The sequence below is a fragment of the Meriones unguiculatus genome, chromosome X (genome assembly GCF_030254825.1).
Source record: "Meriones unguiculatus strain TT.TT164.6M chromosome X, Bangor_MerUng_6.1, whole genome shotgun sequence".
NCBI lineage: Eukaryota > Metazoa > Chordata > Mammalia > Rodentia > Muridae > Meriones > Meriones unguiculatus.
This window is the reverse complement of record NC_083369.1, coordinates 58,164,657-58,236,745: the sequence shown is the minus strand read 5'-3', so window position 1 is coordinate 58,236,745 and position 72,089 is coordinate 58,164,657. Positions and strand designations below refer to the sequence as shown.

The 72,089-nt window shown below is 39.9% G+C and overlaps 1 protein-coding gene across 2 annotated transcripts; it reads left to right on the top strand.

Annotated features, from left to right (window-relative positions):
* The first annotated feature begins 28,493 nt into the window (after window positions 1-28,493).
* On the top strand, window positions 28,494-34,051 carry Gprasp2 (G protein-coupled receptor associated sorting protein 2). 2 transcript variants are annotated; one of them, XM_060375518.1, is made up of 8 exons: window positions 28,494-28,593; window positions 29,111-29,231; window positions 29,350-29,469; window positions 29,588-29,707; window positions 29,826-29,945; window positions 30,064-30,135; window positions 30,449-30,526; window positions 30,801-34,051. In XM_060375518.1, exon 8 carries the CDS (start codon window positions 31,116-31,118, stop codon window positions 33,705-33,707), a length of 2,592 nt encoding a protein of 863 aa, XP_060231501.1. In that variant the 5' UTR covers window positions 28,494-28,593; window positions 29,111-29,231; window positions 29,350-29,469; window positions 29,588-29,707; window positions 29,826-29,945; window positions 30,064-30,135; window positions 30,449-30,526; window positions 30,801-31,115; the 3' UTR covers window positions 33,708-34,051. The 2 variants fall into 2 exon arrangements, with proteins under 2 accessions (XP_060231501.1, XP_060231502.1); XM_060375519.1 differs by having other exon boundaries at window positions 28,500-28,593; window positions 30,064-30,212.
* Window positions 34,052-72,089: the final 38,038 nt, after the last annotated feature.

The following is a 72,089-nucleotide window of genomic DNA, read 5'->3' as shown; positions in this document are numbered from 1 at the left end:
TGTAGCACACCCACTGTCTCCTCCCAGTCCCACCCACTCTCTCTCTTCTCCCCCTATGCCCCTCCCATAGTCCACTAGAGGAGGTCCTCCTCCCCTTCCATCTGATCCTAACCTATCAGGTCTCATCAGGACTGGCTGTATTGTCTTCCTCTGTGGCCTGTTAAGGCTGCTCCCCCATCAGGGAGATGTGATCAAACAGCCAACCACTGAGTTCCTGTGTGTGTGTGTGCTTTCATTTGGTTACAGTTTAATGGGTTTTGGGGGGAGGAGATTTTATTTTGTTTTTGTTTGTTTGTTTGTTTATTTGAGGGGGGTGTCATTATATTGGGTTTTTGTTTTTTGAGAAAATTTAAAGTTGAGTGAGTAAGGAGGGGAGAGAATCTAGAAGGATTTGGTGGAGGGGAAGAATATTATCAAAATATATTTAAATTTAAAAATTATTTTAAATAATAAAATACAATAAAAAGAAAAAAAATTTTAAAAAGTACTCAAAGATAAGTTTTTTAAAGACCTAAATGATCTCCCATTATTTTTCAAATCTAAATATCATTCCACTATCTTTAAAGATAGACAACATTCTATCAAAGCAGACGCTGAGACTCATGTCCAACTGTTGGGCAGAGTGCATGGGATCTTATGTAAGAAGTAGGAAATAGTAAGAGCTGGAGAGGACGGGAACCACACAAGGAGAGCACAGAACAAGGAGAGCACACAGAACCAGAAAATTTGAACACAGGAAACTTCCCAGAGACTCATACTCCAACCAAGGACTATTCATGGAGATAACCTAGAACCCTTGCACAGATGTAGCCCATGGCAGTTCAGTGTCCAAGTGGGTTACATAGTAATGGAAAGAGGAACTACCTCTGACATAATCTGATTAGCCTGCTCTTTGATCACCTCCCCCTGAGGGGGAAGCAGCCTTACCAGGCCACAGAAGATGACAATGCAGCCACTTTTGATGAGAACTGATAGACTAAGATGGTCAGTGCAACTTTATTCTTAAGCAGAGAGGAAGAGGTGGGGGCAGAGAATGGGGAGAAGAAGAAGAAAGAGAGGAGAGGGAAAGAGCACAAGAAGGAATGCAATTTTACTCCAACAGGTGGAAACTGGATAAACTATTATGTGGTATGCTACAACAAAGATGACAGACATTTGAAAGCGTCAGACTCATTCTGCTGAGCCAAAAAAGCAAGACAGCTGTCTACAATTTCACTTGCATGAGTAACAGATCCAGCAAAACTATTCTGTGAGATAGAATATCAGAATATCTTGGCTGAGTCTGGAGAAGGAACATGCATGATAAAAAAAGGCAGAAGGGAAACTGTTTAGTGCATCAGTAGTGCCAATTGAATATGACCTATGACCACTTACAAAAGCTCACCAAGCTGTATAGTTAATCTGTAATAAAATGTGCAAATTTCACTTTATATCATTTAATGCATAAGCAGTTCACAAGAGATGAGATGGTCCATATTATCTTATATTAACTTATATTACAAGGTAAGTAGCAATTAAGAAACAAAATCATTGGGAGGCAGGTGGATCTCTGTGAGTTCAAGGTCAGTCTAGTCTACGAAGCAAGTTTAGGACAGCCAAAGCTACACAGAGAAACCCTATCTTGAAAACAATGAGAGAGAGAGAGAGAGAGAGAGAGAGAGAGAGAGAGAGAGAGAGAGAGAGAGAAAACAAAATCAACTTTGACTGTAGGTCAGTAGAGTTCATCCCTATTGCCTGTGGGTTTGATCCCCATTACTGCTCTTCCAAGAGGACCCACACCTATTCTCGGCATTCATGTCCTGCATTTTACAGCTGTAGGGATCCAAAACCTCTGGTCTCTGAAAGCACCTGTACCCGGTACACATTTCTGCCGCACCCCCCAGACACACACACACACACACACACACACACACACACACACACACACACACACAGAGTTAAATTTTTTTTTCTTAAAAAGCCAAATAAAAAATATATATTCTACTTATGCTTGCTGAAAAAACTGAAAGTTCATTAATAAGGCTTTACTTTGATGTTAGGTCACACAGCTTCCTAGAGAGATGTCTTGGATCACCCAACTTTAAATGGAATGTCTCCATCAAATCTCTCCCAGAGCTAGAGAACCCCTCAGCAAAGTAAAGGGAAGTGGGAGGAGTGTGGAGGCAGAGTGGTTGGAGAACACCAGGAGAACAAAATCCTCTAAATCAACTGAGCAAAGCTCATATGAATTCACAGAGACTGAAGCAGGAAGTACAGAGCTTGCTGGCAAGCATGGGTCTACACCTGGTCCTCTGCGTATATGCGTATATGTTATGATTTCCAATTTAGTGTTTTTATAGGATTCCTGAGAGTACAAGTGAGTGCTTTCTCTTGGATTCTGGTTTGCCTTGTACAACTTTGATATGATAGGTTTTTGTTTTATCTTTTATATTTCATTTTGTTATATTTTGTTGTTATCTCTTAGAAGCCTGTTCTTTTTTAATGTGAGACCAAAAGGGAGTGAATCTGGAAGGGGAGGGGTGTTAGAAGGAACTGTGAGGAGTAGAGAGAGAGGAAGCTATCAGGATATATTGGATGAGAAAAGAATCTATTTTCAATAAAGGTTTAAAAAGGTCACAGTTTACCTATATCATATTCTTAATTCAGTATGAGTGAAAAATAATAAATATATAAGAATCTCACATACAAAAGAGATGCAAGGTAAACGTTCTTGTTTTAAAAATTCAGTAAATCGAAACTTTTCATTGTGGTACAAACCCATTGCTGTTCTTATTTACTAATTTTCACTGACTGTTATATCACTAGACACAAAGTTCATGAGAATAAATATTTAAGAATTTTTAAGTTTCAGTTGAAAGATTTATGCATTAATCATCAAACAATAGAAAGAAACAAGATTTACTGATAAATACAAACCCATCAAGAAAGAAACAAAATTTGCTAACCCATCTAAGATATAAAGCAAACCATTATGTTCTATAATTCATTTTCATGTTTTGGTTTTCTTTTGTTTGTTTGTTTGTTTGTTTTGGTTATGTGCCAGACACAGTAAAGTGATTCAGGAAACATTTTCTACTTATTGTGACCTACATCACACACTATTGCCAAAGGAAATAAAAATGAGTTTATTTGAAAGTCTTGTCAAAAGAGGTTTTTTAAAAATACTTTGCTTATAACTTTAAATAACTACAAAGTTAACATACCAGAGGAGAAGTAAGCATAGTTTTTACAATATAATGATGTGGCTCTTGCAAAAATGTATCATGCATACATTGGAAGACAATTCAACACAACTGTTGAAGTCATTTGCTGTACTCAGTTCAGTATATCGATGTGCAAAAAGGTAACACATCCTTTTGCTCTGTAAATGTGAACAAAGGTGAACTCTGGATATGCACTAGAAGCAAAACAAACTAATGCAAATCTGATTTTGTGTTTTAAAAATTACTTGGTGGAGATAAAGGTTTCTATCTTGTGCTTTTTATCTTCACAGAAATGTATGTCTAGGATATGAATTAATGTGCATCGGGCGAGAATTTTCTCAGAGTCCTGGCATAGCTTGATTCATCTTATGAATGCCCACTTGTAATCACAAAACTCTCTGTATGAAAAATGCTGTACAACTATAATCAAGGACATAAGTATACAAGTGCCAATAGTAACCTAATGCTATAGGCAGATTAGAATAAGAACAACTGTCTTCCAGGAAAATCAATTAAAATATTTGGAATTAGTATTTCCATGTCTCACTTGGTTATTTTTCTTGCTTTCCATATCAATGATTTCCATCAATTATAGGATAAAAAAACTTACATTCAACATTTATGATTCTGGAAACAGGTAAGTATTGATTTAAGAATATCAGAAAAGGAACTTTTAGAAAGAATTTAGTGAGGTCAGGATTCTACTTTTCTGTTCAAGATGTAAAGAACAGGCCAAAGAGCTGTTTATGTAAGAAAGGATATTCACCTGCAGGTTTTCGTATTATAATATGGTTTTCTGGTGTTTTCTATTTTTGTTCTTAATTAAATATGTTGGAAAACTTGTATTTTACTCATATTAATATTAGTTCTCCCAAAATTAACATATATTTCTGAGGATATTTTACTTTTAAGGTATAATGATAGTTTGTAGTAAAATGTTTCCCAGAAAACTCTGTTTGTGATACTGTTATGCTAATGTTCTTTGTGATAGACTTGATATCATCTTGTTGCATCAGGGATGCCCAAAGATTATATTCTGAATTTGAAACATTTTGCTAATGTTACAAAGAAAAATAAGGCAATTCTAAGTAGTATTAAATATTATTATGCTAATAAAAGGACAGAAAATTTTTGTATTCATAGTTTCATAATAGATGAAACAATCTATATTTAGATTTATTTATTCACCTATTACAAACTCTAATATCATTATCTTGGCGTAAGGAAGGATAAAATTAAATAATAATTATAATAGGCAAATCCTTATAAATACAGTGGATTAGAGGTAGGTAAAATCACTGGAACCATAGCCATAATTATGTTGTACTATGTTGATTTCACTCTTATGGTTAATCAAAAGAGGTAACCATGGAAGCAATATCCTAATTTCTTTTCTTATCTAAAATTATTAATATTCTCAGTTCATTTTTTTCACATCCATATTTTTCTGCACTCACAAATTACAGCATCATTGATTTTCTATCCAGAGACGCCTGCCTTATTTGTGTGATGACTACCGCTATTTAAATGTGAAGTCTATTAATCACAACTTATTATTATTGGTAGATCCATATGAACTCTCAGAAGCATGTACACTTCTTTTCAAAAGTAGACCTGATAGTCTAGGCTCAGATGGAAAGGGAGGAGGACCTCCCCTATCAGTGGACTGGGGGAGGGGCAGGGAAGGAGAAGAGGGAGGATGGTATTCAGAGGGGAGAAGGGAGAGGGTTACAGCTGGGATACAAAATGAATAAACTGTAATTAATAAAAAAATAAATAAATTTTAAAAAAATCAACAAAAAAAATGTGTCTCCTAGACCAGCAAATTGATGGATCCTGTTTTTTAAGCATATATGACAGTTGGATTTTAATTTGAGATTTTAGTCCATTAATATCCAAAGTTTTGTTGAATCATATATATAAATTCCTGTCATTCTTTTGATTTTGTTGTGCTTGATGTCTTTCTATTCCTTGTTTCCTTAACTACCTATCTAGCATGATTCATTCTTAATTAGATTTATCTTTATCTTCAGTCTGAATGAATCCTTCAAGCAACATCTGTAATACTGGTTTTGTGGTCATGGATTACTTCAGTTTTCCTTTGTTTTGGAATATTTTTCTTCACTTTTAAATTACAACAGATCATGGATTTGTTACTTTCTCCTTTTTGCACGGAGAAACAGTTTATTTGTTCGTTTGTTAACAGTTCCAAATGGAAACAGTTCACAATGGTAAGGAAGACATAACAGCAGGCAGGTGAGACCTGGTGATAAGAATAGGCCTGGTGACAACCAATAGCTAGTTGGTTGCACTGCATCCATACTCTGGAAGCAGAGAGAGGGGAGTGGGCCTGGGCTATAGAGTCCCGAAGTCTGCTGCCAGGGATCTTCTTGCAGTGAGGCTCTGCCTTCTAAAGTTCCCACAACTTTCCCAAATAGCACTACACGTTGGTGAATAACTGTTCCAACATAGGCAACTGTGAGAGGCATTTCACATCAAACTGCAACAAATATTTTTTCTAGATAAAATAATCTGAGTGGCAATTATTGTTCAGTGTTTGGAATACATGATTTCATGATCCAGTGCATTTTAGCATCTCTGTTACAAAGTCTACTATAGTACTGCTGGGTTTGATTTCACAGGCTTCTTTCTTTTAGCTTTCTGTTTAATGTTCTCTCTGGTTAATGTTTTAAGTATAGCATGAGATTGGAGAAGTCCTTTTCTGGTCTTGACCATCTCAGGCCTAAATGTATTCTGATTCTCTGTGGCCAATTATTTATCTATATAAAATTTTATGCTACACTTTTATTGTATACTCTCTCTGTCTCTTTCTCTCTTTCTATTATTTATTCCTTTAGCCTGAAGTCCTTACATTCCTTTAATACCCATGATTGATAAATTTGGTTTTTTAGTGGTGTCCTGTAGAACTTATGCTGTCTTCATATACTTATGATTTTGTTTGTTGATATCTAAATGCTCTAATTTATTAATTCTGTCTACCTGATATTTTGTCTTCTACTTGCTCCATTTGATTAATGAAGCTTTAGCTTTGTTTTGAATTACTAAGTTTAACTTCTCTGCTATTTCAAATCTACTTTTAAATTATTTTTCTCTTTCTATCTCTTGTAACAGGATTTCATGTCATTCTTCATACGGCGATAGTCTGGGATGAAGCTGTTGGCTTCTAGATGAAGAACAGTGGAACCCAGGGGTCAAAGGTTCCATTTCTCTCAGGAACAGCCAGAGCGATCAGGGGAAGACTAGGCACTATGCAAGGCTCACAGTCTCACCTGAAGAGGTGGAAATGAGTTTTCTACTCACTGGTTGCACTTACCTCTTTTAAACAAGATTGCTGGTATCAGACAGCAGTGGAAATTCAGGAGTTCTAAAAGTCTGTTATGACACCAAAGTGTTACATAGACCTTTGGCTAAGCCACTGTATTAACAGCAGGGGTGCTGGCAAAAGTCCATGCCTGGCCAACCTGTAGCCAAAACAGAGACCTGGCAAGGCTCAGGCCCAGTGGGCACAGAAGGCAGGTCTAGGCCTGGCAGGTGCTTCACGAACTGCATTCAACATCTATCTCTTGGTGATCAGGCAGGCTCCAGCCAGCATGACTGACAGCTAAGCCCCAGGAGTTCAGCAGCAAATTCCCCAGAATAAAAGATGAACCCCAGGCAGCCATGGTGGAGAAGTGGAGTGAGAAATACTTAGTTTGTGAATCAAGGACAAAAAAACCTTGGGCAGTGGGAGGAAGGGTTCTGAGGGTGAGTGTGTTTGATTTGCTGGGGCTAGAGATGCTAGGGATACTTGATTTACATGTAACAGAACAGCACTACCATAAGAGGAAAAAGGAGTACTTAGTTATCCTGTGGGTCAGGGAAGAGCTTCACGTAAAGTTAAAAGTCACTGGTGGAAAGCCAGGACATCTTATTAGCATAAAGTGAGTATCTCCAGGAATCCCCAGGTGCTTGCTAAACACGTTCTCCTGAGAGAAAGTGATTTGCATCTGTTTTTTCCCCAAAGGACTACTGTGACATTCCTCAGGTAGAAGCTGTGGGGGTTCTGCCTCTCCAGTCAGCAGAGAAGAGGGAGCCCTGCTGATAAAGTCTGTCATTTTATACCGAGCTCAGAGGCTATCTGAAAATGCCAGACTTCAACCTTAACAGCAGCGTTTCACATAGTTCAGTTTCATATAATTCAGGCTAACCGTATCCTCACTGTGTAATTGAGGATCCTGTGTAAACTTCTGATCCTCCTACCTCCACCTTCCAAGTGCTGGGATTACAGGCCTATGCCACCATGCCTAGCACAATTTTTTTAATATGTTACATTGACTTTCTTATTTTATCATATTTTTATTATTTAAAAAATTCTTAAATTTAAATATATTTTGATATTATTTCCCTCACCAAGTCATCATCATCATCATCCAAGATTGTTTTTAGCTATCCTGAGTTTTTTGTGTTTTCATATGGAGCTGAGAATTGTCCTTTAGATCTAAAAAGAATTGTATTAGAGTTCTCATTTTTTTTCCAAGACAAGGTTTCTCTGTGTAACCCTGGCTATACAGCTCTGTAGACCAGGCTGGCCTAGAACTCATAGAGATTTGCCTGCCTCTCCCTCCTGAACACTGGAATTAAAGGTGTGTGCCACCACTGCCCGGGCTATATTAGAATTCTTTTAAAAAATGAATTTATTTTTCTATAATATATTACATCATGATGACAATTTCCCCTCCATCCTCCTCTCCCAGACCCTCCTCCCACCTCTCCTCTCTCTCCCCATCCACTCCTCCTCCATCTTTATTCAGAAAAGGACAGGCTTCCCAGGGATATCAACCAAACATGGCATATCAAGTTGCAATAACACTAGAGGTAACCCAGTAGGAGAAAAATGGTCCTAAAAGGAGACAAAAGAGTCAGAAATAGTTCTTCCCTCACACTGTTAGGGAAGATCAAGATACACAACTGTAACATTTGCAGAGCAGTTAGGTCAGTCCCATGAAGGCTCCCTGATGGTGGCTTCAGTCTCTAAGTTCCTATGAAGCCATGTTAGTGGATCCTGTGGATTTTCTTGAGTCCTTGACCCCTCTGGCTCCTACATTTCCCACCCCCTCCTTTCCACAAGATTCTTGTAGTTTGCCTCATGTTTGGCTATAGGTCTCTGTAGGTGTTTCCATCAGTTGCTGGGTGAAGCCTCTCTGATGATAACTAGGCTAGACACAAATATATAAGTATAGCAGAATATCATTAGCAATCATTTCATTGAATTTCTGGTCATGCTTGTTTTTTTTTTAATGTAATTTTAAAGGTGTTTTTATTTATTACATATACAGTGTTCTGCCTACATGTACACCTGCATGCCAGAAGAGGGCGCCAGATACCACTATAGATGGTTGTGAGCCACCATGTGGTTGGTGACAGTTGAACTCACGACCTCTAGAAGAGCAGACAGTGCACTTAACCACTGAGCCATCTCTCCAACCCCATGCTTGGTTTTATATTAGTTCTCTGGGTTATTCAACCTCTGGTTCCTGGCCCTCCAGGCAGTGTCAGGAGTGAGGTCCCTCTTATGCAATGGGTCTCAAGCAGGACTAGTCATTGGTTGGCCACTCCCACAATTTCTGTGCTGCCCGTATCCCAGCACATCTCACAGGTAGGACAAATTGTCACTCAAAGATTTTGTGGCTGGGTTAGAATCCCAGTCCCTCCACTGGAAGTCTTCCATGGTTACAGGAGTGGCCCATTCAGGCTCCATCTCCCCCATTACTAAGAGTCTTAACTCGGACCACCCTTGTAGATTCCTGAGAATTTCGCTTGCATTGGGTTTCTGGCTCACCCCAGAGATGTCCCCAATTCCAGTTGTCTCTCAGTATTCTTTCCCTACATCCTTTCCCCATCTAATTCCTCCTCTTTATGTCTCCATCTGCCCTCATTCCTCCTATGATACCTATTCTATTTCCCCTTTTCAGGGAGATTCATGTGCCCCCTCCCATCCCCCTTGGATGCTTTTCATTACTTAGTCTCTCTGGGTATGTGGACTGGATCATGAGTATCCTTTAATGTACAACTAATATCCACTTATAAGTGAGTAGATACCATGTTCATCTTTCTGTGTCTGGGTTACTTTACTCGGGATGATCTTTTAAGTTCCATCCATTTGCCTGAAAATTTTGTGATGTTATTTTTTAACTGAGTAATATTTTTTAGCTGAATAATACTGCATTGTGTAAAAGTACCACATTTTTAAAAAGTCCATTCTTCAGTTGAAGGACATCTCGGTTGTTTTCAGTTCCTCACTATTATGAATAAAGGTGCTATGAACATAGTTGAACAAATGTCTTTGTGGTATAGTAGAGCAACCTTTGGGTATATGTCTAGGAGTGGTATAGCTGGGTCTTCAGGTAGATGGATTCCCAATTTTCTGAGAAACCACCATATTGGTTTCTAAAGTAGCTGTACAAGTTTGCACTCCCACAATCAATGGAGAAGTGATTCCCTTGCTCCACATGCTTGCCAGCATGAGCTGTCACTTGTGTTTTTCATCGTAGCCATTCTGATTGGTGTCAGATGAAATCTCAGAGTCATTTTCATCTGCATTTCCCTGGTGGCTAAGAATGTTGAACATGAACATTTCTTTAAGTGCTTTTATGCCATTATGAGATTCATCTGTCGAGAATTCTCTGTTTAGATCGTCCCACATTTTTTATTTGGAACTTAGCCCTGTGCCAGATGTTGGTAAAAATATTTTCCATTCTGTAGGCTACCATTTTGTTCTATTGCCAAGGTCCTCTGCCTTACAGAAGCTTTTCAATTTTATGAGGTCTCATTTATTGATTGTTTATCTTAGTGCCTGCACTATTGGTGTTCTCTTCAGGAAGGTGTCCCCTGTACCACTGCTTTCAAGGCTGTTTTCCGCTTTCTCTTCCATCAGATTCATTGTATTTGGTTTTATTTGGAGGTCTTTGATCAGCTGCAAGTTGAGTTTTGTATAGGTAATAGATACGGATCTATTGCATTATTCTACATGCCAACATCCACTTAGACCACCACCTTTTATTGAAGATGCTTTCTCTTTTCTATTATATAATTCTGGTTTATTTATCGAGAATCATGTGTTCATATGTGTGTGAATTTACATCTGTGTGATCGAGTTGCATTGATCAACTTGTCTGTTTTTATGCAAGTGCTATGCAGTTTTTATTTCTATAGCTCTGTAGTACATCTTGAAATCAGGGATGGCGATACATCTGGAATTTTTTGTTTAATTGTAGAAGACTGTTTTAACCATCATGGGTTTTTCTTTTACCATATGAAGTTGAATATTGTCCTTTTAAGATCTGTAATGAGTTGTCTTGGGATTGCATTGAATCTATAGATTGCTTCTTGTAAAACGGCCATTTTTATTGTTAATCCTACCAATCCATGAGAGATATTTCCATCTTTTGTATAGCTTCTTCAATTTATTTCTTCAAAGACTTGATGTTCTTGTCATACAGGTCTTTTACTTGCTTAAGTAGAGTTACTCCAAGCTATTTTATAATATTTGTGACTATTTTTGTTCGTTTGTTTTCATGATGTTGTTTCCATATTTCTTTTCAGGCCATTTATCATTTGTAAATAGGAGGACTACTGATTTTTGTGAGTTAATTTGTTTCCAGCCACTTTGCTGAAAGTGTTTATCAGCTGTAGGAATTCCCTAGTGGAATTTTAATGACCCCTTATGTATAATATCAGATCCTGTGCAAACAGAGATACTTTGACTACTTCCTTTTCAATTTTTATACATTTGATCTCCTTTAGTTGTCTTACTGTATTGAATAGGTATGGAAAGAGTGGAAAATCTTATCTTGTTCTTGACTTTAGTGTAATTGTTTTGGCTTTCTCTCCGTTGAAGTTGATGTTGGGTATAGGTTTGCTGTAACCTGCCTTTATTATGTTGAGCTTTGTCTCTTTAACCATAATCTTTCCAGGACTTTTATCTTGAAGGGGTGTTGGATTTTGTCAAAGCCTTTTCTGCATTTAATGGGATGATTGTATTTTTCTCTTTTAGTTTGTTTATATAGTAGATTGCATTTACCTGTTTATGTTAAGCCATTTCTGCATCTCTGGGATGAAGGATACTTGATGTTGGTGAATGAACTTTTTGATATCTTCTTGGACTGAGTTTGTAAATACTTTATTGGAAATTTTTATATCTATATTTATAAGGGAAATAGTCTGTGATTCTCTTTCTTTGTTGGGTCTTTACATGGTTTGGGTATCATATAACTATGGCCTCATAAAACGAGTTGGACAATGTTTCTTCTGTTTCTCTTTTGTGGAATAATTTGAGGAATATTCATGTTACTTCTTCTTTGAAAGTTAGGTAGAATTCTGCCCTAAAATAATCCAACCTTTGCTTATTTGTTTGTTGTTTGTTTGTTGTTTTGTTTGGGAGACTTTTAGTGACTGCTTTTATTTCATGAAGGGTTACAGGTCTATTTAAATTGCTTGTCTGATCTTGATTTAATATTGGTAATTGTATGTACTGAGAAAAAATATTCATTTCTTTTAGATTTTCCAATTTGATGGAGTACAGATTTATAAATTATATCTTTATGAGTTTCTGGGTTTCTTTGGTGTCCATTGTTATGTCCCACTTTTCATTTCTAAACTTGTTAATATAGATTTTTCTCTCTGTGTCTTTTGGGTAGCTTGGATAGAGGTTTGTCTATCTTGTTGATTTTCTCCAAGAATCCACTGTTAGTTGCATTGATTGTTTGTATTGTTTCCTTTGTTTCTATTTTATTGATTTCATCCCTGTTTATTTCTTACATTATACACCTTTTGAGTGTGGCCACTACTTTTTGTTTTAGAGCTCTTAGATGTGCTGTTAAACTGCTAATATGAGATATCTCCAGGCTTTCCTTTTTAAATGTAAGCTGTTAAAGCTATGAACTTACCTCTTAGAACAACCTTCATTGTATATCATAAGTTTGGGTATGTTTTGTATTCATTGTCCTTCCACTATAAAAAGTATTACATTTCTTTATCTCTATTTGAACCATTTTTCATTTAGTAGAAAGTTGTTCCATTTCTGTGAGTTTGTAAGCTTTATGTTACTTCTGTTGTTGACATCTAGCTTTAATCCATGGTGGTATAAGTTAAATGGGGTATTTCACCTTTTTTGTACTGTTGTGACCAAGTGTTTGGTCAGTTTTGGAGAAAGTCCCATGAGGTGCTGAGAAGAAAGTATATTATTTTGTGTTTGAGCAAAATGTTCTGTAAATATCTATTCAGTCCATTCAGTTTATGACTTCATTTAGCTCTCACACTTCTCTGTTCAGTTGTCTGGATGACCTGCCTATTGGTGAAAGTGGAATATTGAAGTCTCCCACTATCAGTGTGTATGAGTCAAAACATGATTTCAGCTATAATAGTGTTTTTGTTACAAACTTGAATGCCTTTGTTTTTGAGGTTTAGGTTCACAGAAAGGAGAGGAAAAGAGTGTTCTATCAGGATCTGCTTATTTCATCTCCTTGGAATAGAGGTAGACAATGAAGAGAAGTTATCCCATAACACCTACTAGAGGTGAGACTGGGTCATTGGATTTGGAGGAGCAGAAGGTGAGGGGAAGATCTACAGCCAGCCTACCTATTTCCCTGGCAGGAGTGGCCTGTGGATTAGCAGTGGTTGCCTGCTGGAGCTGGGTGCTGGGATAAAGCAATAAGTCTGGAGATTAGGAGGGGAAGGTCTATGGGATTCATAGAAGATGTGGGCAGAGGGGGGAGGAAGGCAGCAGCCGGTGTTCTGATGCAGAGATAGGGATGGGACTGAGGTGGTATGGAGGAGAGCAGTGGTGAAGTTTTTCAGGTAGCTTACCCATTCCTCTGGCCTGCTCAGCTGGTATGTTCACTGAAAATGCCTGCTGAGATACTGATATGACTTGAGGAAGGAAAGTTGGAGAAGATCCTTGTGATCCATTGGGATGGAGACAGAGAGGAAATGGAGACCCCAGTATGTGTTCTGTTATAGAGTTGGGAATGAGACTGGGGAATTGGGACTAAAGGAGCAGAAGGAGAGGTGAAGATCTATTGTCAGCCTACCAGCTTCCCTATCAGGAATGGTCTGTTTCATTCCCCTCCCTGCACACACAACCAGTTCTCAGCTCTAAAGAATGTAATCACAAAATTTTCAGGAACAGGGATGGACTTAGAATATGTATTATTAAGCATGGCCATAAAGTCTCAAAAAGAAAAAAAAAATCCTAATTGCTCTTTCTTCTTATATGTGGATTCTAGCCAGTAGTGTATTTATCTGGGTACAGTATAACATCTACAAAGAAAACAAGAATGGCTAAATAAGAAAATAAGAATGGCTAAAAGATTGAATGAAGATAATTAACATAAATTATGAAAGAGGATATAAAACTTATTTCTAATTTTAATTGTCATGAATTCTTTGGGTTTGGTGCTGAATAAGGGCATTCAAACATATTCAATAATGAAAGTATAAACCCCATTGTGCCACTCCAAGTTTTCACTCTGAATGGCTACTATAACTATAAAATAATTTATTGAGATATATTTGGTTCTGATTAATTTCTGTTTGATTTTTAACTTCCATTTTCATAATTAAAAAATATATATGTATATATTATAGTTTTGTCCAATTCACTCTCAGTGGAGCAATTACTGTAAATTTGGTATTTTTCAAGGAGGGTGTTGTATTTCCTTGATTTCTCACCTCTTTTATATTACTGTATTAGATATATATTTTTATTTTGTTTATTTGATTTTTATTGATACGTCAATCTTTCAGTTGACGTATTAGTAATATTTAGTTAGTCTTAGGTTGTGATAGAGTTGAAGTTTGAAGTTAAACTTTCATTTTATATACTCATTCCTGACTCCTCCTGTATTACTCCTAGTGTAGAAAAGTAACTGCAGAAGCAATCATAGCTACTAAATGAGCCCACTACATAAATGTCATATTAATCATTTAAAAATTGCCATCACTTTAACTTCAACAATTATTAAAGGATAAACAAAGATGGATCATATGGTGTATATTAGGCTATTGGTTTCTAAGGTTAGTATGGGCAAGGTTAGACAGTAGTATTAAATCTATTAAGAACAAATTGAGTGGGATAAGTAATATAAAGTACAGATACTGCTAATGTCCACAAATTTTCAATTATTAAATCTATGGAAGGTTATAGTTAAGAAAGACCAAGGATGACATTTGGAAAAGAGAGAGAGGAAAAGAGTTATGAATAAAAGAGAAGGTGTATGAGTTGTGTGTAGACTTACTGAGAGTATAGAGCAGTAGAATGCTTGGAGAAACATACAATCATAAAACACAATGCAGAAATATACAGATTAAAGAAAGAGAATTATGACATATTATGCAAGTGTAAAGATTAAAAAAAAACAAAAAGATAAAGCGTAACATGAATGTGCTAGATTACAAATACTACCACATTCGGTATTTCTTCCTGGTGGATAATAGGTCTTGAATTCTTTCACTCCTGTGATGTTTCATGTAGTAAAGTATGCTGATATAAGATGTGCAATTTGCAATTCCAGTTCAAATTTATAAAACCATATTTCTGGTATATATTTTCCTAGATAAGTTTAGACTGATTCTCTTTTGGATTGAGCCTCTTGTCCATCTGCACTGATTTGAGCACTATTGTTCTCAATTCTTTCCCTAATCTTCTCTAGCTGAGGAACACTATGTGTGAGAAGGTAAGATATGATCGCTGCCAGTTCTTACTGGTCTCAGTGGCAGCTTTGGCTAGGGAGACTGCTTCAGGCTCTCAGCATCACACTTTAACACTAGCCTTCACAGCTAGGAGTGATTCTGAGCTCTATGCTCACAGGGGTTTATAGAAACCTCAATGCTGCCTACCTTGGGCTTTGCACCAATTTCTTTTCTTATGGTAATCCATGACACTGGCATTTTGAGGAGAGAAGAAAAGAAGCCTTTTTGGAGGATTCCTGGTGACCTGCTGCAGGAATGGGGATATGTCACATTTCACCCCCACTCTCATAGCCACAGTTCATCACAGGAGTTCTGACAACAGCTCAGTTCTTCACTCAGGATGTTTCATGGAGTTGGTGTGTGAGCTGAGGGTGTGGGTTGTGGGATGGTGGTGAGCCATGCTTTAGTAGTTTCAACACATCTCGGCTGTAGTACCACACATTAGAACTGAGGCATGTTTTCAATATCTTTAGTTGTCTGGCCTCCCTGAGAGTTGTGTACCCAAACCTCAGTCATGTAGCTAACTTTTCCCATGGTGTTTGTGTGTGAGTAAAGTGCTTGCCGGGGGCTTTCTGCTGACCTTGACAGAACCACTTGATATGGCTGGATAAAGGTTTGGAGTCCCTTTAGCCTGCTTCTTCATGGAAGTCTCACCTGGCTTGGTGAATTTACTTATTGCTATTGTCTCTTGCAGGAATAGAGATCATTGTGCCTTTTAATCTGCCATTTTGCCCCAAAGTCCCTGAATATAGCCTTCTTGAACAGTATGCTGTTGAGAACTTAATTCTCAGTACCATTAAGTGAAAAAAGAAAGCAAACTTTTATCAAAGCTACAAATGCAAACTTTACAATATGTAGAAATACATTAAATTTGGTTAGAACTCATTAATACATCACCAGTAATAAAGTGTAATTGGTGAAAAAATTTAAAAAAAGGGAAAAAATAATTTAAGAACCTTAAATGACTTTCAAAAGTGGAGGAAAACATGGAGTTAGTCAATTTACATGGAGCACGTCTCGCCCCTGGGGGCAATGGTCTCCTGAACCTACTCAGACCTCAGACACCACCACTGCTAGTTCTAGAACTGATGCAGGATGTTCCAATGAGGGGGTTAAGGCTTCTCATAATATTTCCTATAAGCCCACACCTGTTTGTTTATATCCCCCATTTCTATTCATTATTAGCCAGATAGAGCCAAGTAATTGTGGTAATGATACTTGCTTTTTTTGCCCAATGCTGGAATGCTAGTAAATTTACTAGCTGTTACTCGCATGCCTCGCTGGGTGCCTGTGCCCGTTGATGCCCCTCACGCTATGACTCTCTTCAGACAGAAAAGGGATCTTGGAATTACAGCCGCCATTGTTACTGCCATCTCATTGGCGGCTGTTGGAGCTATCACCGCGGCATTAGCCAGGAGTCATACTGTGCAGACTGCTCAGACCCTGAATAACCTTTTAGCCAATGTAGCTCATGCCTTAGATGTACAAAAAGGAATTAATGCTCAACTAAAAAGAGGCTTGATGGTGTTCAATCAGAGGATTGACCTCGTGCAGGAGCAAATTGATACCCTATGGCAAATCGCTCAACTTGGATGTCAATGAAAGTATGCTGGACTTTGAGTCACTAGCATACAACATGAGAATTTTCCCTGTGCTGCAAATCTGTCTAAACAATTGTCTAGCTATATTTTAGGTAATTGGACTGGAGAATTCGATACTACGATGGAGCAGCTGAGAGTGGCCATTGTCACAGTAAATTCTACCAGAGTGGACGCAGGACTAGCCACAGGATTATCATCATGGATTGCTGCAGCCATGAATCATCTGAAGGAATGGGTGGGCATGGGAGCTTTAGCAGGCCTTCTGGTGTTGGTCTCCTTGGTTTGCCTGTGGTGTATATGCAAGATTAGAGTCTCACAACAGCGTAATGCAGCCATAACCATTCAGGCCTTTGCAGCCATTGAAGCAGGACAGTCTCTCCAAGCATGGTTGGCTGCCATGAAAAGCTAGAATGTTGCGCTCAGGATGCGAGGCTGAGCACTGCACTCAGGGTCAGCCGCTTTGGACCCAGAGAAGAGCATGTCTGATTGCATGCGGGTTGATGCCCCAGGTCCCGCCTCTGAGAAAAAGGTATCTGACGGGTCTGATGCTCTTTGGGTGGAGACACCTAAATGAACATAGGTACAAAGTCCCAATTTATTTCTAATATCAGAGATCAGACCTCTACTCTTGCCTGATGCGTCTAAAACAAAAAGGGGGAACTGTAGAGAGCTGTGTAATGCCGCACCTTAAAGATGGAGCTGGTTTCTGCCTTCCACCTTCCCGATGGTGAGTGCTCTCTGTCACGAACAACTCCACATTTGGCTAAGGCTGAGGATCTGGCTTGCTTCCATGTATGTGGACCTATCTGCATTGCCCACGTGGCATTCTGGGGTTGGCTACCCAGAGGCTATTTAAGCTGTGGGCTGGCTTTCCCCAGGGTCAGAAGATTGTTCAAGGTTCCTGAATAAACTGCATTGAAAAAAAAAAATACATCACCAGTGACCACAAACCCACTATTGGGAGTGTGCTCTGAAATATTATTCAGGATAAATATAGACATAGTGAATGAAATACATAAAGGAAGGATACAGGGAAGGGAGAAAATATAAGTGATGCAAGTTTAAATCAATCAAAACAAAATAAGGAAAGGAATGCAGCAGAAAGCAGAAAGGAAGAGAAAGGGCAACTGGTAGAACACGATAAAGAAAAAGAAAAAAAAACATTCAGAAGTTTCTAATAATTACAAAGTTCAAAAGCAAAATTAAATTTGGGTGTGGTGGTTCATACCTGTAATTCGAGCACTCAGGAAGGCAGAAGCAGGTAGATCTTTGTGAATTAGAGGTCTACAAAGTGAGCCCAGGACAGCCAAGGTTACACAGAGAAACCCTGTCTCTAAAACAACCAAATTTAAAAAATTAAATAAAAATAAGAAGGGGCAAAGAGATGGTTCAGTGAGTAAAAGCACGTGCTGCCAAATCTGATGATCCAAGTTCATATCCATTCCCAGGATCCACATGTTGGAAAGAGATACTATGAGAAATAAAAATTTGAATGTTCATTTTAAAAAGTGTCTGGAGCCAGCTTGGGTCCAAACACAGGTAAATAGAAAACACTAGGCCCTTGAGTGAATATGTTAACCTAGCTATCCATCACACCCAAACTCTTTACTAAGAAATACTCCCATCCAAAAAAATGAGCTTGTAGTAAAAATTACTAACAGCAATACATAGTGCCTGAATGTGAGGTCCTTAATCCAATAAAACTAAAAATAAACAAGATGTGGGATTATAAGGTTTGTTTAACAGTTACAAGTGCTTCCTGCTCTTCCAGAGAGGACCTGAGTTCAGTTTCCAGCATTCACTTCATGGAGCTCACTCTTTATTACTCCAGCTCTGGGGAACTAAACACTATCCCCTGTCCTCTGAGATTCTCACAAATGTAATGTGCTTGTATGAATAAAAATAAGAATAAATATTTAAATAAACAAATAAAAATAAACAACATATAAAATGAACAGATGAAACCATGCATGGGTTTTGGTTGAGAAAATGACAAATGTAAAGACAGAGGGAAAGATAAGATGTAGAGGACATGTAAGATTGTACCTTCCTGATTCCTGATTACTCAGTCACTATTCTATTGCTGTGAAGAGACACCATGACAAAGGAAACTCTTAGGAAAAACAAAGCATTTAATATTGGGCCCCCTTACAGTTTTGTAGGGTGAATTCATGCTCATCATGGAGGGCAGGATGGCAGCTGGCATGAAGCTGTAACAGTAGCTGAGAACGTATATCTTACCCATAAGTACAGGCAGAGAGAGGGAGACTGGGCCTAGCATGAGCTTTTGAAACCTCAAAACCTACCCTCAGGCCAATAAGGCCATACCTCTTAATCCTTCCCAAACAGATTCAAACCCACCCCCAGTGACACAACTTCTCCAATAAGGCCACACCTCTTAATCTTTCCCAAGACAGTTCCACCAACTGAGGACCAAGCATTCAAAAATAATGAGCCTATGGGAGCCATACTCATTCAAACCACCACACTCTATTAATAAGGGAAGAAAGGAAGGGTCAGGGATTCAGGATTATAATGATAGCTCTCTGTATCAATCAGGATGCCTGCTATTCTGAGTTGATGTCCAGCTTTGCAAAGTCAGAAAAGAAACTGCCTCACTTTCAGTAATACAAGATTCCAGAGCTTTTGTTCTTATGTGATGATCTTTGCTTTTCACATGACATCTACAAGTTGACCATGATCTTCTCTATTGCTTGCATGCATTTTCACACACACACACACACACACACACACACACACAAACATACACATGCATGCACACTCACATACAATAAGTAATAAATAAAACACAAAATATAAAGGAAGATGAATGAAAATTTTAAAAAGTTGGGTTAAGAAACTACTGCTAAATTATAGCAAAGATGGAGAAAATAGGTTAAAAAGAGGGACAAAATGACTGCATGATAATCAAAATATCATAATTAAATTAGGTGAACATATGAAAGGAAACAAAAGTAACTTCTTGAGTTAAAATTCTGAAATGTGGAACTGGAGAAATGGGTCATCAGTTAAGAGGGCTTTCTGCTTTTGCAGAGGATTCAGGTTCTGTTCCCAGAAACCATATGATGGCTCATAATTTTCCGTAACGCCACAGAAGATCAAACACCATCTTCTAGTGTCTTCTGGGATCAGGTACATACCAACTGTATTTACAGACACACAGATACAACACTCAAAAACATAAGTAAATAAAACTTTTAAAAATATTTCAAAATTAAATATAATTTTTACTTATTGTTTAAGAATTCGATATAATTATACAATGCATTTTAATCAAAACCATGCCATATTCTCTCTCCTTCAGTTCCTCCCATACTTTCATGACTTTTCCTCTCACTCCTTTTTAAGTTGCAGCTTTTTATTTAGGTTGTTGTCTTTATTATTTGAAAGTTTCATACATGTATACAATGTATTATGACCAATGTCTATTCCCACTTTCTCCCTTAGACTCCCCTCAGGAACTCTCAACATATCTGTCTTGCAACTTCATGTCATCTTCTTTATTTTATCCTATTGTATGTGTATAGATGTTTAGCTTGTATGTATATCTATGTACCGCATATATGCCTGATGCCTGTGGAAGCCAGAAAAGAGCATCTGGTCCCCTGAAACAGGAGTTAAAGATGGTTGTTAGTTGCCATGTGGGTGCTAGAAATTGTACTGAGTCCTCTGGAAGTTGAGCCAGTGCTCTTAACTGCTGAGTCATCCTCTCTCCAACCCCATGTCCACTTAATTTTTATTTGTTCTATTTTCTATAGTTATTATTGTTACATATACATGTACAAATACAGTTTGCTGAGTTAATTTAGTGTTGTTCGTGTGTATATATTTTTAGGGCTGACCAATTAGCATTAGATAATTAGAGTGCTCATCCTTGGAGAGGAATGATTCTCTTTCCCAACAGTCATTAATTGCCTATAGCTCTTCATCTAGGGTGGCACTTTGTTAGATTTCACCAATGTACAGTGGCATATCAGCTGGCATTGACATCGATCAGGTATTGGTTAAGCTACCATATATTGTTGAGATCTTATAGGTGAAGTTTCCTTGTTTTGTATAGAAGATATAATCTCATAGCAGACCCGTTCCTGTGGTGTTCCCTGAATGTACATCCTCAGATATACGTATGTATATACATATACATGCATATACCTAAACATACACATATGCTGGACTTTGGTATCCACATCTCAAGTGTTATATATTCACTAATGAGATTATACCATGCCGAAAAAGTGCACTAAGGAAGACGTTTTACTTACTGTATTACTAGGTGCTGGGCACCCACAGCCAGTTGTTATTTGAATTTTGACAAATTGTGCTTTTCTGAATGGTCCATCTGTCTGTTGTTGCTGCTGCTGTTGCAAAAGTGTTTCTTTGATGATAGGTGAGAGTTATACTTATCTGTATATATAAAAGTAATTGCTAGAATGCATTAGAATCTATATTGATTTTAAAAAATGTGGTGGTAGTATGTTCTCTGATAAGGTCCATGACATCACCAGCCAAGGATAGTTGGTTACATTTATAGTGCCAGACATGGATTTCCTGCTATTGAGCAGACCTTAACTCCAATTAGACAACTATTGTTACCTGCAAGATACAAACGTCATTATTACACTTTTGGGGTTCTATTTCCATGGTGGTCAGTGGTATTTACAGGTTTCGTAGGTGGGTAAAACTACCGGATTTGTTCTTCATCTGGCAGACTGCATATCTTGTTGTACTGTGAGAGCTAGTCTTCAGGGAGATGACCTCCGGGTCATTCACACCTTGATCCCTCCAAGTCCTGTGTCCAAAGTATGTAGTGTCTTTAGCAATAGGGTATTACCTTCAAATTCTCAGAGGAAACCAAATCCATTCTCAATAGCCTATAGTGTTTAAGGAGAACCCCATGAACTTCCCTTACCAACACCTTAAAGGAGGTTTTTCATGCTTGGTATTGGGGTTTTGTCAGATTGACTATGGCTCATGCAAGTGTGTTTATGTATATACATGCACTTATATATGTGTATACCTTTAGGTAAGCATGAAATGTATGCTTCTCTGGATTTTTCAAACATCCTTAGTGTTATTTATCTCTCCTTTCTCCCTCTCCTTTTGTATTGCTGAAGAGGGAACTGAACTCTGGGATCAGGTGAAGCTCAAGAGATAAGCTGGCCAGGCTTGGTGGCACACACCTTTAATCTCAGCACTCAAGAGACAAAGGCAAGTGGATCACTGTGAGTTCGAGGCCTACCTGGTCTACAAAGTGAGTAGAGGACAGCCAGGATTACACAGAGAAATATTGTTTGTTTAAAAAAAAACAGAGAGAAGTGGGAGAGAAAAGAGAAAGAGAAAGGGAGGGAGAAAGATGGGGAGCTGAAAGGAGAGGAAGGGATTATCTCTGGCAAGCAGCTCCAGGACTAATACCCATAAGTGAAAAGTAGGTGTGGCAAAGCACTAGTATGCACAGAAAGAGCATAGAATAAAGCTGCTCTCAGGTCAATAAATGTTCCTGACACATTCTCCATGACTCTAAAAAAAATTCACACTACATTGTTCAACAAGTTTTTCAGTCTGGCAGTAAAACACACATACTCACAAACAAACACACTTCATCAAAGCTTTAATCCACATATTTTAAGTGTTATTTGTACTGAGCAGAAAAATATTTACTTTTTATTTATTTGTACACATGTCTATGGAGGCCTGAACAGGTATCAGTTTTCTAGAGTCTAGCTATACAGCTCACTCACAAAGATAAGTCCTGGGAACCGACCACACGTCTTCTAGAACAACAATGTGCTTTTAACCAGTGAGCTATCTCTCCAGTCCCAGGTAAGACCATTTAAACATCAGAACCAAGGTGGTCTTTCTCTAATAGACAACATCCATACATATCCAGATATATTATAAAAATAATCTTCCCACACTTTTTTCTTTCTTTTTAATTGAAAATAGATTTTTAACTTGAGTGTGGTAGCACACACCTGTAATCCCAGCATTCAGGGAGGCAGAGGCAGGCAGATCTCTGTGAGTTTGAGGCCAGCCTGGTCTACAGAGCAAGTCCAGGACAGCCAAGACTACACAGAGAAACCCTGTTTTGAAACACCAAAAAAAAAAAAAGATTAAAAAAAATAGAGTATATTCTGATTATGGTTTTTCCCTTCCCCAACTCCTCCCAGATCCTCCCAATTTCCCGACCCACTCAAACCCACACTTCTCCCTCCCTCTCTCTCAATCATTAGGATACAAACATGCATCTAAAAAAATCATCATAATAAAAATTAGATAAAACAAACAAGCAAGCATAGGACAAAACAAACTGGTACAACCACTTTGGAAATCAATCTGGCGCTTCCCGAGACAATTGGGAATAGTTTTTCCTCAAGATCCAGCTATGCCACTCTGAGGCATATATCCAAAAGATGTTCAAGTACACAACAAGGACATTTGCTCAACCATGTTTGTAGCAGCTTTATTTGTAACAGAAAGAACCTGGGAAACAACCCAGGAGTCCATCAACGGAGGAATGGATACAGAAATTGTGGAATACTACTCAGAAATTAAAAACAAGGAAATCATGAAAATTGCAGCCAAAGTGGTGGGATCTAGACAAGATCATTCTGAGTGAGGTATCCCAGAAGGAGAAAGACACACATGGTATATACTCACGTATATAGATTCATAAGATATGATAAACATAATGAAATCTATACACCTAAAGAAGATAAACAAGAGGACACGAGGTAAGATGATCAATCCTCACTTAGAAAGACAAATGGGATGGACATTCGATGTAGGAGAAAACAAGTAACAGGACAGGAGCCTACCACAGAGGGCCTCTGAAAGACTCTACCTAGCAGTGTATCAAAGCAGATGGTGAGACTCATAACCAAACCTTCGGCATAGTGCAGGGAATCATATGAAAGAAGGGGGAGTTAATATGACCTGGAGAGGAGAGGAACTCCACAAGGACCAAATATATCTGGGCACAGGGGTCTTTTATGAGACTGTTTCTCCAACCAAGGACCATGTATGGATATAACCTAGAACCCCTACTCAGATGTAGCCCATGGTAGCTCAGTATCCAAATGGGTACCCTAGTAAGGGGAACAGGGACTATTTCTTACATGATCTCAATGGTGGGCCCTTTGACCTCTCCCTCTCCCCCTCCCCAAGGGAAGATCAGCCCTGCTAGGCCACAGAGGAGGACTTTGCAGCCAGTCCTGAAGATACCTGATAAACCAGGGTCAGATGAAAGGGGAAGAGGTCCTCCATTATCAGTGTACTTGGAAAGGGGAAGGGAGGAGATGAGGGAGGGAGGGTGGGATTGGGAGGGAATGAGGGAATGGGATACAGCTGGGATACAAAGTTAATAAACGGTAACTGATATTAAAAAATAAAAAAATTGAAATAGGACAAAACAAAAAAAACCAAAAAGCATAAGAATCATACATAGGTGAAGAAACACAAACATACAAATACAGAGAAATACCATAAAACATAAACCACTATATATAAATATATATATATGCAAAGGACCTTCAAGGAAGGAAAAAAAAATACCGACAAAACTTTATGAGACAAGGAACCTCCAAAAATGCCATTGAGGTAGTTTTGTGTTGGCCATCTACTGCTGGGCATGGAGTCTGCCCATAATTGTGGTTTGTATAATGAGTGAGACTCCATTGTAGAAAACTAATTTTTTCATTTGCAAGAAGTTATCAATTGGAGATAGCTTCTGGGTTGGGGACGTTGACTTTTGTCTACTTCCTCTCTCAGCAGTAGGACCTCATCAGGTTCAGACCCTTGCCAGCCTTATGCATTTAGCCGCAGTCTCTGATAGAGTTCATATGTTTATTGGTCCTGTTGCATTTAGAAAGTCCTGCTATGTTTAGAAGGCCTTCTTGTCTTGGTATTCTCTACCCCCTCTTGCTTTTACAATCCTTCTGTCGCCTCTACTGTGAGGTTCCCCGAGCCCTGAGGGGAGGGATTTGATGGATACATCCCATTTAGGACTGAGTGTTCCAAAGTCTTCTACTCTGCACATTGTCCAGGTGTGGGTCTCTGTATGTATTCCCATCTGCTGCAGGAGGCAGCTACCCTGAAAATGGTTGAACAAGACACTAATGTATGAGCATAGCAGAATGTCCTTAGGATTCATTTTATTGCACTATTCCTTTAGCAGGTAGTAGCAAATACTATTGCCAAAGTAGCATTTGGTTTTACACTAGGTTCCTGATCAATCTAGTCTCAGGTTCTGGTCACCTGAACAGTGTCAGAGATAGGTACCATCTCATGGAATGTGCCTTAAATCTAATCAGACACTGACTGGTTATTCTCATTAGCTTTGTGCCACTATTGCACTAGCACATCCTGCAGATAGGAAAGCATTATAGACTGAAGATTTTGTAGCTTTCTCCTTTGGAAGAATGCAGAGTACATACAAGATTTATGTATGCACCAGCTTGACTTCTCCATGTTCAATAAATTCTGTAAGTATTGTCTTCAGCAATAGAGCCTTACCATCAGTTTGTGGAAAGCAACAACTAGCCTTAGCAACAGCCTGAGTTGTTTGGGGGGAAGGGGGCAGTTCTTAACATACAAACAATATATGGTTAGAGTAAATATCTATTCACAAAGAAATACTAATAATACTTTCACAGTGAAAGTAGGGTTCCACTTAATATCAATGATTGCAAAATAAAATAATAATAATAAACAGTGCCCAAGCTTAGCTTCAAGAACCGTCACAAAAATATTTCTTTAGTAAAAGGAGAGAAAAGAGGCAATCATGGCTAGCAATGCTGAAACATGATTGCCAAACAAATCTTCCTAGAGACTGAAATACAGTGAAAGAGAGTGAGTATAGATAGGACTTACCAGGGTGGAAAAGGACTTTGTTACACTGCTATAACAACTTACAGTGACTCCCTCAGTATTCACAGCATAGTGATTCTGGAATCCCCTCAGACCAAAGCCAGTGGGATTTGCACAAAGCATCACAAAATTCTCATATAACACACCTATTTTCTCCAATATAATTTCACCTGCTTTAGATTGCTTAAAGTACTGAATACAAGAGGCTAAAGAGCACTTAGCATCTTAGAAGAGGTAAGTTTGATCCCATTAAGATATTGGCCCACAGCCATCTGTAACTTCAGTTACAAGCGATACTATGTCCTTCTGACATATGCAGTACCAAGCAAGCATGGGGTACACAAACATACTTGCAAAATATCCATACACATAAAATAATAACTTGTTCTTTAAAGTGGCTTAAAATACTGAATACGATGTACAGTCTATGAAGTTCATTAAACACTATTGCTTGGGAATATTGGTAAGAAAAGGTTTGTTCCGTACATGAACATATTTTAGGAATATCAAATATATTGAGGAATATCAAAGGTTCTTTGAAAATAAAGAGATGCAACAGGGACTAGACAGAGGCAGTGTGTTACACATGTTGTAGCTTAGGATAATGCATATTTATTGTTTTACAATTATGGAGGTTACACATTATTTTAAAAAGTGACACCAATGCAAAGGTGTTATGAGAGAGTTCCTTTCCTTCTAAAATTACCATGGGAGAATCTTTAGCTTTCATCCCATTTTTTAAAAACATTACATTCAATGGCTACTGTGGTCCTTCCATCTTCAAAGCTAACAACAGAAGTTCCAGATTTTCCCCAATGCTTCTTCCTTCAAACACAGAACCTTATGCCACACCTATAAACCTTGCAGTTCTTTTGGGCAGAATTATCCAGCATAATTGTGTGTTAATTCCACTATTAACAATCATAGTTCTACCTCAACGTTCTTGGTCACATAACATATGTTTACATTTCCTGAGTATGGCATAGTTATTTTGCTAAACCCTGGGTAGGTGTGTAAATGAATTTCTAAATGGGCAAGCTCAAGGACTATAGTGTGTGCTTAATGCCACTGTTGCTTTTTCTCACAAAGCAAGCACAGAAAAGAGAGTATGAAGAGCAGATGGAATTTTGTGGGTGGCGTAAAGGGAAAGACTCAAAATCATCCGGGTGTGAGTCTTGAGGAAAAAGATGCGTGGAGGGATTTTTCCCTGACAGATAAGGTGAGCCTAGGCAGCTAGGTGTGGCTGAGATCCAAGACAGTTAATCCCTCCTGCATTTGTACACTGTCAAATGAGAGCTTGGACATGGCTTTCAAGAGAAGATTTCAGAGAACCATGGGCAAGGAAACCGAATTGGCACAAAATGGGCCCTAACACTTGGCTGTGGGAGAGCATGACGCCCTGCAAATACTGCCAGGGAAAAGGCAATTGTGGGGACAGACAATAAATAAGACAAAGGGTATTGCAACTTTGAATGAGAATCAGTCTCTTTCCTTCTCTCCTTTCTCTCTCCTTTCCCTCTCTCCCTTTTTCCCTCTCTCCCTCTTTTCCTCTCTGCCTCTGTGTCCTCTTTTGAAGGGAATCAGTGGTGGGGGATGCAGTGGAAGCAGTGGATCCCTTAGAGACAGAAGTGTCTTCCTCCTCATGGTTGCCTGAAACCATGAAACTGTGAAGAAAAAAAAAAAAAAAAAACATGGGAAAACCAACAGGAACCTATTGGCTGGCTGTTGCTAGGTCACCTGTCACCTCTCAGCTGCAGTACTAAACAACCCCCCTCCACTTCTACTGTCATCAGAAAAGTGGGGGAGGTGAGGGAGAGTAGAGAGGGGGTGCTGGGATGGGTAGGCTCTATCAAGCTTCTTTCTGAGTGCAAATGAACCTAGGGTCCACTCAGTATCTAGCTCCTGCTTCCTCCGCTCCCCAAGTCCAGGTCTCCTCTCGATAGGAAACCCTCCCTCCAAAACCCTCATAGACCCTATCCCTCAGACATCCCAAACAGTGTAGTGGCGCCAAAAAAAAAAAAAAAAAAAAAAAAAAATTGGTGGTGGTGGTCTCTGGTTAGTGTAAACAGGGGTCTTCTGAAGCCCAGTGGTGCAACCCACCCCTCCAAGTGGAGTGAGGCTGTCTCTGGCTCCGCCCACTCCGGGTCGGAACTACTGTGGGTCCAGGAGGGGGCGTCGAGCCTGGCGACATATCCCTCCGCCCCCTTCCCGACACCCTCTAGGCGAGCTCTGCCTGCCGCATCCTGCGCAGCCCCTGCCCCTTTGGTGCAGAGGCGTGGGGGCGGGACGCATCTCTGCCGTTCCACACGCACTCAAAGCAGTCGGAGCCCGGTGAGAGGAGCTGCGGAGGACTGAGGGCAGCCAGGAGCAGACGGGGGACGCGGGAGAGCCCAGAGCGCTGGGCCGTGCGCCTGGCCAGGCAAGTGGGAGTGTGTCGAGGGCTCCGGGCGGTCGGTCGCGCACTGCGGACCACTGCCGGGCCCTGACAGTCCGGTGGAGGCGAGCGGGTCGTGGCTGCGCCGGTCGTGGCTGCTCCCTGGAGTAGGGCGCAGTGCCCCAGAGACCGCGGGCAGTGAGGAGGCGGCGGGATCCCGGGCCGGGGAGCTGGCGCAGGGAGCCGCTGGAGCGGCTGGATGTGATAGTCTGGAGGCTGGCAGAGCATGGCAGTTGGTTTTCCAGGTGCCTGTGTCCCGCCCTCCACAGTGTCTGGGCCCTGTAAGGGTTATGGGCTAGGTAGCTGCAGAAAAAATGAAGCGGGAGTGTGTGATGGTGGTGGTGGTGGTGGGGTCACCCCGGGAATCGACAGGTCCACGGGAGACAGCTGCGGGAGAAATGGTGATTCAAGAGTTGGGCGGGGCGGGGGGGGGCAACAAGCTGGGAGCCCAGGGGTTTGGGTGCAGGGTGGGTAACCAGCTCCGGGGCCAGCTCAGCTGGTGGGTGGTGAATCGCCTCAGTTACTAGGGCTCTGATCTGGTTCAGGAGAGGGGTCCTGGTACCCTGCATCCTGGGTGCTGTCACTTCTCACAGGCTCCTGCTTGATGGCAAAGTCTCCTGTCTGCAGGGTAGGTTTGGCGTATTCTGACAGGCCACAGTGAGCATCTGTAGACCAGAGGCTTGAGAAAAGAGGAGCAGGAAAATGGCGTGGATTTCTGGAGGTGTGTGGCAATGGGCACCAGACAGTGAGTGGAGATGCGAAAAGGGTGGGGGTGACAGACCAGAACAGGTGGGGCATTCATTGGTATCTCCTAATCTCATTTTCACAGCCTTGCGGGTCCTTTCCCCCCTGCCCTTCCCCTCCCTCCCAAATCTGGGGTCTGAAAAGATGGGTCGGGGATGATGACGGAGTCATAAATCCCAGGACCACTTCAGAACCTGCTTTCTAGAATGTGCTGAGCAGCTCCCCCATTTTTTGCTGCGCAAGGCATGGAAATGTCGCCACCTAGCGATGAGTCCTCAAAACTGCAGAAGGGACTAAAGAGTATGACATCAAGAGGGGGTGTTACCTCAAGAACCCTGCAGCCAGACTAAATCAAACAAGAACCTTCCAGCAGTAGGACCCTAAGTGCGCAAGGACACACGATCTGGTTCTTTTCCTTGGAGTTGTGCTTCTCCATAAGATCAGCTGCTGCCATCAATTCCTGCTGTCTTACATTTTCACCTCTTTGTCCACAGGCCTGCTTTAAGGCTGTTCAGTTCTGCAGGAAAGGAGAGAAGGCATCGAGGAGACCGTCTCTGATCTCTGGAGGTTGGTGAAACTCAGGAACAGTGCAGGCAGGAGTCAGCTACTGAGGAGGTAAATTCAGATTGCTGCAATCCAAGAGGATGTTTGATGTCTTTCCTGTCCCTTAAATTTCCCCACAGCTGCTGCCATCAATTCCTCATGTCTTACATTTTCATTTCTTTGTCCACAGGCCTGCTTTAAGGCTGGTCCTTTCTGCAAGAAAGGAAAGAAGCATCGAGGAGACCATCTCTGATCTCTGGAGGTTGGTGAAACTCAGGAACAGTGCAGGCAGGAGACAGCTACTGAGGAGGTAAATTCAGATTGCTGCAATGCAAGAGGGTGCTTGATGTGTTTACTGCCCCCTAAATTTCCCCGCAGCTGCTGCCATCAATTCCTGCTGTCTTACATTTTCACTTGTTTGTCCACAGGCCTGCTTTAAGGCTGGTCCTTTCTGCAAGAAAGGAAAGAAGCATCGAGGAGACCATCTCTGATCTCTGGAGGTTGGTGAAACTCAGGAACAGTGCAGGCAGGAGACAGCTACTGAGGAGGTAAATTCAGATTGCTGCAATCCAAGAGGGTGCTTGATGTCTTTCCTGTCCCTTAAATTTCCCCACAGCTGCTGCCATCAATTCCTCATGTCTTACATTTTCATTTCTTTGTCCACAGGCCTGCTTTAAGGCTGGTCCTTTCTGCAAGAAAGGAAAGAAGCATCGAGGAGACCGTCTCTGATCTCTGGAGGTTGGTGAAACTCAGGAACAGTGCAGGCAGGAGCCAGCTACTAAGGAGGTAAATTCAGATTGCTGCAATGCAAGAGGGTGCTTGATGTGTTTACTGCCCCCTAAATTTGCCCGCAGCTGCTGCCATCAATTCCTGCTGTCTTACATTTTCACTTGTTTGTCCACAGGCCTGCTTTAAGGCTGGTCCTTTCTGCAAGAAAGGAAAGAAGCATCGAGGAGACCGTCTCTGATCTCTGGAGGTTGGTGAAACTCAGGGATTGTGCAGGCAGGAGCCAGCTACTGAGGAGGCAAATTCAGATTGCTGCAACCCAAGAAGGTTTACTGTCCCCTAAATTTGCTCATTGCTATAGCATCCTTTATTTCCTGTAGAGATACTAAGAGTGTTGAGATAGGTGTGAGTTAGACTGTGATCCATAGGACAAGACCTGAGTGCTGGGACCAGGGACAGAAACTTTAGACAGACAGCAGGCATGGTTTCGTTGTTTGTTGGGCTCAGGGATCCTCGCCCTTCTAACAAACATTGAGACTCCATTTTGTTTTATGCTCTTGTAGGATTTCTTGCAGTCAGCTGTTGGTCTTAACACTACTTGAACACAGAGAAGAGGGGAGAGTCGTGCCACATCAGTGAAGGTTGGTATGGGAGAGGGTTCACTTTTAAGGGGGGATAGTAGAGGTTACCCTTCAGTGACTATTGTGGGATTTAGGGATTCCTCCCTCCCCCATTCAAAGCATATGTGCTTTCTTCTCCACCCTGTACCTGTTTTCCAGCAGGCAAAAGGAACATTAGAGTTTTCTCATGGCTGAGCTGTGCCAGTCAGCATCATGCTCTCGTGTCTCTGTGTAAGTTTCCACAGGAGGCAACAGAGCTGTGTAAGCCTCATTGCCCCTTTCTCTTTTCTTCTAGATCACCTGCAGTGGCTGCTTGGTGGTGCTGGGGTTGCCGCTGACCACTGCAGTCAACTGGTCTGCCCCCACCTAAGACCTGTCCATCTTCCTCCAGCTTGGTTTTTACCTCTTCTGCACTGTATCTGTGTTATTGACTGAGACTGCTTGAGTAAGAGTCTCATTGGAGCTGGATCGGTGACTTACCTTTGCTTCTCACTGTATCTCTTGGCTCATCAAAAGATCACAGTGTGAAGATACAATATTGTGATAGATCTGTTGTTGTGACTAAGGCTTTGGTAGGCATTCTTAATTGAGCTTCTCTCTAGTTTGTACCATGACTGGGACAGAAGTTCAGACTGGTTCTCAGGCTAAGCCTGATAATAAGCCTCAGGAAAAGGTTGTGGGTGGGTCTGAAGGAGAAAATGAGGTCCCGTTGGTGGTCAGACCCAAAGTCAGGCCCCAGGCTACAGCAACAAGTGGTGCCAGGCCCAAAACTGAAAGCAGATCTTCCTCTAGGGCAAGGCCTAAAACTGAAACCCAGGCAGTGTCTGGAACAAGACCTAAAACTGGAGCCCAGGCAATGACTGGAGCCAGGCCTAGATCTGAGGCCCAGGCAATGACTGGAGCCAGGCCTAGATCTGAAGCCCAGGCAATGACTGGAGCCAGGCCTAGATCTGAAGCCCAGATAATGACTGGTGCCAGGCCCAAAACTGATGCCAGGGCAGTAGGTGGTGCTCGCCCCAAGACTGAGGCTAAGCCAATCCCAAGGGCAAGGCCTAAGGGTGATGCCCAGGCTTGGGCCCAGAGTGAGTTTGGGGCTGAGGCAATGTTATATGCTGAGGGAGCACCCTTCTCTAATGCTGTCACATGGCCACTGGTCAATGCTGAGTTTACATCAATTACTAAGTCTAAGAGTCTATCTATAGATAGAAAACTGGTCAATATGGACAGAGAAACCTTTCTTGGCACCCAGGATCAGAATGGAATCCATCCTTGGTTTGGACCAGGAGAGGAGGCTAATATGGGTTCTTGGTGTTATCCCAGGCCCAGAGCCAGGGAGGAGACCTGTAATGAGTCCGGATTTTGGTCAGCTGATGAAACCTCTACAATGTCTTCTTACTGGACTGGAGAGGAGCCTGGTATCAGATCATGGCCCAGGGAAGAGGTGAATACTAGGTCCAGGCACAGGGCTAAACATCAGACTAATGTCAGGGCCAGGCCCAGATCCAAACAAGAATCCTATATTGATTCTTGGTCTGGGTCTGAGGATGAGGCGGGCAACCCATTCTGCTTTTGGGCTGGAGAAAATACTAATGACTTGCTTAGACCCAGAGGCAGGGAGGAGGCTAATGTCAGACCCAATACCAGGACAAAGAGGGAGGACTATTTTGAATCTGAAGATGAAGATGAGTTCTATAAAGAGTCCTGGTTTTTGCCTGGGGAAAAGGCTAATAGATTCAGGCGCAGAGACAAGGAAGAGTCTAATAACTCCTTGGAAAACAGGAACCAAAAATATGTTAAAAATGGTGACAGAGTCCAACAAGAGTCCAGGTTTGAGGAGGAAGTGATTATTGGGTCCTGGTTCTGGGCAGAACAAGAGACCAGTTTGGAGGCTGGAGCTTCAGCAATCTGTGAATCTGAACCAGGGGCTGAAGAGGGAGCCATTGGCGGATCGTTGTTCTGGACTGAAGAAAAGTCCAGTTTGGGGGCTGTGGCCAGAGATGAGGTCAAGCCTGAGTCTGAAGAAGAGGCCATATTTGGGTCCTGGTTTTGGGATAGAGATGAGCCATGCTTTGACCCAAATCCCACTCCTGTGTACAGGGTTAAGAGCAGGTTCAGAGATCTAGCTGAGGAGGAGCTTAATGAAGCATCTAGGCCCAAATCCTGGGATGAGGTTACTATTGAATTCAAACCTGCTCCTTCCAGTGGGCTTGGCTTCCCTTCCACACGACCCTTTATAATTTCTGAAGAACCTTCTGAAAATGCTGAGGCAAAAGCCAAGAATGTGGAACTTGGTGCAGAAGGGGAAGAGCAGGATTCTGTGCCTCAGCCTGATCTTCCTGAACCTGAGTTCCCATTTCAGTATGATCCTTCTTACCGGTCAGTCCGGGAAATTCGAGAGCATCTTAAGGCCAGGGAATGTGCACAGCCTGAGAATTGGTCTTGCACCTGTATCCAGTGTGAGCTTAAAATTGGTTCTGCAGAGTTTGAGGAGCTTCTTTTACTGATGGAAAGAATTCGCGATCCATTTATCCATGAAATATCTAAAATTGTAATGGGCATGAGAACTGCTTCTCAGTTTACCAGAGATTTCATTCGAGATTCTGGTGTTGTCTCACTTATTGAAACCCTGATGAATTATCCTTCCTCCAGAGTTAGGACCAACTTTTTGGAAAACATGGTTCACATGGCTCCACCTTATCCAAATCTAAACATGATTGAGACATTTATTTGTCAAGTGTGTGAGGAAACCCTTTCCCATAGTGTGGATTCCCTTGAGCAGCTAACTGGAATAAGGATGCTTAGACACCTCACCATAACTACTGACTATCACACACTGATTGCCAATTACATGTCCGGGTTTCTCACCTTATTAACCACAGGCAATGCAAGAACAAAGTTTCATGTTCTAAAAATGTTGTTGAACTTGTCTGACAATCCTATGGTGGCAAAAAAACTATTCAGTGCCAAAGCTCTCTCAATATTTGTGGGCCTCTTTAACATAGAGGAGACAAATGATAACATTCAGATTGTTATTAAGATGTTTCAGAATATCAGCAGTATTGTAAAAAGTGGAGCAATGTCTTTAATTGATGATGATTTCAGTCTTGAGCCGCTTGTTTCTGCATTCCATGAATTTGAAGAGCTAGCTAAACGGCTGCAAATCCAAATAGATAATCAAAATGATCCTGAAGAAGGACAATAAAGTTGTGTGATTAACCACCTGCCACTGATCAGCCTTATGTTCCCAAAGAGCCCTAAATAGTGCTTTCGTGTTCACAATCTGGTTCTGTGTTTATATTTTTAATGCTAATGTGAACTTGTCAAACTCTTGTGGTGAGCTGAATTATTTGTGGATGCCAAAATGAATATCAGAACTGAAAACACATTTGTTGATATTTGTCTTACTGTCCTTGTGATACTTTTTAGTGTTGAGCTCCCAGTGAACCAAGTCATACGAGTAAGCTATCCTGCTATTTGCTGTTTAAACATGTGGTTCTCTACTTGAGTCTGTGTTTTCAATAAAGTTCGATGTTAAAATGGCATAAATGGCCCTTCTTCACTTTAAAAAGCAGGTGCAGATACATTATGCACATTTGAAAATACAACAGCCTTGCCAGGCCACAGAGGAGGACATGGCAGCCAGTCCTGAAGATACCTGATAAGCTAGGGTCAAATGGAAGGGGAGGAGGACCTCCCGTATCAGTGGACTTGAAAAGGGACAGGGAGGAGATGAGGGAGAGAGTGTGGGATTGGGAGGGAATGAAGGAGGGGGCTACAGCTGGGATACAAAGTGAATAACCTGTGATTAATATAAAAAATAAAAATTAATAAAAAATAGATGGTTAGTATTAGAACAAACACATGGCTTACTAGAAAATCCCATTTTAGGAAGGGGGATTATTGTGAGGTTTTGTACTCAAGAAAGGTTTCAGAGAAGGGAATGTAGATAAAGCAGTCACTGAACAGTAAGCATTCTTGTAAATGAACCCTGATTCTATGATTCTCAACATGTGGGTCACAACCCAATCAGCAAACATCTATATCCAAATATATTTACATTATAACTCATAACAGTAGCAAAATTTCACTTGAAGTAGCAATGAGATAATTTTGCAGTTGGGTCTCACCACAACATAAGGTACTAGATTAAAGGGTTGAAATATTAAGAAGGTTGAGAACTACTGCATCTTATTTAATAGGCCCAGAAGTAATATTTCTTGTATGATGATAGTCCAAAGAAAGTATTAAGGGAACATTGTACAACCATTATGTATAACTATATATGGATTGATTTGTTAACATGAAACATTAGTAATTTTTTTCTTGGGTTTTTGAAGGTAGGGTTTCTGTAAAGCCCTGGCTGTCCTGGAACTTGCTCTGTAGACCAGGCTGGCCTCTAACTATCCACCTTCCTCTGTCTCCAAAGTGCTGGGATTAAAGGTGTGAGTCACCACCACCTGGCAATATTAGTAGATTTATATATGGAAAACTAAAGAGAATTTGGCATCAAATTTGAAAATTAAATCTTACTTTAAATTTTGTGCATGAATAAAATGGGTGCATCTCATTGTGGTGAAGGAGTTTTATATAGCCCTGATCTAGATTGAAATATGCAATGTTAAATTAGAGAAAAGCATTGAATAAACAAAAAACTTAGCGAAACATACAAGTTAGTATGTTTCCATCTAGTGACTCTGGTTGTAGGTGGGCCTGTGTGGGAGCTAAGTTTGTATAAACAACTAACCTACAGTGTTAAAAAAAAAAAACGTTTAGAGATAAAGTGATTTAGCAAAGTTATAAATGAACGAGACTTCAGAACCAGGCTTACTAAATTTGTATAAGGCTGTTGGTACAAAAAAAAATGAAATTTCTCGTGTAATTACTACACTGAAACAATTATAACACTTCCTTTTTAGGTGGCAACACAGTTCTGGAACTAGGCAGTGGTGATGGTTGCAACAACCTTGTGAATGTACTTATGTCACTGAATTGTATACTTTAAATTGATTAAAATGTTAAGTTTTATGTTCTGTGTATTTTGCCACAACAAAAAAGCCACAGACTACAGTCAAACTTCATAGAGGAGTATTTCACAAGTCAGGAATGAAGTTGATTTGGAGACAGATTGCAAACTGTTGGAAATATACAATGTTTCATTATTTTTAGATAGGAGAAAACGTATGTTCTTTGATCTGAGAATGTTATATATTTTCAAACAGATAAAATTGTGACCTGTGTTAATTGTTATGAGCATAGTGAAAGAATTTTACCAACACAATGAACAACTGCTAATATCAAGAAGCAGTGAAAGGAGATGTGTGTATTTCACATATACAAGATAAAGATATAAACAAGATATCAAACTTTGTACATACAGTGAATTAAATGATAGAATAATATTACAGAATTATATTAAAAAAACTATCACCATCTTACATGCAACACTTTGAAATATTTAATGTTATCCATACTGTTGGACAAATCTTTTTTCTATATCTAGTGAGTGATATCTACAAGTTAATATCAGCTGCAGCAAGAATCAAAAGTAGTTCAATCAACAGAATGTGGAGTCCTATGGTATACTAAAATAGTATCTAGTAGCCTGTGTTGATTTTGCCCAAAGATTGTGGAATGTACCTGGCAGTACAGGATTTTCCTACTTTGTTTTACCATATGAAATTTAGAAATAGGGCAAAGTGGCAATTTAATCTCTCTTTACAAACCACAAACTTTACATAGGGATAATCCTTATGGTAGTAACTATAATTTAGATGTTTGTTTTATTGACATATTTTGAGATTTTCTGTGTGTTTTCATATGTTTGAATATTGTATAAATTAGTGCTAAAGAATCAATTTATGACTCAACTCCCAAGGGAACCTTCCTTCCTTCCTTCCTTCCTCCCTCCCTCCCTCCCTCCTTTCTTTCTTTCTTTCCTTTCTTTCTTTCTTTCCTCTCTCCCTTCTTCCCTCCCTACCTCTCTCTTCCTCTCCCTCCCTCCTTCCTTCCTTTCTTTAGGGCAAGTATTCTTAGAGAGCACCGCCCAGGCTTCAGGTGGAAGCTTTGACTACTAACCCAGCCAGCCTTCCTGCTCTGTCTTCAGGGTAAAGAGGTTCGATTTCTTCTTGTATAGAGCTCAACACCAGAGGAAGAATATTCTATCCCTGATGCTTCAGAGCTACTACAGATACTCTGCTAGTCATACTGGTCTGATGGGGAGTTATATGATGAGGCTTTTCCTTGGGCAGGCAAAGAGGTATGTCTACTGTCATGGAGAAGGAAAGAAAGACATATACCTTACAATTGGGATAGATAGAACAGGGGGCAGTAGGTTAAGGTAGCTGAGCTGGTGTCCATGCTGTGTTAGCCTGAAAACCATTATTTTTAATGTGTCCAAAATGACAGCATTAATTGGTGACAGAAGTAATTCCTCTGCCAATTAAAACTATGTTTGCTAGGTCAGGAGCTCAAGAAGCTGGTACTAGTCATCCTATCGGTGGCCTCCTATGGAGAAATAGCAGTTGTTTTTGAAGTGCATAGTAACTGAGAAATGGCATCCTTTGGATTGGTGGTTCAGACTAGATGACAGTACTTGAAATGCCTCCAACCCTCCCACTCCTTCCTGTCTTCTGAACACTATCCCTAGACTCCCAGTCCACGTTGTGATTCAATCCCTTCTTCCTTCCGTCCCTCCTTCTCTCCCTTGCTCTCCCCCGCCCCCGGTGTGTATGTGTGTGCAGCTGAGGAGTGATGACCTTACAGGTAAAACTGTCTTTAGAAAACCACAGGGAAAAAAAGTGCATACCAGTGGTTATACTGTTATTCTGCTTCCCATGATGTGGTCTTTTCTAGATCTTTGCTTTCTGTTTGATTTCCTTAATGGCAACATCCAGCCACTGGCGATGTCTCAGATCAGCTAAAAATTGTGGAGAGGAAAAGAGTGAACATGATATCTGCCTTTTCCTCCAGGGTTCCAACTGGCCAGGGATAGAATAGAGAAGTTAATGTCACCCAGCAAAATCTAGAGGCAATGACAGACATAGACTGAAAGGGAGATAATCAGGTGTTTACTGTTTTCCACATAGACTTTCTCTTTGGAATTCTCCAATCTTCTTTTTTTTTCCTTGTATTTTTAAATATATTTTTTTATTTATCACAATTTATTCATTTTGTATCCTAGCTGTAGCCCCACCTTCGTCCCCTCCCAATCCCCATGCCCATTCCCCAGTCCCCTGATAGTGGAGGACCTCCTCCCCTTCCATCTGACCCTAGCCTATCAGGTCTCATCAGGACTGTCTTTCATTGTCTTCCTCTGTGGCCTGTTCAGGCTGCTCCTCCCTCAGCAGGAAGTGATCAAAGAGTCAGTCACTTAGTTCATGTCAGAGACAGACCCTGCTCCCCTTATTAGGGAACCCATTTGGACACTGAGCTGCCACAGGCTACCTTTGTTCAGGGGGTGCAGCCTGGTTGTCTCCTTGAATGGTCCTTGTTTGGAGCATCAGTCTCAGAAAAGACCCCTAGACCCAGATTTTTTGTATCTGTTGCTCTCCTTGTGGAGCTCCTGTCCTATCCAGGTCTTTCTATCTCCCCCTTCTTTCATAAGATTCCCTGCACTCTGCCCAAAGTTTGGCTATGAGTCTCAGCATCTGCTTTAATACCCTGCTGGATAGAGTCTTTCAGAGGCCCTCTGTGCTAGGCTTCTGTCCTGTTCCCTGTTTTCTCCCTCTTCTGATATCCATCCTATTTTCATTTCTGAATGAAGATTGAGCATGTCACCTTAGCTTAGTGTAGCTTCTTTAGGTGTACAGATTTACTAGAATCTCCAATCTTAACCCTGGAAAGGATTCCTGGATCTCATTCCCAGGTAGCATGTTCTTCCTTTTTAGAAATACATGTTGCTGCCCCTTGTGAGACTCCCTTTCCCTCCACCCTGCATCTGAGAAACTTGTATTTTGGGTTACTGTAGAGATTACTTCATAGAGAACCTCACAGGTTTTATTCTGCACAGTATTTTCTATCATCCTTGTATTTTGCTTAATGTCCACTTCTTAGAATGTGTTTCTTTGTTTGCATCCTAGATAGCAGCCACTTAGTGTATTCTTGTCTTTTCTGAGTAGCCCCTATCCTCTGAGTACCAAGTAAATGAAAACAATTCACATGACAATAGATGTTGGCGTACTTAAAAAAAAAGTAAGGATTTTTTCTAATTCTCTGGAAACACTATTTATATGGCCTACAGTTTAATTTCAGTACAAAAACTGTCCTGGTAAAGGCTCCATAGTTTAAGGGCTCAGTGTCGCAAGATTGACTCCATTGTCAGAAGACAATCACGGTAGTGAATGTTTGGGTTACTAACAATTCTCCCTGACTTGGCTATTAATCACAAGTTTCGAAGTAGCCCCCTCTCTCATCTTCCAGATCCAACCTTCCTCCCTCTCCCTACGTCTATACCCCTTCCCTAGTCCACTGATAGGGGAGATTTTCCATCTATGTCAGTGTGTTCTTTTTAAAGAAGACTTCAAGCATGGGGTGGCATAATAAAGACTGTATTTGATCTCCATACCTGGTGCTTGACACAGAGCTTAAACAGCCTTAAAATTTCTTGATATGTAAGAGTAATAAGATATCTTTGTTGTGCTGTAGGAGGTGGACAGTTACCAGAAGGAAAGAGCCTGTGATTAGAAGTTAAGAATTGTGGGCTAGATCAAGGTCCAAGGAAGAAAGTGGGACTAATTATTGAGTTCAATCTCAATCATAGTAAAAAATGCTCAGATAATGAATCCCTCACAATATATTTAACTTAAGAGTGTTAAGGAGTTTGTTTATTGTACTTGATATACAAGTATAAGAATCTGAGTTTAGATTCCTAGCACCTATGTGAAAAGCAGGGCATGATGGCACACACTTGAAAACCAAAGACTGAGAGGCTGAAACCAGGAAGCCAAGACAGAAGGAACCCCAAGGCTTTCTGGGCAATTGGTGAGTTGCAGGTTTAGTGAGATACCTTGTCTCTATGAATAAGGTGGAGAGCAATATAAGAAGACTTCCCATGTTGGCCTCTTGTCAAGCATACTTGTAAATGTATACATGTATACATGCATACCATAACCCCTATATATGAACACTAAAAATAAATGAAAAATTCTTATTTACAAGGCTGAGTTGAGGTCCCTGGTTCATAATCATACTGTTATATAGGAAAAGGAGTAAAACCCTGACTCAGTGGAGTGAGCAAAGCAGACCCTTTCCCACCTTATCCTGTGTGAATTATTCCAGTAAATTATGAGACCCAATTTTGAAATCCCTACATTTATAACTTGTCAGTCAGAAGTATAGAGGACTCTGAGAATTATGACTGGAGTCTCATATAGTGATGGTGTTCATTTTGGTGACTATGATCTTCAATATGTGGGGTCTTATTCCAACTCTAAATGATTGATTCTGAAGAATTGATATAAGAACAATTGTGTCATTGTCTACAGTTTTAGAAGGCACCTCCTGATTAATATATGTAAAGCCAACATCTGATCCTACACATCTTAGATTAAGTAACAGTGGAAGAAGGGCCTATCTGTGCAGTATGCATAGCAATGCATTATGTGACTTCATGACATTCACTTGTAATTTAGGTAATTTCTAAAGTTATAAATCTCTGATTTTATTAGCCTGAAAATCTTGTTTTCGGTAATGTATTGATATTTGTGGAACTTAAAATTTTAGCCTGGCAGGGTATGTCTAGGTTCCAAAGCTACTGCTGAACAAATATTTAACCTATTCATGCTTGTGAAAATTTCAGTCACGTGACAGATACGTGTTTGCATATATGTGCATGTGTTAATAAGAAAAAGTAATAGTCATGACTTGATCATTCTTTAGATATTTGGAGAGGGCAGGATAATCCCCAAGTTTTTTTCTTAAGATATGATTATAATAAAAATCTAATCATTCATAGAGACTTCCTGTTTCTTTTTGGATAAATATTATAGGCTGTTTCATGTAATATCCTGACCAGTTTAGATACTACCTGATACAAAATGTTATCGTTGATGGATATTTGTCACCTTTCCAGTTATGAATGAAAGAAGTATGTCTCCTTTAAGCACAAGAGAAATGTAATTGCCCACCAGTCTTTGAGCCTGCATCAATTTCAAAAGAACAGTCTTTGTGAGATCTCATTTCTCTCAAGGTTTGCAAGGTTGTTGGCCTTTCTTAAAGCTCAAGCTTTCTGTTTCCAAATTTTAATATTGTCTTCCAAGTAAAAGACAGGACTAGAAATAAAATACTTAAGAAAATGTTCATCTGTCAGTCCATCACCTTACTCCAGCTCCTGCTTCACTCTTCATGCATTCAACCCATATGCATCTACTTACTGCTTTCCAACTATACTATGCACCTTAAAACTTTGTGCCTTTCCCATGCCGTTGCCATAGTCTGCAGTGTTCTTACATTTTCCTGTGTATATTCATTATTTAGGCTCAGCTCAAATAGCATTGCCAATTTGAAGTTTTCCTGTACTTTCATCTCCATCTCTGCTCTTTGTGGACCAAGCTGGACTCAAACCCACAGAGACTGGCCTGCTGCTATGTACTTAGTGCTGGGTCTAAAAGCATGTACCACCTGGTGTCGGGTCTCTTGCCTTAAGATATACTTTTAAACAATTTTTTTATTTAAAACAATTTTAACTTTAAATATGTTTTGATCATATTCTTTCTCTTCCGCCAAGTCCTTCCAGATGCTCTCTCTGTCCCTACCCAACTAACTTTTCTTTCTCAGAAAACAAACTAAAACCTAATACAACAGCCCTCCAAAAACAAGAAAACAAAATAAAACATTTCCCCTCCAAAAAAAACAAAACCTCACCAAACTGTAACTAAATAAAAGCACATGCAAAAAACTGTGGAATCCCTTGTATGTTTTTCAAATACTCCTGAACATGAGACCTACCCTGGAATGGTTGATATACCAATGCCACTCTATTGGAGACAACAAATTTTCCCTCTCCCAGCAGGTATAAATGACAGTTCAGTTGTTAGCGTTTTCCTTGGCAGCATTCATTCATTCATTCCTTTCTTTATTCATTGTTTTAAATTATAACAAAATAAAATATAAGGTAAAACAAATATTATAACAATGAACTTGGTCAGAACAAACCAACAAAAGGAAAAGAGCCAAGAGAAGCACAAGAATCTGAGGCCCATTCATTTACACACCCAGGAACTCCATAAAACCCTGAACTGGAAGCCATAATTTCTAAGAAGAGGACCTGATGAATACCCATGCAGGCTCCGAGCTTGATGCTTCAGTCTCTATGAGTTCATATGAGTTTTATTAATGTTGATTCAGAGGGCCTTGTTCTTCTGGTGTCCCCCATGTGCTCTGGCTCTTCTTACACTCTTCCTGCCTTCTCTTCTGTGGGATCCCGTGATTTCTGAAGGGAGGGATTTGATGGAGACATCCCATTTAGAGCTGTGTGTTCCAAGGTCTCTCTCTTTGTGTAATGTCTGCCTGTGGATCTGTATATTTGTTCCCACCAGCTTCTCTGATGATGGCTGAGCAAGACACTGAAATATGCATATAGCAAAATATCATGAGGAGTCATTTTATCTATATATTTTCTTGTTTTAGACTAGTATTTGGTTTTGCCTTCTGTTTTTGGGCTTTCTAGTCTCTGCTTCTTGGTAACTCAAGCAGCGTCAGATATGGGTTCCATCAGGTGGAATGGGCCATAAGTCAACTTAGACATTGGCTGTGAGATATTCCACAAACCTTGTGCCACCACTGCCCTAATCTATCTTGCAGGCAGATCAAAGAGTTTCTGGCTGGCATGGTATTTTATGTTTCTCTTTTGATAGTGTGCAGAGTACATTCCTGTACCAAAGACACTGGAAGACAGGGGTGAAGGCTCTATGTAGGCACCAACTTGACATCTCCATGTTCATCATAGATGTTGTCTTCAGCAATGGGGCCTTGCTTTCAGTTTGTGGAGAGCAAAATATAGTCTTGTCATTAGCTTGGGATGTTTGGGGATTCCTGTGAGGCTGTGCTGGCTAACAATTCAGTTATATGTATCCGAATCCTAGTACTGGAAGCTTCGTTTGATAACGAGAAATGGCCAGTTAGGAGGACTTTGTCTCCCCCATTATCTGGCAATTTCATCTAGTTCATCTTCACACATGCATATGCACACACACATTTATATCACACACACACACATATATGAAATTTATTGTATTATATTTTATACTACCCCTCAAATGCTCTCTGATTTTATATTTCTCCTTGTATTCCCTCCCCAAAACCCCTCTACCTTCCATGCCCCCACTTGATCCTTCCATTCCAGCTCCTAATTCCATCCATATCTATCCTGTTTCTCTTGCTTAAAGAGATCTATCTGATTTTTCTATACCTAACTTCTGTGGTTTTATGGCTAAATAGTCTTGAAATGGCCCACCATATCAACTAAGCAGGGTACACAAAGACTGAAGCTGCAATCACAGGGCCTGCACCAGGTCCTTGGTATACATGTTATGACTGTTAGCTTGGTGTTTCCATGGAACTCCTAACAGTGGGAGCATGCATGTCTTTGACACTTTGCTCTTGGAATCCTTTTCCTCCTATTGAGTTGCCTTGTCCAGCCTCTCTATATGAGGGCTTTCATCTTGTTTCATTGTATCTTATTTTGTTGTGTTTGACTGTTGTCTCTTATAGGCTTGATCTTTTCTGAAGAGGAAAGAAAAGGAGAATAGATCTGGGGGAGAGAGGAGGTGAGGCATAGCTGGGAGGAATGGGAAACTGTGGTCAGAATGTATTGCATAGAGAAAAATCAATTTTTTAAAAAAGACTCTTTATATGAATGAAATCATATAGTATTTCTGTGCCTTGCTTATTTCTCTTAACATAGTGAACACCAGGTTCTTTTTTATTTTTATTAATTACAGTTTATTCACTTTGTATCCCCCTTCCCTCCTGATCCACCCTCCCTCGTCCCTACCTGTGTCCCTCTCCCAGTTCACTGAGAAGGGAGGGTCCTCTTCCCCTTCCCACTGATCCTAGTCTATCAGGTCTCATCAGGAGTGGCTGAATTGTCTTCCTCTGTGGCCTGGTAAGATTGCTCCCTCCTTACGGGGAGGTGATCAAAGAGCAGGCCAATCAGTTCATGTCAGAGACAGTCCCTGTCCCCATTACTATAGAGCCCACTTGGATACTGAACTGCCATAGGCTACCTCTGTGCAGGGGTTCCAGGGCATCTCCATGAGTGGTCCTTGCCTGGAGTATCAGTTTTAGGAAAGACCCCTATGCCCAGACTTTTTAGATCTGTTGTTGTCCTTGTGGAGCTCCTGTCCTCTCCAGGTCTTACTCTCTCCCACTTCTTTCATAAGATTCCCTGCACTCTGCCTAAAGTTTGGCTATGAGTCTCAGCATCTGCCTCCATACCCTGCAGGAAGAGCTTTTCAGAGGCTCTCTGGTAGGCTCCTGTCCTGTTCCCTGTTTTCTCCCTCTTCTGATGTCCATCCTCTTTGCCTTTCTGAATGGGGACTGAGCATCTTAGCCAGAGTCTTCCTTCCTGATTAGCTTCCTTAGGTGTACAAATTTTAGTATGTTTATCCTATATTTTATGTCTAGTATCCACTTATGAGTGAGTATATACCTTGCGTGTCTTTCTGTTTCTGGGTTACCTCACTCAGGATGATCTTTTCCAGTTCCCACCATTTACCTGCAAATTTGATGATTTTCTTGATTTTTTATTGCTGAGTAATATTCCATTGTGTAAATGTGCCACAATTTCTGTATCCATTCCTCAACTGAGGGGCATCTGGGACACCAGGTTCTTATAAGGTATTGTAATGGAATTTTTTTTATCACTGAATAGTATTTCTTTCTATGTATATGATAGTTTCCTTATCCATTCATCTGTTAATGAACAGTTACCTTGATTTGTTGTATTGACTGCTGTAAATAATACTGCTAAATAAATAATTACCTTATGGACTTAAATGTATACCCGTAGCAGGTCTGTTAAATCAGATGGTATTTTCCTTTAAAACATTTTGAAGAACCTCTATATTGTTCTCTTTAATGTCTGTACTAATTTACCATTCAACTAAAAGTATACAAAGATACCTGTTTTGCATAATTAGCAACACTATCTTTTTATTTTGATAATATCCATTATGACTACAATCATGATGGGCTAGTTGATTTTTATCAGTTTGGCACAAACCTAGACATAATTGGGGAAAGGAATGTCAGTTGAGAAAAGACCTCCATTAGGTTGCCTGTATGCAAGCGATTAAATCATTGTCTTGGTTAGTGACTGATGTGGTCTTTAATCTATTTTGTTTTGTATATGGCAAGAAATGAGGGTCTTGTTTCATTTTCCTGAATCTAGATATCTGATTTTCCAATACACAAATTGAAAAGATTATCATTTTTAAAAAGAATTTTAATTACATTTTTCTCATTTCACATGTGGGTGTATGTGTGTGTGTGTATCTTTGAGAGATGTGTATGTGGAGGTCAAAGGACAACTTTCAGGAATCAGGCCTCTCTTTATATCAAGTGGGTCCTGGAATGGCTGGCCTTGGCAACAAGTGCTTTTGCCTGCTGAGCCATTTTACCAACCCTCATATTCTTTCTGGATTGTGTGTGCTCTTAGTAGAGCCTTTGTAAAAACTTAGTTGACTGTAGATGCATAGATTTCATTCTAGGATTTTAAATCCATTCAATGCATCTGTTTTGATGCCACCATCATGTAACTTTGGTAACTGTAGGTTTATAGTCTGTTTTTCACCCAGGTAATGAGAAGTCTGGCTTTCTTTGTTTTTTTTTTTTCTCCCTTTTTTTGTATGTATGTGCACATGTGTATGTGTGTGTGCAATTTGGCTTCATCTATTGTTTTTAAAATAAATTTATTTTATATATTTTAATTAAAATGTTAATATAGCACTTGCTTTGCCTCTTCTTTGTTCCCTTCAGCTGCTTACAAGTTCCCTTTCTCCAACTCTTTCCATATGTCCATGATTTCAAATTTATAACCTCTTCTTCACTGATTTCTTGTTGTTATTACTATTGTTGTTGTTAGTGTGTGTGTGTGTGTGTGTGTGTGCGCACATGCACATGTGCACAAATATGTAAATACATCTTGCTGGGTTTGTTTTTGTTCATTGTTCTTATGTTATTTCAGGGCTGACCACTTTTTATTGGACAATTAGTGGGCTCACCCCTGAGAGAGGTTAAATCTCCTATTCTCAGCAGTCATCAGGTGTCTGTAGTTCCTTGCCCCAGGATGTGACCTCATAAATTTTCCAACTTTCTGCCTGAGCATCTCTATTGATATTGCCATTCTTCAGATGATGTATCCATTTCTGTGAGAGACTTCCTGATATTCTGGCTTTAAAATTTGTTTCCATCCCCCTATTCCATAATGTTTCCAGAACCATGGATGAAGGCCCTGTGTGTAGATATACATTGGGGTGGGAGTCCCCAGGATTGGTTGATCTCTGCATTGTGTCCAGTTGTGTTCTCTGTGATGGTCTCCATTTGCTATAGAGAAGCTTCACTAATGAGAACTGCACTTATTTGGTTTCTCTGGTTTCTCCCATGTTATATACTCACATCTGGAGATTTGGAGCTAGGAACTGCAGATGAGAGCGAACAAATAACATTTGTTTTTCTAGGTCTGAGTTACTTCACTCAATATAATCTTTTCTAGGTCCATCCATTTATCCTCAAGTTTCATTTTCTTTATAGGTACATTGTGTTCTATTGTGTGCACTTTATTATTCATTCATCTACTGACATACATTTAAGTATGCATTGCTTGAATTTCCTAGTCATTGTGAATAGGGTGGCAATGAACATGAACAATTATCTGTGGAGCAGGATTTTGAGTCTTTTGAACATATGCTTAGGAGTGATATAGCTTGCTCATTGGTAGATTTGTAGGTTTTTTGAGAATTCTCCATACTTATTTCCAGAGTGGCTGCACAAATATGCATTCCCACCAACAATAAATGTGAATTCCTCTTTTCAAACAATCTTGCCAACATTGGTTGTCATTTATTTTGTTTATCTTAGCCATTCTGTTGGAGTATAGTCTGGTGTTTTGTATTTATTGATACCTTTCTCCCCAAGATCTTATTGTTTACAAGAAAACTGTCATGTACCCCAAGTATTGCTGTTTAAACTTGCTGTTGTAGTAAAATTAAAAAAAAATGGCTGTCGGGCTATATTACATTTATTATTAGCACTATGATTATCACAGTGGTATTATCTAACCTGCTATCACAAATAATAAGACACAGACACCTGTTAGATTTATAATTGCCTTATTCACCTTGGGCCTGGCAGATATTTCACTTACACTGTCTAAATATCCTCACCACCCATCTCCCAGCCCCCATCCAATGCCATCCACCTTAATCATACCCATCTATCTGGTCTACCTTCCATCCATTAGCTCATGGTATTTGCTTGTGTTCTTCATCTGGGCCTTTTCACACCATTATTGGAGTCCTCCTCATGGCTCATTTGTTTTTTTTTTCTCCACACTACCACATTGTGACCTCCTTCTTCTTCCTCTCTTCCTGCCCGTCTGTCTGTCTCCCATCATTCTCGTGATTTTTTTGTCCTCAAAAGCCCCGGAAACCTTAGCCAGTCATTCTGCCCTGCCCAGGTATAGGCTGTTTAATCAACCTACCATATGTGTGTTAGGTAGGTTTACAAAACAAAGATATGTGTAACCAGATCTTAATAGCCAGTAACATGCTTCAGACCAATCTTCAACAACTTGCCTAAGAAATTATTCCTGATTGGTTGATTAAAAGGCCTGCACCTCGGCAGAGTGGAAGGAGGTGGGTGTGGCTAAGGTTTCAAGGCTTTGGAGACAGAAGAATCACTAGAAGGAGAAAGGTGGGAGGAGAGGAGGAAGAAGGGAGCCGAAATGGGTTAGCGTGGAAAAGGAACCATGTGGGCTGGGAGGAAGGACTCTGAGAGTGGTGTGGAAAAGAGCAATCCAGATGAAGGATAAACAAGTATTTATGGAATTATAGATGAGTAAGATAGGAATGGTTAAGCAGATGGCATGGGATGGGCTGGAAGATATGAGATAGCTTAGGTGAAATATCTGCCCAGCCCAAGGTGCTATAAGGCTAAGATCTAACAGGTGTCTGTGTTTTATTAATTGTGATAGTGGGCTAGATAATACCATCGTATTTATTATAAAACAAATAGTAAATATATTTTGCCAACACCATTTTGATTGAGATAAAATAAAATATCAAAGTTGTTTTAATTTGCATTTTATTAATTCCTAAAGATGATGAACAGTTTTAGAGGTTACTTCTTAGCCATTTTTTTTGTTTATTCCATTAAGACCTCTCTGTTTATACTCTTAGCCAATTTTTTTTAATTGTGCCATTTGTTTCCTTGACTTTCCATTTGTTTCCTTAACTTTTTGTATTTTTTAAAATAAATGACTTTCAAAAGTAGAGGAAAACATGGAGTTAGTCAATTTACATGGAGCACGTCTCGCCCCTGGGGGCAATGGTCTCCTGAACCTACTCAGACCTCAGACACCACCACTGCTAGTTCTAGAACTGATGCAGGATGTTCCAACGAGGGGGTTAAGGCTTCTCATAATATTTCCTATAAGTCCACACCTGTTTGTTTATAACCCCCACTTTTATTCATTGTTAGCCAGATAGAGCCAAGTAATTGTGGTAATGATACTTGCTTTTTTGCCCAATGCTGGAATGCTAGTGAATTTAGGTATACCCTGGTTACTCGCATGCCTCGCTGGGTGCCTGTGCCCGTTGATGCCCCTCACGCTATGACTCTCTTCAGACAGAAAAGGGATCTTGGAATTACAGCCGCCATTGTTACTGCCATCTCATTGGCGGCTGTTGGAGGTACGACCGCGACATTAGCCAGGAGTCATACTATGCAGACTGCTCAGACGCGAAATAATCTTTTAGCCAATGTAGCTCATGCTTTAGATGTACAAAAAGGAATTAATGCTCAACTAAAAGGAGACTTGATGGTGTTCAACCAGAGGATTGACCTCGTGCAGGAGCAAATTGATACCCTATGGCAAATCGCTCAACTTGGCTGTCAATGGAAGTATGCTGGACTTTGTGTCACTAGCATACAATATGAGAATTTTTCCTTTGCTGCAAATCTGTCTAAACAATTGTCTAGCTATATTTTAGGTAATTGGACTGAAGAATTCGATACTATGATGGAACAGCTGAGAGTGGCCATTGTTACGGCAAATTCTACAAGAGTGGACGCAGGACTAGCCACAGGATTATCATCATGGATTGCTGCAGCCATGAATCATCTGAAGGAATGGGCAGGCATGGGAGCATTAGCAGGCCTTCTGGTGTTGGTCTCCTTGGTTTGCCTGTGGTGTATATGCAAGATTAGAGTCTCACAACAGCGTAATGCAGCCATGATCGTTCAGGCCTTTACAGCCATTGAAGCAGGACAGTCTCCCCAAGCATGGTTGGCTACCATAAAAAGCTAAAATGTTACTCTCAGGATGTGAGGCTGAGCACTGCACTCAGGGTCAGCCGCTTTCGACCCAGAGAAGAGCATGTCTGATTGCATGCGGGTTGATGCCCCAGGTCCCGCCTCTGAGAAAAAGGTATCTGACCGGTCTGATGCTCTTTGGGTGGATGACACCTAAATGAACATCAGTACAAAGTCCCAATTTATTTCTAATATCAGAGATCAGACCTCTACTCTTGCCTGATACGTCTAAAACAAAAAGGGGGAACTGTAGAGAGCTGCGGAATGTTATGCCTTAAAGATGGAGCTGGTTTCTGCCTTCCACCTTCCCGATGGTGAGTGCTCTCTGTCACAAACAACTCCATATTTGGCTAAGGCTGAGGATCTGGCTCGCTTCCGTGTATGTGGACCTATCTGCATTGCCCACGAGGCACGCTGGGGTTGGCTACCCAGAGGCTATTTTAAGCTGTGGGATGGCTTTCCCCAGGGTCAGAAGATTGTTCAAGGTTCCTGAATAAACTGCATTGAGAAGAACAAAAAAAGAAAAAAAGATCAGAAAGAAGGAGAGGAGGACCTCCCCTATCAGTGAACTTGGGGAGAGGCATGCATGCAGAAAAGGGGGGAGGGTGGGACCGGGAGGGGAGGAGGGAGGGACTTATGGGGGGATACAAAAGGAATAAAGTGTAATTAATAAAAGTTAAATAAAAAATTTAAAAAATTATATATATATATATATATATATATATATTCTGGGTATTAATCCTTGGCATTAAACCTGGAAAGAATTATTTCCCATTCTGTGGATGTCTTCTTCACTTTGTTGATTGTTTCATTAGCTGTACAGAAGCTTTATAGTTTTGTGAGTTTCTCACTTGCCAATTGTTGGCAAATGGAGTCCTATTTAGAAAGTCCTTTCTTTTTTTTTTTTTTTTTTCCTGTGTCATTTCCTTTCTTTTTTTTTTTTTTCAATGCAGTTTATTCAGGAACCTTGAACAATCATCTGACCCTGGGGAAAGCCAGCCCACAGCTTAAATAGCCTCTGGGTAGCCAGCCCAGGCATGCCACGTGGGAAATGCAGATAGGTTCACATACATGGAAGCAAGCCAGATCCTCAGCCTTAGCCAAATGTGGAATTGTTCGTGCCAGAGAGCACTCACCATCGGGAAGGTGGAAGGCAGAAACCAGCTCCATCTTTAAGGCACAGCATTCCGCAGCTCTCTACAGTTCCCCCTTTTTGTTTTAGACGCATCAGGCAAGAGTAGAGGTCTGATCTCTGATATTAGAAATAAATTGGGACTTTGTACAGATGTTCATTTAGGTGTCATCCACCCAAAGAGCATCAGACCCGTCAGATACCTTTTTCTCAGAGGCGGGACCTGGGGTATCAACCCGCATGCAATCAGACATGCTCTTCTCTGGGTCCAAAGCGGCTGACCCTGAGTGCAGTGCTTAGCCTCGCATCCTGAGCTAGCATATAACATGAGAATTTTTCCTGTGCTGCAAATCTGTCTAAACAATTGTCGAGCTATATTTTAGGTAATTGGACTGAAGAATTTGATACTACGATGGAGCAGCTGAGAGTGGCCATTGTCACAGTAAATTCTACCAGAGTGGACGCAGGACTAGCCACAGGATTATCATCATGGATTGCTGCAGCCATGAATCATCTGAAGGAATGGGTGGGCATAGGAGCGTTAGCAGGCCTTCTGGTGTTGGTCTCCTTGGTTTGCCTATGGTATATATGCAAGATTAGAGTCTCACAACAGTGTGATGCAGCCATGATCATTCAGGCCTTTACAGCCATTGAAGCAGGACATTCGCCCCAAGCATGGTTGGATACCATAAAATGAAAGTCCTTTCTTAATATATTCCTAACTAAAATCTTGTCGGGTACTGCCTGCATTTTATTCTAGCACTTTTAGCATTTCAGGTTTTGGATTGAGATCTTTGATTCACTTGGGTGTAATTTTTTATGCAGGGTGATAGATATGGTTCTAATTTAATTCTTTAGCATGTGGCCATCCCGTTTTACCAGCACCATTTGTTGAAAATGGTGTCTTTTCTCTAGTGTATTTTATTGCCTCTTTGTCAAATGATAACTGTAGTTATAGTACTCATGTTGGGGTCTTCTGTTTTGTTCCATTGCTCTACAAGTCCCATTTTGTACCTGTATCATATTGTATTTATTATTACAGCTCTATAATAGATCTTGAAGTCTGGAATGGCAATCTTTCCAGTACTGTTCTTTTTGTTTAAGATTGTTTTGGCTATCTGGGGTCTTTGTGCATCAATATAAATTTTAGGATAGTTTTTCTATTTCTATGAAGAATGAGATAGGGATTATTACCAGGATTGCATTGATTCTGTAAATGACCTTTGTTAGAATGGACATTTTTATGTTTTCTCCCCTGTCTGTGTTCTACCCTCCTGCTGGTTTTCTTTCCTTTCCCAGTCTCACTTCCACTTTATATCATATATAAAAATGGCCTTATCCAACACTTGGTCACCATTTACAGGCTGAAGTCTATATTTCAACTGCAATTCCTGCTGGCCATTTGATGTAGGGAGCTGACTCCAGTTTGCCATTTGAGTTAAGGGAACACATCTTGTTCAGCTGAACTGTGGCACACCATTTGATATTAGGGGTTTTGGCAATATTCACTGCCATTAGAGGTTTGATAACCCCCATTTGAGGCATGAATATGCCTCTGCCCCAGATAATTTTATGAGGTCACAACGTCAGCCAAGAATCTGACCCAGAACCAGTCTTCACCCAGTGCTTCTCTATTTATATTACCAAAGATCAGTGTAGCAACCTATGGCTGGTCCCTTACCATCCATGCCTCCCCCTTCTGTATCCTATTATCTTTATATTCCTCAAACATTACAAGCTTTCCTAGTTTACATTCCCTTGGACTCACCCTCCTAAGAGATGAGATGCACTATTGGTGTACTATATATTACATATATATCACTTCAGACTATTGTTGCACTATTTGTGTCCCTTTACCTTCCTAAAAAAGTAAGACTTAATAAAAGACTGTTTTATAGTTAAATGATTCTCAGTACTCATGGTGCATTTACTATTGGTCAGTGAATTTAGTTGCAAACAATACTCAAGTCATAGTGGGAATCTGAGGATACAACCTGGTTCTCTGAATAACAGTCTAAAAGGAGAAAACATCACCTCAACCCTATTATAACCTAGTCTCTTCTGAACATTGCAGACACTTCCACTAAGGTAGGAAGTGACCTGAATTTAAGCAACAACAACAGAAACTTAACCAGTGATCTAATCTTGAAGTTGGAAGGTCCCAGTGTAATACCCCAAGACAACTTGTCTCCTCCAAAAAATAACTTATCCTATAGTAATGGCTCTAGTGAGAATGATCTAAACAAAATTTAAAACACATAATTCAAAAAGGCAATAAGTATGTTCAAACAACCCAAAGAGGACATAGACAAATAGAGAGATGAGAAGAGACAATCAATTCAGGATAGGCATATAAATTTCAGTAAAGAGATAGAAATGGAAAAACTAAACTGGACTGGTGATGGAAAGGAAAAATGTGATAGGTAAATTTCTGGAACGGGGAGGAGGTGTAAATGAGAAGTTGGGTGGAGGTGATGGATATGATCTAAATATACTGTATTCATGAATAAAATTACCAAATAATAAAATTTAAAAGCTCAGTAGAGAACCTAACCAATACAATAAGTGAGTTGTATGATGGACAGAATTTCAGGGCTTAAGGATATAATAGTCGGATTGGAATTATGCTCAGTCAAAGTCATTGATATATGAATGAAACATGCATGATCTTTAGGACACCATAAAAAGGAAAAATTTATTGTTGGCATAGAAGAAGGAGAAGAATTTCAAGTCAAAGGATTAAGAAATATTTTCAATGAAATCATAGCATATGATTCCCCAAATCTAGGAAGATGCCCATGCAGATAGAAAAAGTGCATAGAATACCAAATAGACATGACCAGAAAGAAAATCCCCATGCCATGGCATAGTTAAAAAACTAAATATACAGAACAAAGCAAGCATATTAAAAGCTGCACGAGAGAAGGCCTAAGTCACAAATAAAAACAGGCTTATGATAATAAACACTGACTTATCAGAAACGCTTAAAAACTGGAAGGGCTTGGAAAGACATATTTCAACTTCTGAAAGATCAGAACCACAGATATTTGGCCTTATATGCCTAGCAAAACTATCTACAGTAATTGAAAGAGAAAGAAATTTTTCTATAACAATGCAGGCTAATAAATTTTATGACCAGCAAGCCAGCCTTATAGAGGATATTCAAAATATATTCTAGAGAAGCTAGTAAAAAGCTAAGGATAGTAGTTAAACAAAAGAGGACTGAGCTAGAGATGGCTTAGCAGTTAAGACCATGTACTGCTCTTGCAAATGACTGGAGTTTAGTTCCCATTACCCTTATTAGGTGGCTCACAACTACCCTTAAATCTAGATCCAGGGGATCCTATGCACTCTCTGGATTTTGACAGCACGTACTCACATGCATGCACAAAACACACAGAGACAGACATATACACATAAAGTCAACAAAGTGACAGGAACTAATAAACACTCTTTAATAATGACTCTGAATATTAGTGGTCCCAATTCTTCCAAAAGACAGCTAGCAAATTGCATTACAAAACAAGATCTGTCCTTTTGCTGTCTCTTCCTGTAGCACTTAAACTATTTTCCACTGAGATGTTGTGTGAGCCTCTGGTTAGAGGTTACATTGTAGATTATCAATCGATGTTAATCACCACATAGTCATTTGTTTTCTGCATTTCAGCTAGTCGTGGATTTCTTTAGTAACTCCATCTGCTGTTAAAATAAAGCTTCTTTGATAAGGAATGAAAGCTACGGTTACGTGGTGGGCATAAAGATAAGTATTTAGAATACAGTTAGAAGTTATACAAGCTTAGCAATTATCCTAAAGAAAGGAGTTCTTGTTGTTTGGCTAAATACTTCTTGGTGTTTCCCTTATTTTAAGCAGATGTAATTGCTTAACCTTCGTGTTCCTAGAGAGTGTAGGCATACTTTTGGTGTAGCACTTACTATGCAATACTGCTGTTTGCTGAAATGTGTTGTTTTCTTTTTGGTTATCCATCAAGGTATATGTTCCACTATTGCACACTTGGAGACATCATGCCCTGCTGGTCATTGTTGTTGTTCTTAAGCTTTACCACTGTTTAGGACTATTGATTGCTTTCCTTCATTGGCATTGGAAGCTTGCATAGCACCTTTGGATACTATGAGAGTCCTAGGGAAGGAAGCTTTCAGGTCAGATCTAACTCAATTCCTCCAACCCCTATGTTTGAAGTACATGGGGCCTTGTGTTTAGGTTCAGAGAGGTACCCAAGGGAAATTGCAATAGCTTATACTGTTTGGGAATGTCATGTACTCCCATGACTAACAATTCGAAGAGAACTCTTCCATGCCTAGCAGTACTCTTTTTGTTAGATGGTCTATGGTTTTTTTATTTGGCGAGGGTTGTGGGAAGCCTTATCATTCCAACTGTCATAACTTCATGCAAACTGTGTGTGTACAATTATATATTACATATGTATATTAAGTAAACATATGGCATTTTCAAGCTTCCTTAGTGTTATTTATCTCTACTTCCTCTCCTTCTGTATTGCCCTCCCTCACCTTTTCAATTAACCCCCCCTCATTTTTCCCATTTACCCATTCAGAATACCTGTGTTCTCCTATCCTCCCTCTCTACATTACCTCTCCCCATGGTCCATTTTCACTTTCCTGGTTTTTGCAGTTACTCCACATTATATATTCATCTCTAACGATGCTGAGCTAGATACTCATAGATTGGTGCCTAGCCCATTTGTCATCAGAGAGGCTTCCCCAGCAACTGATGGGGACAGATACAGAGACCCATATTCAAACATTAGGCAGAGCTAGGGGAATCCAGCAAAGATGGGGAAGAAGGGGTTGTAGGAGTAAGAGGGGACAAAAACACCACAACACACACACACACACACACACACACACAGAATCAACCAAGCAGGGCTCAATGGGGCTCACAAAGACTGAAATGACAATCAGGGAGCCTGCATGGAACTGATGTAAGTCCTCTGTATATATTTTACACTTGTGTAGCTTGCTCTACTCGTGGGACAGGGGCTGTCTCTGACTCTGTTGCCTGTTTTTGGGACCCTTTTTCTCCTACTGGGTTTCCTAGTCTACCCTTAATAAGAGGAAAGGTGCCTAGTCTTACTGAAACTTGCCATGTTTGGTTGATATCCCTGAGATGTCTGCTCTTTTCTGAAGAGAAATGGAGAAGAAATGGATGTGGGGATAAAGGGGAGGTGGGGTAGGGATTAGGAGGAGAGAATGGAGGAGAAACTGTTATTGATATGTTAATAATAATAATAATAATAATAAAAGATGCAGAGCTACGATTCATAAAAAAGATAAAACATTCAGTGTTTGTCTTTCTTTGACTAATCTCACTCAATTTAATATTTCTTAGTTCCATCTAATTACCTACAAACTTTATGATTTCATTTTTCATTATAACTGGATAGAATTCCTTTGTGTATATGTGCCATATTTTCTACTTCTAGAAGTTTTAATGTTTCTGGTTTCACATCAGTCTTTGGTCCATTTTGACTTTTTTTTTTTTTTTTTTGCTGCAGGCTGAAAAATATGGTTTTATTTTAATTCGTCTACATTTGGACATCAAGTATCCCTAATACAGCTTGTTGAAAACGATGTTATTTTCTCCAGTGAGTATATTTGGTATCTCTGTCAACTATCAGAGGGCTGTAGTTACATATGCTCATGTTTGAGAATTTTATTCTGTTTCATTGATCTCTATCTATTTTTTGTGCCACTACAAGGCTGTTTTTATTACTAGTTCTGTAACATATCTTGAAATCTAGGATGGTAATCCATCCAGTGTTGTTCTTTTTTTTTTTTTTTTCTGAGGATTGCTTTGGTTACTGGGAGTATTTTGCACTTCTATATGAGTTTTAGGATTTTTTTTTTTTTATTTCAGTGAAGAATATGTGGGAATTTTGATTGGGGTTGCATGAATACCTAAATTGGTTGTGGTGGCATAATCATTCTCACAATATTAATTCGACTAATTCATTTTATCCTTTAGTGTCTTCTTCTTTTTTTTTTTTTGTAGGAAGATTAGCACATTTATTTGTTTATTTATTTATTTGAATTTTTATTTTATTTTTTTAGTTACAGTTTATTGACTTTGTATCCCAGCTGTAGCCTCCTCCCCATCCCCTCCCAATCCCACGCACCCTTCCTCTTTTTCTCCTGTGCCCCTCCCCCAGTCCAATTATAGGGGAGGCCCTCCTCCCCTTCCATCTGACCCTAGTCTATCAGGTCTCATCAGGACTGGCTTCTTTGTCTTCCTCTGTGAATGGTAAGGCTGTTTCCCACTCAAATGGCAGAGAAGCACTTAAAGAAATGTTCAACATCCTTAGTGATCAGGGAAATGCAAATCAGAACAACCTTGAGATTTCACCTTACACCCATCAGAATGGCTAAGATCAAAAACTCAAGTGACAACACATGCTGGAGAAGTTGTGGAGAAAGGGGAACCCTCCTCCACTGCTGGTGGGAATGTAAACTTGTACAACCACTTTGGAAATCAATTTGGAGATTTCTCAGAAATTAGGAATAGTGCTTCCTTCAGTTGCAGCTATACCAGTCCTAGGCATATATCCAAAAGATGCTCAAGTATACAATAGGAACATTTGCTCAACCATGTTTGTAGCAGCTTTATTCATAATAGCCAGAATCTGGAAACAACCCAGATGTCCCTCAGTTGAGGAATGGATACAGAAATTGTGGTACATTAACACAATGGAATACTACTCAGCAATTGAAAACAAAGAAATCCCGAAATTTGCAGGCAAATCATGGGATGTAGAAAAGATTATCCTGAGTGAGGTATCCCAGAAATAGAAAGACACACATAGCATATACTCTAGTGTCTTCTTTAATCTTTTTCTTCAAATATTTAAAGCTTTCAATGTAGCAGTCTTATACCACATTAGTTAGAACTTTTTTTAAGACAATTTTGAGTGGGAATGTTTGCATACTCTCCTTCTCATCTTATTTGTTATTGGTATAAAGAAAGGCTACAATTTTAAAGTTGATTTTGTAATCTGCCTCTTTTCTGAAAGTGTTGATCATTTCTAAAAAAATTTCAAGTAGAATTTTTGAGATAATGTATAGTAAAACATATCATCTGCAAATAGGGATTAATTCAACATCTTTCCTATTTGTATGCTTTTAATTTCCTTCTCTTCTAGCTAGTGCTGTTTCCTACACTATATTCAAAAGGAGGGGGGATAGTGGACAGTCCTGTCTCATTTCAGATTTTAATTTGATTGCTTTGAGTTTTTCTTTATTTAGGATAATGCTGGCTTTGGGTTTATCATATCTAGCCTTTGTGTTGTGGTATTTTTCTTGCAATTGACTCTCCCAAGGATTTTTATCATGTAGGTATGTTAAAATGTGTCAAAGGCTTTTTTTTTAAATCTATTGAGATGATCATGTGAATTTGAAGTTCATTTACATGTTTTATTCATTTAATAACTTATGTATGTTGTACCATCCTTCCATATATGAGAAAAAGTCAACTTGATTGCAGTGGATGATCTTTTTGTTATGTTCTTCTACTCGGTTTGCAAGTATTTTATTGAGAATTGTTGTATCTACATTAATCAGGGTTATTGGGTTGTAGTATTGATGTTGTTACTGTTGTTGTGTCTTTACTTGGATTTAGCATTAGGCTAATACTAGTTTCATAGAGGGAACATTGGAATATGTCTTCTATTCCTAATTTTTGAATAATTTAAAACCTTTTGTTTTAGATATTCTTTAAAAGCCTTGTAGAATCTTGCTGTAAATCCATTTTGCCTGGCGTTTGTTTTGTTTGTTTGGTTTGGTTTTTGGGTTCTTGTTTTTGGAAGGCTTTTAAATTAATGTTTCAGTGTTTTCATTTATTATGTGGCTGTTTATATTCTTGATATCCTCTTGATTTAACTTCAGCAATTTGGGTGAATCTAGGAATTCTTTATGGATTGTCTAACATAATGATTACAGGGTTTTTTTTTTTTAAGTATTCTCTTATTCTGAATATCTTTGATGACTATTGAAATATATCACTGTTTATCTCTGTTATGGTTAATTTAGATCATTTCTTTCTTTTGGTTAATAATACCAACGGTCTTTCAATCTTGTTTATCCTCTTAAAGATCCAGCTTTTAGATTTGTTGATTCACTGCATTATTTTCTTTTTAATTTTCTATTTAATTAATTTCTTTTGTTTCATCATTTCTTGCCATCTACTGCATTTAGATTTGGTGTTTTTCTTTTAACAAATTCTTGAATTTTGTCATTAAGTCTTTTTTACTTTCTGGTTTTTAATACAATTGCTTAGAACTACAAATTTTCTCCTTAGGACTTCTTTTAATGTGCCCCAGAGGTTTTATTTTGTTATGGTTTCATTTTCATTTAATCCCAGGAAATTTTAAATTTATTTCTTGTTTTCCTCTTTGACCTATCCATCATTAAGTAATTTGTCATTTAATCTCTATGAGTTTTTATAATCACTAGATTCATTTACTGTTCATCTTAAAATTTATTGCATTCTGGTCAGAAAATGTACCAAGTTATTTCAGTTTTTCTGAATTTGATGAGAGCTGTTTTGTGCCCCAGGATGTGTCTTATTTTAAAGCAGCTTCCATGGGTTTCTGAGTAGAATGATATTTTTTGGTGTTTAGGTAAAAATATTTTTTGTGTTTTTCAGCATTATTATATCATATCATATCATATATTCATATTATATATTTCATATATTATATATGAAATATCATATATTATATTACATATTTCATATATATTATCTATGTTATATATTATCTATGTCATATATTATATATTTCATATATTATATATGAAATAAATATTTCATATCTATATATTCATATATTATATAATATATATTCATATATTATATATGATCTATTCATATATTGTATATAATATTTCATATTTTATACCTAAATTTCATCTTATATACATTATATATGATATATGAATTTATATTTCATATATCATATATATTATATATCATATATTATATACAATATATGAATAGATTATATATAATTTAATATATTATTTATATATATATTACAGTTTATTCACATTGTATCCCAACTGTAGCCCCCTCTCTCACTCACTCCCATTCCCACCTTCCCTCCCTCATCTCCTCCCATGACCCATTCCAAGTCCACTGATAGGGGAGGTCCTCCTCCCCTTCCATCGGACACTAGCCTATCAAGTTTTGTCAGAAATGCAGGCATTATCTTCCTCTGTGGCCTGGTAACACTGCTCCCCCCTCAGGGGGAGGTGATCAAAAATCCAGTCACTGAGTTCATGTCAGAGACAGTCCCTGTTCCCCTTACTAGGGAACCTGCTTGGACACTGAGCTGCCATGGGCTACATCTGTGCAGGGGTGTTACCTTATCCTTGGTTGGAGTATCAGTCTCAGAAAAGACCCCTGGGCCCAGATTTCTTGCTTCTGTTGCCTCCTTGTGGAACTCCTGTCTCTTCAGATCTTTCTATCTCTCCCTTCTTTCACAAGTTTCCCTACACTCTACCCAAAGTTTGGCTATGAGCCTCAGTATCTGCTTTGATCCACTACTATGTTAAGTATTCCAGAGGCCCTCTGTGATAGGCTCCTGTCCTGTTTCCTGCTTTCTCACTCTTCTCTGATGTCCGACCCATTTGCCTTTCTGAGTGAGGAATGATCATCTTATAGTGGGTCCTCCTTCTTACTTAGCTTCTTTAGGTGTACAGATTTTAGTATGTTTATCCTATATTATAGATCTAATAACCATTTATAAGTGAGTATATGGCATGTGTGTCTTTTTGCTTCTGGGATACCTCACTCAGGATGATGTTTTCTAGTTCCCACCATTTGCCTGCAAATTTCATGATTTCCTTGTTTTTATTTGCTGAATAGTATTCCATTGTGTAAATGTACCACAATTTCTGTATCCATTCCTCAGTTGTGGGACATCTGGGCTGTTTCCAGGATCTGGCTATTGTGAACAAAGCTGCTATGAACATGGTTTGGCAACTGTCCTTGTACTTGATTATAATTTGGATCTGTGCCTAGGAGTGTTAAAGCTGCATCATGAGGTAATACTATTCCTAATTGTCTGAGAAAGCACCAGATTGATTTCCAAAGTGGTTGTACAAGTTTATATTTCCACCAGCAATGGAGGAGGGTTCTCCTTTCTCCACATCAGCATGTGTTGTCACTTGAGTTCTTGATCTTAGCCATTCTTATGTTTGTAAGGTCAAATCTCAGGGTTGTTTTGATTTGTATTTCCCTGATGAATAAAGATGTTGAACATTTAAGTGTTTCTGTGACAATCGATATTCCTCTATTGAGAATTCTCTGTTTAGTTATATTCTGCATTTATTAAATTGGATTACTTGATTTGTTGCTGTTTAAGTTTTTGGGTTCTTTATATATTCTGGATTTTAGCCCTCTTTCAGATGTAGGGTTGGTCAACATATATTTTATGTGTTCTTGGATTCAGTTAGCTTCTGTTAGGGCCAGCTGCCAACCTGCCACCACTTCCAGAGACCTGTGAGGCTGATACACCTGCCTGATGGGAGGGCCTGGGAAGCCTGTGTAGATGCCCACAGACCTGGGAGTTCTATACAGCCACCCGCTGATGGGAAACTGCAAAGCCTGCCTCTGCTGTCTCAGGTATAGAACAGAGGGTTCTATTCTTGGAGCAGTGGACACTTTGGGCCTCCTTTGCAGAGGAGGGAGGCCCATCAAGGGGAAGTGCAGGGGGGTTTAATATTCACCACTCTCATTCCTGGTAGAAGTCTGTGGGTGACCTGGATCCAAATGGTCTCAGCTCACGGGTTGTCCCCTCTCACCCAGGAAACCTCAATGTTGATGTTTTGGCTTCAGCTGCCTCTCCACTCACCAAATTTGGAGTTTCAGATCCCGTACCCCTCAGATATGGTGCGTGCTAGTCACTGCCATCTTGGATCATGGTTAAAACATTCTATTGCTACTTCTTAGATTCTTTTGATGTATGATATTGTTTAATTTTAGTATTTATTTTTTCCAGCTGACTTATCTATTGAAGAAAGTGAGGGACTGGAGGCATTTATTATTTCTGAACTAGACTTACTGTGTATATTTATTTCCAATAATACTATGCTTTTTTGTGAAATTAGGTGCACCAGTATGTGGTGTATATATCTTTAGGATTGAAATATCTTCTTGGCAGATTGTTCCCTTGATTAGAATGATGTGTTCTACGTTATCTATTTTGATTAATTTTTAGTATGAATTATATTTTGTCAGCTATTAAGATTTGTGACACCAGCTTGCTTCCTGGTTACATTTACTTGGAATTTTTTTCTCTTTTCACCTTAATGTTGTGCTTATCCTTGAGGGTAAGTTCAATTTCTTTTTTTTTCTTTCTTTTCCATAATTTTATTTTTCTCATTAGTTACATTTTGTTAATTCTGTATCCCAGCTGTATCCCTCTTTCCCTCCCCAATCCCACCCTCCCTCCCTCATCTCCTCCCTGCCCCTTTCCAAGTCCACTAGTAGGGGAGGACCTCCTCCCCTTTCATATGACTCACTTTTGTCAGGTATTTTCAAGACTGGCTGCAAAGTCCTCCTCTGTGGCCTAACAGTACTGCTCCTCCCTTGGGAGGTGAGGAGGTCAAAGAGCCAGTCATTGAGTTCCTGTTAGTAATAGTCCTTGTTCCCCTTACTATGGGAAACCAATTGATTACTGAGCTATCACGGGTCACATCCGAGCAGAGGTTCTAGGTTTTATCCTCTCATGGACTTTGGTTGAGTGTCCATCTCAGAAAAGACCCTGTGCCCAGATACGTTTGGTCCTTGTGGAGCTCCTATCCTTTGCACATCAAACTCCCCTTCTTTCATATGATTCCCTGCACTCTGCCGAAGGTTTGGTTGTGAGTCTTAGTATCTATTTTGGAGCACTGCTAGGTAGAGTCTTTCAGATGCTTTCTGCGGTAGACTCCTGTCATACGTTCAATGCATATCCCATTTGTCTTTCTAAATGAGGATAGATCATCATAACCCGTGTCCGCTTTCTTGATTATCTTCTTTAGGTGTATAGATTTCATTATGTTTATCCTATCTTTTAGGTCTATATAAGTGAGTATCTTCCATGTTTGTCTTTCTCCTTCTGGGATACTTCACTCAGAATGATCTTTTCTAGATCCCACCATTTGCCTGCAAATTTCATGATTTCCTCCTTTTTGATTGCTGAGTAGTATTCCATTGTGTAAAAATACCACAGTTTCTGTATCCATTCCTCCGTTGATGGACATCTGGGTTGTTTCCAGGTTCTGGCTGTTACAAATAAAGCTGCTACAAACATGGTTGAGCAAATGTCCTTATTGTGTACTTGAGCAAATTTTGGGTATATGCCTAACAGTGGTATAGCTGGGTCTTGAGGAAGCGCTATTCCTAATTGTCTGAGAAAGCGCCAGATTGACTTCCAAAGTGGTTGTACCAGTTTACATTCCCACCAGCAATGGAGGAGGGTTCCCCTTTCTGCACAACCTCTCCAGCATGTGTTATCGCTTGAGTTTTTCATCTTGGCCATTCTGATGGGTGTAAGGTGAAATCTTAGGGTCGTTTTGATTTGCATTTCCCTAATGGCTAATGAGGTTTAGCATTTCTTTAAGTGTTTCTCTGCCATTCTATATTCCTCTACAGAGAATTCTCTGTTTAGCTCCGTTCCCCATTTTTTAATTGGATTACTTGTTTTGCTGCTTTTCAGCTTCTTTAGTTCTTTATATATACTGGATATTAGCCGTCTGTCAGATAGAGGGTTGGTGAAGATTCTTTCCCAATCTGTAGGCAGTCGTTTTGTTTTGATGACGGTATCCTTTGCTTTACAGAAGCTTTTCAGTTTCATGAGGTCCCATTTGTTGATTGTTGCTCTTAAAGCCTGTGCTGTTGGAGTTCTGTTCAGGAAGTTGTCTCCTGTGCCAATGAGTTCTAGGCTGTTCCCTACTTTTTCTTCTAACAGATTTAGCGTATCTGGTTTTATGTTGAGGTCTTTGATCCATTTGGACTTTAGTTTTGTGCAGGGTGATAAATGTGGATCTATTTTCATTTTTCTGCATGTAGACATCCAATTAGACCAGCACCATCTGTTGAAGATGCTATCTTTTTTTCCATTGAATGGTTTTGGCTGCTTTGTCAAAAATTGAGTATTCATAGGTACATGGGTTTATTTCTGGGCCTTCAATTCGGTTCCATTGATCCTCCTTTCTGTTTCTATGCCAATACCATGTAGTTTTTATTACTATTTCTCTGTAGTACAGCTTGAGATCGGGAATGGAGATACCTCCAGTTGATCTGTTGTTGTATAGGGTTGTTTTGGAGATTCTAGGTTTTTTGTTTCTCCATATGAAGCTGAGAATCTTTTTTTCAAGGTCTGTAAAGAATTGAGTTGGTATTTTGATGGGAATTGCATTGAATCTGTAGATTGCTTTTGGCAGTATGGCCATTTTCACAATGTTAATCCTACCAATCCATGAGCACGGGAGATCTTTCCATCTTCTGAGATCTTGTTCAATTTCTTTCTTCAGATACTTGAAGTTTTTCTCAAACAGGTCTTTCACTTGCTTGGTTAGTGTCACCCCAAGGTACTTTATGTTATTAGTGGCTATTGTGAAGGGTGTTGTTTCCCTAATTTCTTTCTCGGCCCTTTTGTCTTTGGTATACAGGAGGGCTTCTGATTTTTTTGAGTTGATTTTGTATCCAGCCACTTTGTTGAAGGTGTTTATCAGCTCAAGGAGTTCTCTGGTTGAATTTTTGGGGTCACCCATGTATACTATCATATCATCTGCGAATAGTGACACTTTGACCTCTTCCTTTCCAATCTGTATCCCCTTGATCTCCTTTAGTTGTCTTATTGCTCTGGCTAAGATTTCAAGTACTATGTTGAAGAGATATGGAGAGAGTGGGCAGCCTTGTCTTGTCCCTGATTTCAGTGGGATTGATTTAAGTTTCTCTCCATTGAGTTTGATGTTGGCTGTAGGCTTGCTGTATATTGCCTTTACTATGTTTAAGTATGTGCCTTGTATCCTGATCTCTCCAATACTTTAAACATGAATGGGTGTTGGACTTTGTCAAATGCTTTTTCGGCATCCAAGGAGATGATCATGTGGTTTTTCTCCTTCAGTTTGTTTATGTGGTGAATTACATTGATGGATTTCCATATGTTGAACCACCCTTGCATGCCTGGGATGAAGCTTACTTGGTCATGGTGGATGATATGTTTGATGTGTTCTTGGATTCGGTTTGCAAGTATTTTATTGAGTATTTTTGCATCAATATTCATAAGAGAGATAGGTCTGAAGTTCTCTTTTTTTGTTGGGTCTTTGTGTGGTTTGGGTATCAAGGTAACTGTCGCTTCATAGAATGAGTTTGGTAGTGTTCCTTCTGTTTCTATTTTGTGGAACAGTTTGAGGAGAATTGGTATTAGCACTTCTTTGAAGGTCTGGTAGAATTCTGCGCTGAACCCATCAGGCCCAGGGCTTTTTTTGGAGGGGAGGCTGTTAATGACTATTTCAATTTCCTTGGGGGATACAGGGCTATTCAGTCTTTCTATCTGATCTTGACTTAATGTTGGTAGATGGAATCTATCTAGAAAATTGTCCATTTCGTTTAAATTTTCAAATTTTGTGGCGTATAGGCTTTTGTAGTATGACCTAATGATTGTTTGGATTTCTTCAGTGTCTGTAGTTATGTCCCCCTTTTCATTTCTGATTTTGCTGATTTGGATAGATTCTCTCTGCTTTTTAGTTAGCTTGGCTAAGGGTTTGTCTATCTTGTTGATTTTCTCAAAGAACCAGCTTTTTGTTTCATTGATTCTTTGAATAATTTTATTTGTTTCCAATTGATTGATTTCAGCCCTGAGTTTGATTATTTCCAGCCGTCTGCTCCTCTTGGGTGTATCTGCTTCTTTTTTTCTTGGGTTTTCAGTTGGGCCATTAAGTTACTTGTATGTGATGTTATAAATTTCTTCTTGAAGGCACTTAGTGCTATAAATTTTCCTCTGAGCACTGCTTTCAATGTGTCCCATACATTTGGGTATGTTGTGCCTTCATTTTCATTGAATTCTAGGAAGTCTTTAATTTCTTTCTTTATTTCTTCCTTAACCCAGTTGTCATTGAGTAACAAGTTGTTCAGTTTCCATGTGTGTGTCGGCTTTTTGTTGTTTCCATTGTTGTTGATGTCCAGCTTTAGTCCATGGTGGTCCGATAGAATACAAGGGATTATCTTAATCTTTTTATATCTGTTGAGGCTTGCTTTGTGACCAACTATATCGTCTATTTTGGAGAAGGTTCCATGAGGTGCTGAAAAGAAGGTATACTCTTTTGAGTTTGGGTGGAAAGATCTGTAGACGTCTATTAGGTCCATTTGTTTTAGGGACTCTGTAAGTGCTTTTATTTCCCTATTTGGTTTCTGTCTAGTTGATCTGTCCCTTGGTGAGAGTGGGGTGTTGAAGTCACCCACTATTAGGGTATTGCCATCAATGTGTGGTTTAAGCTTTAATAATGTTTCATTTATGAATGTGGGTGCTCTTGTATTTGGGGCATAGATGTTTAGAATTGTGATGTCTTCTTGGTGAATTTTTCCTTTGATGAAAATGTAATGCCCCTCTATGTCTTTTTGATTAGTTTTGGTTGAAAATCTATTTTATTAGATATTAGGATAGCCACTCCTGCTTGTTTTTTTGGGTCCATTTGCTTGAAAAACTGTTTTCCAGCCTTTTACTTTGAGGGAGTGTTTATCTTTGTTACTTAGGTGTGTTTCTTGGATGCAGCAGAATGTTGGTTCCTGTTTCCGCACCCATCCTGTTAGTCTTTGTCTTTTTATTGGAGAGTTGAGTTCATTGATGTTGATAGATAATAATGACCATTGAATATTATTTCCTATTATTGTGGAGTTGGCGATGTTACTGTGAATCATTGCTTGTTTGCTTTTGACTTTTGTTGGAAATTATCTTTAACCTATGTTTTCTTGGGTGTATTTGCTTTCATTGGATTGGAATTTTCCTTCTAGTATCTTCTGTAGGGCTGGGTTGCTGTTCTAATATTGCTTAAATTTAGTTTTGTCGTGGAATATTTTAATTTCTCCATGTATGTTGATTGAAAGCTTTGCTGGGTAAAGTAGTCTAGGTTGGTACCTGTGGTCCCTTAAAGCCCACATGATCTCTCCCCAGGCTCTTCTGGCTTTCATAGTTTCTGATGAGAAGTCCGGAGTGATTCTGATAGGTTTGCCTTTATATGTTACTTGGCCTTTTTCCCTTGCCGCTTTTAGTATCTTTTCTTTGTTCTGTAGATTAAGTGTTTTGACTATGATGTGGCGTGAGGAGTTTCTTCTCTGGTCTAGTCTATTTGGTGTTCTGTAGGCCTCTTGTATGTTTGTGGACATCTCTTTCTTTAGGTTGGGAAAATTTTCTTCTATGATTTTCTTTAAAATATTTTCTGGACCTTGTAACCTGGACTCCTCTTCTTCTTCAATTCCTATTATTCTTAGATTTTGCCTTTTCATGGCATCCTTGATTTCTTGGATGGTTTGTGTTTGGGATTTTTCTGATTTTATTTTTGCTTTGAGAGAAGTATCAATTTCTGTGAGTGTATCTTCAGCACCCGAGATTCTCTCTTCCATCTCTTGAATTCTATTAGTGATGCTTACCTTTGAGATTACTTCTCTTTTCTCTAAGTTGTTCAGTTCCAGGGTATTCTCAGTTTGTGTTTTCTTTATTGATTCTAATTCTGTTTTCATGTCTTGCAACATTTCCTTCATCTGTTTGAGTGTGGATTCCTGTGTCTCCAAGATGGACTCTATTTTTTTGTTTGTTTCCTCTCTTAGTGCCTCTGCTTCTGCCTCCAATTGTTTGGCTATATTTGCATGTGTTTCTTTAAGAGCTTCTTTGTTCACCTCGTTTGTCTTTGTTTCTATTTGGGAGGCCAAATCGTTAAGGGATTTTTTTGTATCCTCTTTAACTGTTTGAATCTCTATGACTATTTCTCTGAGAGATTTTTTGGTTTCCTCTTTATGTGCCTCAAATAACTGGATAATCATAGCTTTAAAATCATTTTCTTTTTCTGTTTCTGCTGAGTTGGAGTGTCCAATAATTTTGGGGGTTGCTGGTGAAGCCATGATATCTTGATTTGCGTTGGTTGTGTTCTTTCGCCGACCTCTGGCCATTTGGTTATCTGTCGTGTTCACTGTCTGTTCCTGGATTCTGCAGGTCAGACTGGTCTTTCTCTGGTATCTGGAGAATTTTTCAGGAAAATGAAGGTCTAGTGAGGTCTAGTGGTTTCAGTGTGTGCGTTGGTTATTCAGCTATACCTGTAGAAGGAAAGTTCGCAGGCGCAGAAGGGCAAATGCGGGGTAGCGTGTGTTTGAGCGTGTGCTTGTGGGTGTGTCCTAAGGGACAGGGTGTTGGTGAATGAAGAGGCCTTCAGTGTGTGAGAGGGGTGCTTTGCAGGCACTGAAGTTTTTGTAGGCGCTAAGGGACTGCAAGTGCTGTTGAATAATGCGTGCGCGTATTGATTTTACCCGTCTGCTGGTCTTTGGTGTCTATTCAGCTGGTTTTCTGCCACTGAGGGGTTGGATGGCCCATACAGCCACTGGCTGGGCCGCCCTGTGTAGTCCGTGCTGCCACTTGCAGGCTTGGGATCTGGGAAGGGTTGTACTATGGGTCTGAGTCTCTGTGGCTAGCACTGTATTGGGCGTGCGCTCTGGCGGGATGGAGTTTCGGCGGTGCGTGCACTCCTGCAGAGCCAGGTGGTGGTGGTAGTGGGGAGTGTGTTCCGAGGGTCAAGAGCTAGGCGAGAGGGCTCTAGGTCGGGTGTGTTCTCCTCTTAGTGGTGGCGTTCAGCAGGCCGTTACTGCTCTCCGCTGCGGCTGCGTGGTCTGGAACCCTGCCTCCGCCCGTCTTGGGTCCCAGGCACTGATCTTTGTGGCTTTGGTATCCAGGAAGAATTGTATTGTGGATCTGAGTCTCTGTGGTTAGGACTCAGTGGTTGGAGCTCTGTGATTGGGCCTGTGCTCCTCCTGTGAGGAGGTTTCTGGGGTTAATGCGCTCTGGCCGCTTGGGGCGTGAGCTCCGCTGCACTTCCTGCTGTGGTCTAAGCCGCGGGATCATGTCAGCGGGATGGGGGAGGGGACGATCCTCGGGACCGGAGGGCCCTGAGGGGGACGTTTCCCAGGAGGGGTCGGGTGTTCAACGGGTGGTTACAACAGACCGCTGCTGTAAGGGGCCCGGAACACTGTCTCTGCTGCCTTGATCTCCTGGATGTGAGTTTTGTGCTCAGCTGCCTGGTGCTGTGTGCGGGTTTTCCCGCGTGAGGCCCGGACAAGGGAAGCGCCCTATTTCCTTCCCGGAGAAGTCCGCGCCGGATCTAAATCTACTAGCACTCCACACTTCTGTGGTGGCCCCTCTCCTTTAGAAATCCCCACAGTCCAAATTCTAGCTTTGATTGACTCTCCACTCACCAATTACGGAGATTCTTGTCTTCTGCCTCTCCAAAACGGTGCGCTCTGCTCGCCGCCATCTTGGAGTCCCCAAGTTCAATATCTTATAGGCAACAAAAACCCTGAGTTTTTGAGTTTCTTATAGAAAACAAAACGATGAATTTTGTTTCCTAATTCATTTAAATAAGCAGTTTATTGTGATTGGTGATTTGAGGCCATTAATATTTTTAAGTTATTATTGAAATGTTTGTTGATTGCAATCATTTTGATGTTTTATTTTTGTAATTGTTTCTTGTTTGTGCTCTTAGTCATACTTTGTGTCTCAGTACTTAGAACTAAATTTATTTTTTTTCTATAGTCTCTTGGTTATGCTTACTTCTCTCTTCTGCCTGAAGTACTGCTTTCAGTATTCTCTATAGGGCTGATTTTGTGGACATATTTTCTGTTTTGTTCTGTTTCTGATTTGTTTTTTGTTTTTTTTTTTTTGTTTGTTTTGTTTTGTTTTTTTTTCAAGACAGGGTTTATGTGTAGTTTTGGCTGTCCTGGACTTGCTTTGCAGAGCAGTCTGGCCTCAAACTTACAGAGATCTGCCTGTCTCTGTCCTCCCTGCCCCCGAGTGCTGGGTTTGCAGGTGTAGACATATATTTTAAGCATATTTATATCATGGAAAGATTTTCTTTTTCTTTTCATTATAGCTGATATGCTTTTCCTGGGTAAAGTAATCTAAGCTGATATCAGTGGTCTTTGAGAACTCAGAGTGTATTGCTCCAAGCTCCTCTGGCTTTCATTTTTCTACTAAAGAATAGTTGGTTTTGGATGGTTTTTCCTTTCTATGTGACCTGTGACTTTTCTTTTGCAGCTCTCATATCCCTTATTTATAGATTATGCATTAATGTTTTATCTATAGCATGCCATGGGGAATTTATTATTTGGTCCTGTGTAGTTGGTACTCTCTCTGTTTCTTGTAAGGGTATGTCCTTAATTTGGGTAATTTATTCTATGAGCCTATTGAAGATCTGCTTTATGCATTTAACCTGATATTTTCCTGAGATTTTTTCCTTCTGTGCTAATGATTCAGAGATTTTGTCTTTTTTTTTTTTTTGTTGTTGTTGTTGTTCAATTGGTTCAATTACTCTACTTTTTCTTCAAGGCTTGACATTTTATATTCTACTTGATTCATTCTCCTTGTAAGGCATTTCCCTGCATTTTCTAATGGGGTTATTGAGTTTTTCAATCCCACCTTTATTTTAGCTTTAGGAAATTTAGCTCTTTTAAATGAGATAGCCATATCAGAGGCAGTGGAAATTCAGGAGTTCTAGAAACCTGTGATGATACCAAAGTGTTATAGCTCTTGGTTAAGCTACTGTGCTAAGCACAGCAGAGAATGCTGGCAAAAGCCCATGCTTAATCTGACTGCAGCTGAAACACAGGCCTGGTGAGGTCCAGGTCCAGTGGGTCAGAAGGCATGTCCGATGAGATGCAGGCCTAGCAGAATGCGTATCAGTGGCTGCCAAGGCAGTTCTGCAAGCAGATGAACAACCTTCAGTCAAGCCCTAGGGCAGTCCAGAAGTACCTGGGTGGTTAGGCAGGCTCTAGCCAGCCTGGCAGGCAGCCAAGCCCTTGGAGTTCAGCAGCAAATCTCCAGGGATGGCGAGGTGAGCCCTCCTTTCCCAAAATAAATGATCAGTCTCAGGCAATCATGGTGAACAGCTGATGGTATCACACAGTATGCAGCACCCACTATTTCATGTCATATCAGGGACTTATAAACCTTGGGCAGTGGGAGGGTTTTTGAGGGTGAATGTCTTTTATTCAATGGGGTCAGGGGTGCTAGGGATACTTGATTTACATGTAGTGTTACAGTACCTTATTTACATGCAATAGCATGGTCCTATCACAAGAAGCACACAGTACTTAATTATCCTATGGGTGGGAGAAAATAGCCAAATGCAATTGCAATGCTGAAAACCAATTTCTTAGCATATGGTGGGTTATTTCCAGGAACTCCCATGTGTTTGCTCTGCAGGCTTTCTTATTAGGAAAGGGTCAGGCCTGCAATTGTCCATGGGGGCTATGTGACACTCCCTACAAGATCTGGGGTTACTATTTTAGGTGGAAATGGAACCCTGCTGAGAAAACGGAGTCTATTGTAATAGAACAGACTCAGTTGCCTATCTGGAAATGCCAGACTTCAGCATTAAAAGCAGAGTTCCAACATGTCCTGGTGTTTATTGGGGGTAATTTTCATTGGAGAACACTTCTATAAGACTAGTAGTTTTGGGAAGGGAGCACATACAATGTTGGCCTTTCATGTTTTTTATTTTTCTGGTGTGACTTGGGTATGTGGACCTGTTTCATTGGTTGTATGTCTGGTATCAGTTTCTAGCTTACCTCAGACTAAGATGGTGTAGGGGTTGTATATCTGCATCTAGGTCTGAGAGTATGGGGATGACCGTGGCAGGTGAGGTTTTGTGGAGCTCAGCAGGCAAGGCAGGTGCAGGAGCTGCATATCTTAGAGGTGGAGTTAGGCCCAGAAAAGCACAGATGGCTCTCGTGGGGCTCTATAGGGAATAACAGTGCAGAAGCTGCACAGTTGGAGCTAAACCTGAGAGTGTATGGATGGTGCTGGAGGGAGAGTTTCTGGAGAGCTCACCAGGAAAAGTCACACACACAGGTGTGTGACCTGTGACATTTACAGACAGGATTAGGCCTACAGGTGTGGAGATGATGTGGACAGTCTTGGTTTTCTATACTTAAATTTTAATTGTCTTGGTCTTGTATATATCTTGTGAAGAACCCACAGGTACTGTGCCCATGTGTCCCACCCATATCCAGAAGACAGACAGTATTTCACAGTGTTTCTTCCATCCTTCCACCTCATTCATATTTTCTGCCTCTTCTGCAATGTTCCCCTAGCCCTTTGTTGGGGGAAGATTAATAGAGATATCCATTTAGGGTTGAGCACTTAACTTATTCTCAGTACCTAACCACTTGTGAATCTCTGCATTAACCACTGTTGGTTTCCAAATGAAGCTTCTCTGCCCAAGATGTAGAACAGCTAAAAATCAGCTGGATGGTGTTGGTGTGTGCCTTTAATCCCAGCAGAGACAGGCCATCCTGGTGTACAGAGTGAGTTCCAGGACAGCCAGGGATACACAGGGAAACCTTTCCTGGAGAAAAACAAGAACAAGCAAACAAACATAACACCACAAATCATTGAGTATAAACATAAATATTTAGAAAGCAGTTTGAATTTATAACTACTTATCAAAATAACAATAGCAGGCTCTAACCTAGAATCTATGATGGATTTTTCATTAAGTGTACAGTACCAGGCATGAAATTTCTCCTGTGAAATAAACCACACGTGCAAACAGAAATCAATTCATTAGTCCTAAAATTGTCCTGCCACTATTGCACCAGTGGAGTGCAGGGAGGGTCAGGCAGAAGGCATCTAACAAGCTTTC

What these genes read in the sequence shown, in the direction of transcription:
- Gprasp2 (XM_060375518.1), top strand. Translation starts at nt 31,116, where the DNA reads ATGACTGGGACAGAAGTTCAGACTGGTTCTCAGGCTAAGCCTGATAAT.